This window comes from Crotalus tigris, unplaced genomic scaffold (assembly GCF_016545835.1).
Source record: "Crotalus tigris isolate CLP2741 ecotype Arizona unplaced genomic scaffold, ASM1654583v1 scf7180000024475.591531, whole genome shotgun sequence".
Lineage (NCBI taxonomy): Eukaryota > Metazoa > Chordata > Lepidosauria > Squamata > Viperidae > Crotalus > Crotalus tigris.
The window spans coordinates 1-67,377 of record NW_024100646.1 but is presented as its reverse complement, the minus strand read 5'-3'; the positions used below and the strand labels follow the sequence as shown (position 1 = coordinate 67,377).

Below are 67,377 nucleotides of genomic sequence, written 5' to 3'. Positions count from 1 at the left end.
TTAGAAGCCCCATCTGAAACTCCTCTAGAAATTTGAGAGGGAGTGTTGTCTACACCCACAACGTGGCTGCCATGGGAGACTTCCTGGGTGCCTAAATAGCCGTGACAGTGAGTGTGGACAGAAGGCACACTCAGCCCCTCCTCACACACAGACACCCTTCCTTGCTCCCCCGGATGCTGCGGGCCTAGTAGATCTTTGTGGAGCAAAAATGCATTCCTGAAAACAAGTGTAATGCAATTTATTTATTTGCAGTTTGCCAGCTTCTTTTGCATCATCATAACTGTCACCAGCATCACCAGCACCATCAACGTTTAATGCTTGGAACCACTTTGAGTTCTGCCAGTCCTGCTTCTCTTCTCTTCTCTTCTCTTCTCTTCTCTTCTCTTCTCTTCTCTTCTCTTCTCTTCTCCTCTCCTCTCCTCCTATCTTCCCCCTCTCCTCCCCCTCCCCTCTCCTTTTCTCCTCTCCTCTCCTCTCTCCTCTCCCCTCCTCTCCTCCCATCTTCCCCCTCTCCTCTCCTCTCCTCTCTTCTCTCTCCCCTCCCTTCCTCCCTCCCTCCCTCCCTCCCTCCCCTCTCCTCCCCCTCCTCTCCTCTCCATTCTTCTCCTTTCCTTTCTTCTCCTCTCCCTTCCCCCCCTTCAGGGCTACTTAGGACAGCCTGGGGGAATGCTGGGTCTTAAACTTCCCAGAGGTCACCACCAAGGCCCTACTGCTCTCACCCAGAAGGCCCTTGGCTGAGAGCCCCAAAGCACCCTGGGAGGAAGGGGAAAATAGGCCTGCTAAGTCTCCTAAGCAGCTGCCTTTCCTTTCAGCAGCCAGGGAAGTGTCCGACACCATGCACGAAGTGAGGGTCAACCGCTTCTCTGTGGCTCAGTGCAACAGCAGCAGCTGGTACAACGGGGCCATTGAGGAACACACCCTCTGTGCAGGTTATGAGGAAGGAGGAGCTGATATCTGCCAGGTAAACCCCCCCCCCGTGGGAGACCCACTTGGTGGACCTTGAAATCCAGTGCTTTGGAATCAGCCGTAGGTTCTTGTTGCCTTCCTTCAGCACCAGCAGAGTTTCCACCTACAGGGAGCTCTTGATTTACGACCACAGGAGAGCCCAGAATTTATGTTGTACAGCGAGAGTTTTCCTAAGCGAGTTTTGCCCCATTTTGCAACCTTTCTAGCCACAGTTGCTAAGTGAATCGCTGCGGTTGTTAAGCTAGTCAGTTGTTAAGTGAACCCAGCTTCCCTGTCGACTTTCCTTGTCGCAAGAGGGGCTCACGTGACCCCAGGACACTGCGACCGTCACAAATATGAATCAGCTGCCCAGTGTCTGAATTTTGATCACGTGACCACGGGGAGGCTACCACGGTCATAAATGTGAAAAAGGGTCCTAAGTCGCCTTTTTCAGTGCCGTTGTAACTTTGAACGGCCACTAAGGGAACTGTTGTAAGTCAAGGACTACTTGTATTATGAACTACCTCTTTCATGTCCATCCAAAGGCTGCATCTTTCATCCCCTCGAGGCCCAGGGAGACGTAACCATCAGGCTCTCCCTATGCTTCCTCCTTTAGTGGTATCCTGCCGACCTTCAGCCGTCCTTCTCCCTGTGTTTTTCTTCCAGGGAGACAGTGGCGGCCCCCTCATGTGCCAGGAAGAAGACTCTCAACCGTTCTGGATCATTGGAATCACCAGCTGGGGCCAGGGCTGTGGGAAAGCACACAAGCCGGGGGTCTATACCGATACCCAACACTTCTACCCGTGGATAAAGCAGTTGGCGGGCCCGATGCCTCAGCCCCCGCCCACACCCATGCCCATCCCCACCATCAAGGTTCCAGTCCAGAGTGAGTCGACTCCTAACCCAACCTCTTCCCCAATCAGCTCCCCTGCAACTCCCGAAGCCACCAAAACCCCAGCTGGACCCCCCACTGTGTTGCAAACCACTTCCCCAAAAAATCCTTTGGTTTTTTTCTGGCCTCCAACCACGGCACAGCCTCTACGTCAGCCTAAAGCTCAACCTATGTCCCAGTCCACCTCTGGCGTCCCGTCTAAGCCCACAACCCAACTTCATGCCGAATCTCCAAACACATTAGAAATTGAAGTCGTATTTCAACCCGCCCGGGCTCCATCTTCACCTCATGCTAAGCCTTCATCTTCTTCTCCAACTCCCACAACATCCCATGTCCCGTCACCTTCATCTTCCCCTCATGCCAAAGTCCTGCCTGAATCCACAATCCAACCCACGGCCACCCCTCTGCTTGAAATTGAAATCGTATCTGAGCCAGTATCCAAGTCTCCACCTCAGCCTCCATCTCCACCAAAGGCGAAAGTCACATCTCTGCTTGCATCTATAATTCAATCTGCACTGCAAACCTCACCCCAACCTTCATCTCCAACTTCATCCAAGGCTGAAATCCCAAGTCAGACAACATCCCAGGTCCTGTCACCAAGTCACACAACATCCCAGGTCCTGTCACCAAGTCACACAACATTCCAGGTCCTGTCACCTTCATCTTCCCCTCATGCCAAAGTCCTGCCTGAATCCACAGCTCAACCCAACACCATTCCTCTGGTTGAAATCGAAATCGTATCTGAGCCAGTATCCAAGTCTCCACCTCAGCCTCCATCTCCACTGAAGACTGAAGGCACATCTCCACTTGCATCTATAATTCAATCCGCTCTCCAAACCTCACCTCAACCTTCATCTCCAAGTTCACCCAAGACTGAAATCCCAAGTCAGACAACATCCCAGGTCCTGTCACCAAGTCACACAACATCCCAGGTCCTGTCACCTTCATCTTCCCCTCATGCCAAAGTCCTGCCTGAATCCACAGCTCAACCCAACACCATTCCTCTGCTTGAAATCGAAATCGTATCTGAGCCAGCATCCAAGTCTCCACCTCAGCCTCCATCTCCATCGAAGACTGAAGGCATATCTCTACTTGCATCTATAATTCAATCTGCACTGCAAACCTCACCCCAACCTTCATCTCCAGCTTCACCCAAGGCTGAAATCTCAAGTCAGACAACATCCCAGGTCCTGTCACCTTCATCTTCCCCTCAGGCCAAAGTCCTGTCTGAATCCACAGCTCAACCCAACACCATTCCTCTGCTTGACATCGAAATCGTATCTGAGCCAGTATCCAAGTCTCCACCTCAGCCTTCATCTCCATTGAAGACTGAAGGCACATCTCCACTTGCATCTATAACTCAATCTGCTCTCCAAACCTCACCTGAACACAAAACCCAACCTCTTCCCAAGCTTGAAGTTCCAACAGAGGTTGGCTCCACATCTCAAACTGAATCCCAACCTTCTCCTGAAACAAAACCAGAACATGAAGCTCCCCATCCGTCTACAACTACACCTCAGCCTACATCCATAACTCCACCTCAACCATCTCCTCAGACTGAACCAGAACGTGAAGCTGCAACTCAGCCTGTGACTATAAATCAATCTACATCGGAAGCCCCAACTCGGTCTGAGACCACGTCTGAACCAGAATCTGAAACCACAGCTCATGTGGTCATCGTACCTCAACCTACATTGGAAGCCCCAACTCAGTCTGAGCCCCAATCTTCTCATCAAACCACGTCTGAACCAGAATCTGAAACGCCAGCTCAGGTGGTCATCGTGTTTCATACAACAGAAGCCCCAACTCAGTCTGAGCCCCAAGTTTCCCTTCAAACAGAACCGAAAATGGAACCTAAAGTTCCCCTTGAATCCACAACACTCCATCTGCCACCTGCAACTTCACCGCCCACATCTCAGTCCTCACCAGAAACTACGCCTCAACCCAAAACTTCAAGCCAACCTCACTTCCCCCAGACCCCATCCCAGCTTCACAAGGGGCAGGAAATCCTGCCCCTCATTGAAATCTCCCACACGGACAGCACCGTGTTTAGGTTCTTGAAGGTGATTAAGAAGTTCTTGCACATCATTAAGAAGGAGAAAAACGCCATGTGGTTCTGGCCCGATTTGTCAAACCTGAAACTCATCAAGGACGCGGATCTGGCTTCTGTTGAGGACGAGTTGGACAGCCTAGCCGAGGATGACGAGTCCGGGTGAACTGGAAAGAGACCCAGCATGCCTTTGGCCCACAGGTGTGCCACCAAAGTTGTGAACTCTCGGCAATGCCAGCGACATCCTTCGGGGAGCTGTGGCAGCACACTTGTCAAAACCAGAAAGTTTTGTTCAGGGCTCTGCTAATCTCACGTGCGCTGCGCCTTTGGGGCGATTTTACACAGCTCAGGATGGTGAGCTGAGCTCTATCCATGCCTGGTGCTTCTGAAGCAGGAGTGTGGTGACCACAGGCAGGGCAAGACCTGCAGGCTGCACGAAAACGGATGCCCCGAGGCCCCTGCGTTTAACCTTTCCCTGGGACCTCAGCACCGTCGGGAGAAGGCAAAGTATTGGGTTGCGTAAATATCTTGTTGTGCATACAAGCAACCCTTAACAGGAAGATCAACTTCTACAAAGGCTAAGAATTGGAATCTATATACATATAAGTTTAAATCCTGTTTCCCTCCCCCCTCCCCAGTTCTTCTTTGTGACAGATGTTTGGCAGTATGTTTCTTATTGTTTACAAAATGTAAATATCCAATGTGTTTGCAAAAAATATCTGTTCTGGTCCCAGGCTCTTTCATTTTCCCTGTTGCACTTCCTGTATTTTATGTCTCTAAACCGATCTTAATGGGGGAACATTTGTTGCCAAGTCAGCTGTAAAGGTTGTTCAATTCTGCACACTTGATCACCAGCTGTTGGGTCAGCATTGCAGGCGTAGAGCTCCACGCATGTTTAGGCCACCCAACAGCAGTGCAGCATCATGAAGGTGTCCTCACCTTGCCTGATGGCTCTGTTGTGATGGAAGGTCCCACACATCTTGTACAACTTCCCAGCTCAGCTCTGAAGCATAGAAGGATCGGCCAAGTGGACCCCATTGAGTTGGTCCAGTTCTCTGCGGTCACTTCCACTATTCCATCTGGCCATTAACAACCATCTGAAGACCACTGAAGAGCATCAAGAGTTGGCAGTGCTTGTGCCCAGCATCCACAGCCAACTGTTGGTGGGCTGTGTAATAAACCCCGTGGTCAACCCCACAGCTGGCACCTTTCCCTGCAGCCACCTGCTTCCTGGCACTTCATTGGTAAGTGTGCTGTCTTCAGATCCAGCAGCTTCACCCTTGCCAAGGGTCCGTTCTTTCACTTTGGTCAAGCTGACCAAGTCTGCCTTTGGGTGAAGATCAGAGGTGGTCTTCTCCCCTTCAGATCTTTACCCAAAGGCAGACTTGGTCAGCTTGACCAAACTGAAAGGGTGAAACTGCTGGATCTGAAGATGGCACACACCTACCAATGGAGGGCCAGTAAAAATCAATCTTCTCCATCTCTAGGGCCAGCCGTTGCTTGGGCTGCGGGTGGGGAAGCTTCACCTTAAGGGTGTCTTCTCAATAAAGACCACCTACCCATGCTAGTTACTGTTGTGGGTCCTTTACTGCCACACAATGTCCCCCATTCCGAAAAGGTGAAGAACCCTTTGTTCATCCTTTCTTGTTGATGCCTGCTAGGCTCACGAATTTCCCAATTATCAGTCATCACAAATAAAACGGTGAAACAGTGGCCCTTTTAGCACATTACGGCTGACCACGGCGTTTTTCTCCAGCTCATGGTCGGTCTCTGTGAAACCCTGAGAAGTGGGGACCAGCCATTGGAGGACAAGATCGTGTCAGAATTCCTAGAGAAGACTTGCTTGTAGAGACCCTCTCTAGGACTTTGGCTTGGAACTTAACTTTATGGTAAATAATTTGGTCAACACTGTGGATTGGCAGAAGTAGTCCTCACCTCAAAGTGAGTGATCCAAACTAACTCTGTTAAATGGATCAGTTGTCTGAAGGGATCCACGTAACCCCGAGCTCTCCGTGATCTAATCATGTGAGCAAACAGGGCTGATGGGACACATCAAAGCCCATTGTGAATTATGACCGTTTTTCAGGCTTATGACTGCGGAAGTATCCCCATGGTCATGTGATCAAAACTCTTGACGCTTGGCAGCTGGTTCACATTGATGATGGTTGCAGTGTCTTGAGATCACATGATCACTTTTTTGCAATCTTCTGACAAGCAGTCAATGTGGCAAGTAACCGGGTTACTAACTTAACTCCAATGATTCATTTAACAACAGTGGCAAGAAAGAACATAAAATGGGGCAAACCTCACATAACAAATTTCACCCTCAGCAACATAAATTTTGGGCTCAACTGTGGTTGTCAAGGGCTACCTGTATTCAAAGAGTTGTGGGTACATAATATCTGTTGTGTAGACTGGGTTAGGCAACCCGGGCTCTTTTATGACTGGTGGACTTCAACTCCCAGAATTCCTGAGCCAGCATGGGTGGAAACTATGGCCCCCTTCATGACTCGTGGACTTCAACTCCCAGAATTCCTGAGCCAGCATGGGGGAACTATGGCCTCTTTATGACTGGTGGACTTCAACTCCCAGAATTCCTGAGCCAGCTGTGATGAGGGGAAAGGGAGAGGTTTCCAAGCTGAGCCAGGCTGCCTCAGGAATTCTGGGAGTTGAAGTCCCCGAGTCATGAGGGGGCCATAGTTCCCTCATGCTGGCTCAGGAATTCTGGGAGTTGAAGTCCACGAGTCATAAAAGAGCCCAGGTTGCCTACCCCTGGCCTAGACAAATCTTCCTGGGAGCCAAACTGGTCTGATCTTGGCCTCACCTAGTCTGGGAAACGGGCAGGAGGGGATCACGGTCTCCATAAAGACATCACACCGGACTGTGACTGTTTCACACACCTTTCCCATCAGCCTGGCCTGCTCTGCTTGCGTTCCTCCAAGACAGCTGCCGCCTTCATAACCAGCTGGCGCCAAAGGCCCAACCCAGAGCATTCGTGGCTCGCTCAGAATGCAACACAACCTGAAGGTGCCACACAATCGGATCCTCTTTGCTCTCTCAGAGAAGCTACCAGGCTCAAGTCTGGCTTTCAAGACTTCCAAAATTTATTTCTCCGGGTGGAATTTTTTCAACAACAACAACAACATAGGCTAAGGGTCCTCTAGAAGCGAAACGGGGCATGGAGAAGCCCAAGGTCTATCAGCCCCATCAGCCCCTGTTCTCTGGGGGGGGGGAATCTTGGTCTCCCCGCCGCCTTCTCCCAGGGCAGCAGAGCCCATCTCCACCTGGGTGCCTCCCCTCAGAGGGCCCTGGCTGCCTCCACCGAGCAGGTGGAGCTGCCGGTGGTCTCTGTGCAAGTGGCAGCCCAGTTACTCGTTCCCAGGGCTCAGGTGGACCCAGGAAGCCTTCCCTGGGCTGCTCTCCTCTGTGGGGGAGTCCTCCTCCTTCGTCTCCAGATCAAAGTTCTGCAGGGAGAGAAGAGAGAGAATCAACGCAGGTGTTCCACACCTGGGCTCTTCCAGGACAGCAGCCCGAGGGATGCTTCAGCAGCTGGATTGTGGCAGGAGAGGGCTTCCAGGTAGGATGGATGGATGGAAGGAAGAAAAGAAAGAGGGAAGGGAGGGAGGAGAAGGAAGGAAAGGAGGGAAGGAACGAAGAAGGAAGAAAGGAGAGGGAAAGGAAGAGTAAGAAAAAAGGAGGAAGAGAAGAAAGGGGGAAGGAGGGAAGAAAAGGGGAGGAAGGGAAGGACAGAAAGAAAGGAAAGGAGGAGACAGGGAGAGAGAGGTAGAGAGGAAGGAGGGAGGGAGGCAGGCAGGAAAGGAGGGAAAGAAAGAAAGAGGGTGGCAGAGAGGGAGGGAGGAAAGAGGGAGGGAGGAGGGAAAGAAAGAGGGAGGCAGGGACGGAGGGAGGAAGGGAGGAAAGAGGGAGGGCAGGAAGGGAGGGGCTTCCCCATCTGAGAAAACCGGGTCAGGGAGAAGAAGCCTCTTGGCTGCCAGGCTCACAAAGGACCCAACTGCAGCTTCGTGTCATGGTGGCTGCCACCCGAAACTGCCCCTCCTGCACCCAGAGGCTCCCTGACTGCCCCCCTGCCAAAGACCGAACTCCCCTTGGAGCCCCCAGCCCACAGCAGCTGCCCCTCGCACCCACCCCCTGCTCTTACCTCCAGCTCCTTTAGGACTTCGTCCATGAAGTCCTCCGAGTTCTGCTTGTAGGCCACGGCCAGCTTGATGGCATCAGTGAAGAGCTGCGGAGGGGGAAGGCAGAGGGTCAGTTGGGGAGGGGGGAACGAGGCTGGGCTCCTCCGTACCCACCTCCCCTGTCCGGCCGGTGCCCCGCCTTGACCGGGAACCCAAGCCTTCCTCCCCCCTCACCTTCACCACGTTGGTGCCGTCTGCTGCAGACACGAAGTAGAGAGGCAGGTTGAGCTTCTTGGCAAAGTTGAAGCTCTTCTGGGTCGCCTTCAGGTCGGCTAGAAACACGGGAGAGAATCGGCTGACCTCAGAGGCCTTCCAGGAGGGGCCGGACCTCTCCCACTCAGAAGGAGACCCACAGGACATGGACAACCGAGCACCTACAGACTCAATTCGGGGACTGAAATAACCCAACTGGGGAGTTTGCAGCAAGCGCCAAGGAATTGACTGGCCAAACAGGGCAGGTTCTTACAGGGCAACACAGCTGGGAGGGACCTTGGAGGTCTTCTAGTCCAACCCTCTGCTCAAGCAGGAGACCCTACACCACTTCAGACAAGTGACTCGTCGCGTCTCTTCTTAAAAACGTTCGGCATTGGAGCACCCACAACTTCTGGAGGCAGGTGGTTCCACTGGTTAATTACCAGAATAACAGAGCTGGAAGGGACCTTGGAGGTCTTCTAGTTTTGCCCCCTGCTCAGGCAGGAGACCCTATCTCAGGGGCCCTCGACCTTGGCAACTTTAAGGCTTGTGGCTGATGCAGGACGTTCAACAGGAAGTTTCCTTGTGAAGTTCTCCACAACTGGCTAAACTGTCTTGGGACAACAGGTGTTGTGTGGACTTAAGAAACTGAAGGCCAAAAGATTCCCCCTTGTCCAAGAAGAGGCTGAATTGGGTCTCCCCCCTGGAGGACTCCCCGGAGGTGAAAAGGAGAGGCCCACCATCAATTTTGTTGGCCACCACGATGCAGGGTATCTGGGGCCGGAATTCACGCAGCTCCTTATACCAGTTGGCCAGGTTCTTGTAGGTCAACTTCCTCTGGACGTCAAACACCTGGAAGGGGGAGGGAAGAGGAAGAGGGCGGCTGATCATGCGCTAATCAGGCCACAACCAATATCTCAGATCCTGGCAGGAGAGAGATGACGGGTGCAAAGAGTCCCAGGAAGAAGCATCTTCTCGACATTGGTAGGCTCGCTCCACATGGTCAGAGACTGGAGGAGTCAGGTGGGGAATTAGTCTGGAATCCTTACGTAGGTACAAAAGAGCAAGTCTCCTATCTGCCATCTCACTCCCGCTTTTGCTTGCTTCAGTGCCAGCCTGCCATGGACTCTGGCGGGGGAACTATTTGGGAAGGGGGGGCAAGGGGGAAGCTCCTTTGTGTCCCACCAGCATCAGGAAAACGGCGAGGACAACTGAGCCCCGGAGTCAGAAGAAGGCTCTATATCCTCCTGCAGAGATCCCTCACTCAAGCATTTTGCCTGCTAGGAAGAACCCACTGGCTTTCCCCTGGACAACTGCCGCCCCAAGCCCCATGCGCCAGTTCCTTACCATGATGCAAGCATGGGCCTTGTGATAGTAGGACGGGTGCATGCTCTGGAAACGCTCCTGGCCAGCCGTGTCCCAGAAGTCTGGAAAGCAGGAATTCCACAGCTCACAAAGGACCCGCCTAACTCACACAATCTCTCCAGGTCGGTATTTCTCAACCTCGGCACCTTGAAGACGGGTGGGCTTCAACTCCCAGGGTTCCCCAGCCAGCCAGGGGAATTCTGGGAGTGGAAGCCCACCCATCTTCCAATGGCAAAGTTGAAAAAGACTTCTCTTAAGTCAGAAGATCCATTCATTCTGCCTCCTGCAACTGGGGAGGTCTTCTGAATGCGGGTGGGCTGTGTGAGCTGAAGAGAGAGATAAATCCTGGATCTCCTGCTAAGACCCAACTGGAGGGCCTTCCAGCCAGGCAGCTTCTCCACTCCTCCCACGCTTGGCCCTCAGTGGGCAACTTCCAAGCCCCGGACAGGCGTGTTCATCAGAACGGGGTCCCACCCAATGAGACCAGGGACAGGACTCCACCACGGCGTCCACCAGGCCCTTACCCACAAGGACCATCTTGCCGTCCACGGTGGCCGTGTGCTTGTAGAGGGTCAGGGCGAAGGTCGAGAGCTGCTGTGGCTTGCTGTGGGCCGGGTCAAGGAAAGGAGGCGGCGAACCAGGACAGTCTTTGGGAAGGAGGAAGCTACGTAGAGGCTCCTTAGAAGAGGCAAGCCCACCAACGCAGAGCCCCCAGTGCTTCCGCCCACCAGCCCGCCCACCCAGCCCTGGAGCACGTTTAGGAGGGTTTTAGAAGACAGAATCACAGGGCGAGAAGGGACCTCCTCGGGGTCTTCTAGTCTAACCCACTGATCAAGGCAGGAGGCCTTACAATTTTCCCCGGGTTGCTGAGTGTCAAAGGATACAAGCCCTCCATGAGGAAGCGTTCCATCAATCTGGAAAAAGAGGGAAATCGCCCCGTTGAGGAAACTGGGTCCAAGGACCCCCCCAGCCCAGCCCAGGTTCTGTGGGAGAGGGCCAGGCAGAGGCCGAGGGGGGGGGAGTCTAATGCATCATCAGTCTGGAGTCTCTACACCGCCAAAAGAGAGCTAAGTCCAGCCCCCCTCCCCCGCGAAGCCCATGGCCTCCCATCCGGCCCCAATTTGCTTGACCATTAGTGGATCAGATTCTTGTGAATACAGGCAGTCCTCGATTTACAAAAATTCGTTTAGTGACCGTTTGAAGTTACAACGGCACCGGGAAAAAACGAGTTATGGCCATTTTTCACACTTACGGCCACTGCAAAATCCCGACGGTCAGGGGATCAAAATTTGGACATTTGGCAACTGTTTCATATTCATGACAGCCGCAGCGCCCTGTGTGTGGGGGGGTCACGTGATCCCGACCAGCGAAGTTAAGGGGGGAAGCCAGACTCACTTAACAACCGTGCGACTAATTTAACAACTGCAGTGATTCACTTAGCAACTGCAGCAAGAAAGGTCGTAAAAGGGGCAAATGTCTCACTTAGCGACATAAATTCGAGGACCACCCAGAGGTACCATGGAATAAGTCCACATGGAGCTCCCTCCCAGCTCCTGGTTTCCTGCACCTGGCAGACATTGGGTCAGCCGCTGACCGAGTGGCTGCTTCAGGCTCCCGTCCATCGTCCCTTCCCTGGCGCCACCAATGTCCATGGAAGTCCACCTCCCAGAAGGAAGTTGACCCCACACGGAAGCCCCATCAGCAAATTTACATGCAAGAGCAGAATGCTCTGCCCGGCCATTCAGCCCCAGGATGGCTTCATGCGACGGCCGGCTTCCCACGGCTTCTTAAACCTCGCCTTGCGTCCCAACAACCACCCAGTCCCACTGGACCTTGTTGAGTGTGTTGCCAAGATCCACAAAAACACAGAAGCCAAAAAGGAGAATATCTGTTGCCACAAGGGCTTCTTGGTGCTCTGCAGCTTGGCTGCTTTCTTGCAGACCTTTCGTGACCCCACTAGGGAACATCATCAGGGCGAGTAGCATCCCCGATGATGGTTACTGATAAATATACATTAATATGATAAATCTTCAGTCAGAAATACAGATGGTGAGAGTCAGAAAGAGATAACATTAAGGAAGTAAGATAACCATATAGGCAAAAATAGCTGGGTCTGAGAAAGGAAGAGGGAAGTAATAAAATAGTTGTTTTTTTTCAAGGAAATGGTTAGCCAGGAAGTATAGGAAAGCAGGAAACCATGCCAAATAAGATAAGAAGAGAGACACAATGAATAGAAAAGCAGGAAAAGAGCTTATTGTGGAGACATAAATATATTGAGTTTAAAAATAACCATAAGAAAATAATTTTTCCTATTCTTATTGTATAAGTGAATATGATTTAGTATGTTATCAGGAAATGTGTATAGGCGGACGGAAAGAGTGTAACCTCATACTACCTCAGGCAATGGGGAAAGAGGAGGGCTGTAGCGGCCAGTGATAGGGATGAATAAAAGAAGGAATTATTTTGGGTTAAAACTTTGGAGAGAACCAAGCTTTGAAAGCTTCTTTCCCCGCTTATTGCAATAAACGAAACAAAAGGCCTTCACTGTGTCTTGGCTGGTTATTGGTCAGGCGAGCTCGCCTCTGGTCACGAAGGAAAGTAGCCAGGAGCACATAACAGTTTCCTAGTTTGGGTAAATGAAAGTCTACCCAAAAAAGCTCCATCCAAACTGAGGGAGCACCGAGGAGCAAAGTTGAAAGCCATCTCAGCTGAGGGTGTGAGGGCTGCCGCACACTTTCCCCAAAGAAATGGGTGGGGAAGTTGTGTCAGCCTTCTTGTGCAACTCAACCAGACCCGCATCAATCAGCCGAGAGATGGACGGACTTCAACTCCCAGAATTCCCCAGCCAGCGTCACCTAAACACCTGTATGAGATCACCTGGAGCATCTGGCGCAGCTGTCGGGTCCCCCGCGGGGGTGGGGGGGAAGGGGGCACCTTGGGGTGGAGGGCGAGGCCCCCCCACGTGCCCTCATAGCACCTGGGACTTCAGCCCCCCCCCAATGGGCCAGCTGAGCCCTATCTACTCCGATTACCCAGTCGACCAACCGGGGCTTCTGGGGGGGGGGCGGCGATCTCGGGTCCAAATGGACTCTCCCACCCCTCGCCCGCCCCCATCCCGGACTGCAGAGCGGGGGGGGGTCCCCGCTGGGAGCAGCGACCCCAGCCCGTGGCTCCGGGCTGCGGTTGGGGCGGTTGCGCAACGTGGGGCGGGGGGCGGCGGAGGACACCCTCCTCTGCCCCGGGGGGTGGGCGGGGGCGGGGACCGACTCACTTGGACTTGCCCACGGCGCTGTCGCCCAGGCAGATGATCTTCACGTTCTCCTCCGCGTCGTACTTGTCCTGGTCCAGGCCGGCCAGGGGGGGCTCCCCCTGCGGACCCCCCGGCTTGGCCATGCGCCGGCTGGCCAGGGAGCGCGCGGAGGGGCTGGGAGGGCCGGGCAGCCTCCGCCCGCCTCGCCAAGCCTGCGCCCGCGGGCCTCTCCCGCCGCTCCCCTGCCGCCCCCGTCCCCGCCCAGGCGACGCCGGCTCGGCTGCCGGGCGACCGGCCGGATGCGGCGCGCGGCCCCGCGGGGCTCGGGAGAGCGCGGCCGCCCGCTCGCCGCCCCTTCGCTGCCTGCTTTCCCCGGGCCAGGCCGGCGGGGGTGGGGGGCGTGCGAAAGTCCGCCCGCGTCCCCTGCAAAGCCGGGCAGGGGGGGCAAAAGTGTCCCGGGTGCCGCCTCTCGCTTCCCTTTGCAAAGCGGGGCAGGGAGGAAGTGCAAAAGTGTGCAGTCTTCCTGCTTCCCCTCGCAAGCCGCAGGGAGACGCCAAGTGTGCAAAGGCGGCACAGTTGCTGCCTCTCGCTTCCTGCTTCCCTTTGCAAACCGGGGGGGAAGGGGATGGGGGACTGAGGCGGCAAGAGTGGAAACTGGCGTGCAAAAGTGTGCAACGGCTTCTTCGCAAGCCGGAGGGAGACGCCAAGTGTGCAAACGTGACACAGTTGCTGCCTCTCGCTTCCTGCTTCTCTTTGCAAACCGGGGCAGGGAGGAAGAAGCGTGCAAAAGGCGTTCCCTTTCCCTCGCACAAGCGGGAGAGAGCTGGCAAGTGTGCAACGGGGTCAGTTGCCTCTCGCTTCCGGCTTCCGCTTGCAAAACCGTTGTGCACGGGGGGCAGTGAGTTCCAAGCGTGCAACAGGCGTGCAAAAGTGTGCAAAGGCATTCCAACCTCGCTTCCGGCTTCCCTACACAACGGGGAGAGAGGGAGGGGGGAGGCGCAAAAGCGTGCAAAGGCGTCCCAGCCCCGGAAGGGGCCGTGCTGGTTCCCCACGTGCGTGTCTCCTTGCAGCGGCGCGTTTCCTCCCTCTGGCTTGCAGCGGAGCGGCGGGCAGAGCGAGACTCCCCCCCCGCCTCGCAGACCCCCCCACAGTCCCCCCCAACCCCGGTCAAGATGCGGCCCTCCTGGCCGGAGCTGCGGCGGGCACTGCAGCTGACCCTGGCCATCGTCAAGCCCGACGCGGTGGCCCACCCACTCGTGCTGGAGGTGAGTGCAAAGTGCCTGCCCAGGGTGGCTTGGCACCCTCTTGGACTGGGGGGCGGGTCAACCAGAGGTCTCGGGGGGGGGTGCAAGGAGCAGGGAGAAAAATACCCCCCCCCCGCCTTCTAGAGCAGGGTTTTTCCACCTTGACCTCTTTAAGATGGGTGGAATTCTGGGAGTTGAAGTCCGCCCATCTTAAAGCGACCAAGGTGGAACAGGACCTAGAACACAGACTCCTAAGGCTGGAGGGACCTCTGAGGTCTTCTAGTCCAACCCCTGCTCAAGGCGGGAGACCTTCTACCAGAGCCCCCCCCCAACCTTTTGGGCACCAGGGGCCAGTTCTGTAGAGAGAGGGTTTTCCGTGGACCGGAGGGTGTGTGGTTTTGTGGGCTGCCTGCATCCCACAGATTTGGCTTTGCTTGTTTGTGCGGACCGGTTGCTGGCATGCCACGGGCTGTTGCCGGTCCACGGACTGGGGGTTGGGGAACCCCTGCCTTGTACCATCCTTATTCCATGTCACGTCTGCTTTTGAAGACCTCCAGCCGTGGAGCCCCCACCACCTTGGGAGGGAAGTGATTCCCTAGAGTAGACTAAGAGCTGTGGTTGATGTCAGCCTCGCTCCTGAGGGTGGTCAACAACCCAGGATGGATGAGGGGTGCAGGACCCCAAGGAAAGAGGAGGCGGCCAATCGCCCCTTTAACTCTTTCACTGCCACACTCCAGTTTTCAGCACTTAGGGAGTCTTCACGTCTTGGCCAGCTAAGCCACAGAAGGACCAAACAACTCCATGGTTGGCTTCTGCTTAGGACATCCGTCGGCCTTGATCCAGCTGTGGTGGTCAACCGGATGTTTCTAGGGTGGGGGCAAGCCACAGATGGAAAGCTGCCCCCTGCCCCGTCTTAGTATTTATTGTGGACTAAGACTTGGAGTGGGTGATGGGGGTCAGCACCAGAAACCCACTGGTCAAGGGGGATCCTGTCCTCTGTGAATTGCAGTTGACGTGTCTATCTCCCCATGTTCTGAGGCCATGAAGATTTGTTTGGGTTGCACCAAGAACTGCCTGCTATGCTGGGTTTCTAGGTTCCCCCCAAATAGCATCACTGGTGGCACCTCACTTTGGAGAGACCCTCACCCACACCCTGCTCTCCAGCGTATTTGTGACCTTGCGCCCCACAATAGGGTTTCTTCCCTCCCTTCCCTTTGAAGAAGGAGGTCTAGGTCAGGATCTGACTTTCCAGTGGGGCATTGAGTAGACCGTGGGTCACCATCGATCTTTATAAATGGGGAAGCTTAGACTTTCTGTCGACCCAAGACCAGGGGTGGGATTCAAATAGGTGAATAACCGGTTCTCTGTGTGGATGCCGCTTCCGGAAGTCCATTCTGGGCCTGAGCAACAAACTGGTGCGAACTGGCTGAATCCCACCACTGCCCAAGACCCCCTTCTTTTGCAGTTGGCTGGCACTGATTGGGGTCTCCGTTGCATCCCCAACTTGGGTATTTTGTATATTTTGTGTCTGGATTATTTCTCTATAAAAATTGGGATAACAGTCATTTAGTGTGAGTTCTAGCAGACTTCCAGGGCAAATTGGTTGTGGAGAGGTATGGTTTTCTCCAGGTTTGGACCAATCCTGAGCAAATGAGTGATGGCTCAGTTCAAAAATGTTTTGGAGTCTTCAGTCTGAAGTTGATCATGGTTTCAAAAATCTGTTGAGGTTGTCTATGGAGGTTCTCAACCATCCAGATCATGATTGTCCCAAAGGTGTGTTTTTTTTTCCCAAAAGGTAACTGGACTTCCTTGATTTTTTTTTTCTTTGAAGTCATTTTGCTTCTCAACCAAGCTTCTGAAGAACTGAAGAAGCTTCTTGGAAGAGAAGCGAAATGTCTTCAAAGAAAAAGCAAAGTCCAGTTGCCCTTTAGAGGAACAACAACAGAGGTCAGCTTTTTCCAAAGCTAAGGGACAAGGTCCCTCACCAAAAGCCCTCTGGCCAATGGCCAGATGGTGTGAGGCCTCTTTGGACTTTTCATGGCCTTCCCCTTAACGTTCTTCTCGGTCTTCTCCTAGGCAGTGCACGAAACCATTCTGAGCCACAAATTCTTGATTGTCCGGACAAAGGACCTCCTCTGGAGCAGAGAGGACAGCCAGAGGTTCTACCAAGAGCACTCAGGTTGTGGTGAAGGCTTCCAGATGCAACAGAGCTAAAATCCTGGTTACTGGGAAATGCTGAGGAAGGATCTCTTGTCCTCCAGTCCCGTCTTGGGATCCTCCCCAAGGCATCCCAGTTGGCTTCTGGATACCGCAGAAGCTGGGCTAGATGGCCCTCAGGTTTGGTCCAGTTCAGAGTTTCGATGGTCTGAGGCTTCCTGTGCCCCAAAGATTTTCATATCCAGATAAAAGGAGTCCAGAGGGGTTCAGTAGAGGGAACCTAGAAACCCTGAACCCCCATTTTGGGACCTTGAAGAAATAATTTCCAGCTTTCTAGAGATCAAAATCTGGGCCTCCTAGTGTTGACCCTGTCCGTGTCCCTTATGGGTATGGAGCTGAGTGTCGTCCTGGGTGATCCTGATCCAGGTGTGAGCAGACATTTACACAGCTGGGCTGAGGAAAAGGATGGGACTCCAGGCTTAGATCCTTCCTGCAGTTCCTTTCTGTTGGTCAGAGGGCTTCCTGTGGCAGGGATCAAAGTTGAGGTCCACAATGTTCTTGTAAGTCTTGGCCATCTTGGTTGCTCAATTCTACATGAAAGTTGGGATGGGGACCTGCAGACCAAGCCGGTTGTGTTGCCCCCCCCCATGATGGATCCAATCCACTTTGCAACACAACAGCCCTCTGTCTCGATCGCTGTGGGTCCTCACTTGCCTTGGGGTCCAGCAGGGTGGAGAGCTGGTAGAGCAGAACCCGCCTTGTTCCTCACAAGTTGTTGTTCTTCTTCCTTCAGGCTGTTTTTTCTACCGGAGGCTGGTGGAGTTCATGTCCAGGTAGGTCCGAAGCTGGCAGCGAGAAGACCCCCTTCCTGTTCCCCTTCAAAGGCCTGCTGAGACCCCCGGTTCTCCCGGCTACCTTCACCCCAAGACCTTCATAGTTTTGTTCTAGAGGAGGGTGAAAGTAGCCAGGGGAATGCTGAAAAAGTAGGGGAAAAGGGCAGGACTCCAATCCCTTAGTCGCAGCCACCATCTTGACTTTTTTGCCCTCCTGGAGACCCCTGTGAATATTCTGTCTCACTGTTCCGATGCAAAAGAGGCGGAGAGACCTGCAGCCATAAAAATTTACTATGCTGTTGGAACAAGAACTAAATTCTCCACCCTGTGGAAAGGGCGGTAGCCAAAATTCAGGAAAAAAATAAGCCTTCCCATCCATGTTTATGTCCAGTTGAGAAATAGCAAAAATTCCCAACAGATTCCAGATGGGAAAGATGGGAAACTTTTTATATATGTGTGTGCGCATGCGTGTGTGTGTGTGTGTGTGTGTGTATAAAGACAAAAAAAATGTGTATAATGGAGGTTTTTTGAGATGCACCTTTTTTAATGCTTAGGTTTTTTTTGTGAGAAAAATATTTTAAATTCTAGGAAAAGTTTTACTAGCTGTTGTGTTGCCTCCTTTATCAAGATATTTGTGCCTGTGTGCACATGCGTGTTTGTGTATGTATATATTAAAATGATCTTAATTTGGACACTTACAAAAACCCAGCTGTCCAGAGAAGGCTGTGATGCTGGGAAGGGTGGATGAAAAGATGAGAAGAGGATGACCAGCAGGTGTGGGGTGTGTGTGTGTGTGTGTGTGTGTGTGTGTGTGTGTGTACTCGGTTAGCATGGTTGGAAGATCTGAAAGACCAGATATGGGACAGACCTTCCAAAAACCACGTTCTGTGTGGTCACTGAGTTGATGTGGCACCTAATGACAAAGATGTGCGTTGTGTTGTGTTGTGTTGAGTTGCATTGGCCACCAGGAGGCAGCAGATGACCAGTTTCATACTGTGTGAGGCTTGAGGAGCTGTCCAGGGCTAGATCTAAGTGCTTTCTCTGTTGATATTCCAGGTGGGGAAATGTGGGTATCGTTCTAGATCGAAAGGATTCTAGATTCTGAGGGAGAGAGGGAGGGAGGGAGGAAGGAAGGAAGGAAAGGAAGATGGAAGGAAAGGGAAGGAAGGAAGAGGAAGGAAAGCAAGGAAGATGGGAGGAAGGAAGAGGCAGGTAAAGAAAGCAAGGAAGATGGAAGGAACGGAAGAGGAAGGAAAAAAGAAAAGGGGAGATAGAAAGGAAGGGGAAAGAAGGAGGGAGGAGGGAAAGAAGGAAGGGGGAGGGGGATGGAAGGAAGGAAAGAAAGAAGGGAGAGAGCAGAAGGAAAGGAGAAGAGGGAAGGAAGGAGAAGGATCCAGAAATAGGCAGAGACCAGGGTGTCCCACGGATTTCTCTCTCCTTGCCCTTTCAGCGGCCCTCTGAGGGTTTATATCCTGGCTCACGAGGAAGCCGTCTCTCGCTGGAGATCCCTGATGGGTCCCACCAAGGTGTACCGTGCCCTCCACACCGCCCCAGGGTCCATCCGTGGGACTTTGGGCCTCACCGACACCCGGAACACCGTCCACGGCTCAGGTGAGCCCCAGAGCTGGATCCGCCTGGCCTCCACGGGCGGTTCCTGAAGGCCTCCAGAGCTGCCTGGGACATTTCAGGGACCATGAAACAAGCGCTCAAAACTGGGGGGGTTCCCAGATGGGTGGTCACCCATCCACTTTGGATGTGGAAAGTCAGCACCACGGACTGGATCCCATGTGCCCAATCTAATCTGCCCTGAGAACAATCAGAATTGATTCCGTTGGGCCAGTTCGGGTGGTCTTGGGTGCCTGCATGTCTTCTCCAGAATATTTGGGAAATTCAGTGCTCCCCCAGCAGTTCGGGCAGGATTAGTGCAGACTGATGCACAGTGGCAGACCAAGAGAGCGTGCTGACATGCGCCTCCCCTTAAAAGGAGAGAACGGTGCAAGATCCTGGAATTCTTTTATTCCAGAATAAGAAGTGAGGATTGGGGTAAAAAAATGAAGGTATTGGGGTTCTTCGGTTCAGCCCGACTGGTAAAAGCCAGGATGGGGGTCCCAACTATGGGGAGGGACCTCAAAAGGTTAAATCTTGGCAAGTGGACCAAACTTTTATTAAAACCGAGACGTTTCGTTACTCATCGAAGGAAAACGTCTTCAGGTCAAAACGCAAATTTTGGGTAGTCAGAGTTGTTGGAAGGAACCAACTCTTGCCATGCAGACTATGCAGTGTGTGTGTGTGTGTGTGTGTGTGTGTGTGTGTGTGTGTGTGTGTGTGTTTCTCCCCAAAATGAAAAGCAACATTTAAACCTGAGATACTTCTGGCCTGGATGATTGAGTCTTCATTTACAATTCAGGGGTTCTCAACCTTGGCAACTTTAAGACTTGTGGACTTCAATTCCCAGAATTCCTCAGCCAGCTTTGCTGGCTGAGGAATTCTGGGAATTGAAGTCCACAAGTCTTAAAGTTGCCAAGGTTGAGAACCCCTGATTTACATACAGGAAGGAATCTGGCTGGGGAATTCTGGGAGTTGAAGTCCACCTTCCAGTTGACAAGGTTGAAAAAAAAACCTGATCTGAAGGAATTCACATTAAAGGTGGTCCTTGACTTAACAGCCATTCGTTTAGCGACCGTTGGAAGTGACAAAAGCACTGAGAAAGTGACTTACAACCGCATTTCAACACTGAACAACCATTGCAGCATCTCCAGGGTCAAATTTCAGACACTTGGCAACTGGCTTGTACTTAGGACTGTTGTGGTGTCCCGGGTGTGTGTGTGTGTGTGTGTGTGTGTGTGTGTGTGTGTGTGTCATGTGATCAGCTTTTCTGACCTTCTGACCAGCAAGGTGGATTCATTTAACAAGGAATAGATTTCCTGACAGTGAGAACAATTGACCAGTGGAACGGCCTGCCTCCAGAAGTTGTGGGTGCTCCATCACTGGAGGTTTTTAAGATCAATCAGGATAGAGCTGGAAGGGGTCTTGGAGGTCTTCTAGTCCAACCCCCTGCTCTAGCAGGAGACCCTATATCAGTGTTTCTCAACCTTGACAATTTTAAGGCACGTGGACTTCAATTCCCAGAATTCCACAGCCAGCATTGCTGGCTGTGGAATTCTGGGAGTTGAAGTCCACATGCCTTAAAATTGTCAAGGTTGAGAAACACTGCCCTGTATGGAGATTGGACAGCCATTTGTCTGAGGCTTCCTGCCTGAGCAGGGGGTTGGACTAGAAGACCTCCAAGGTCCCTTCCCACACTGTTATTTTATTATTCTGTTGTTCTCTTCTTCCTCCCCAGACTCTGCAGCCTCAGCCAGCAAGGAAATTGCCTTCTTCTTCCCAGATTTCAACGAACAGGAGTGGTACCAGTGTGAGGAGCCACGGCTTTGTAGAGAAACGGGTGGTCCACATGTGGTCCTGGGCTGCAACCTGAAAGACAGCTAGAGGGAGCAGGACTAACCAACTTGGAGTTCCTCCCATGGATGTGAACTGGGCTTCTGCCGTGTCCAGTGGGCAGCCCTCTTGAGCTGTAGCTTTATTACAGCATAGCTGGCTGGGGAATTCTGGGAGTTGAAGTCCACAAGTCTTAAAACTTGACAAGGTTGGACACCCCTGCCTTAGACTCTGAGGTGCCCAGCAAAGGACACCAGAAGGTCCCTTGTGATCCTCCAAGCATCATCTGGAGAGTTTGGCCTTTGACCTCCTGATTGTATATTTTCCTTCTGAAAGTGCTGAACCCAAGAAAGTTGGTTTTTGCTTTTCTTTTTTTCCAAAAAGTGAGCAAACATCAAGGAAGGATTCGCCTGCTCCACCTTGGCATTCCCTCCACTGAGACAGCAAGTATTAAGTATTATTAAGGACTGGACAGCCACTTGTCTGAGATGGTATAGGTTCTCCTGCTTGAGCAGGGGCTGGACTAGAAGACCTCCAAGGTCCCTTCCAGTTCTGTTCTACCCTACCCTACCCTACACTTCACTCTACTCTACTCTACTCTACTCTACACTACACTACACTACACTACACTCTATCCTATACTTTACTCTACTCTACCCTACCTTCTCCTCTACCCTACACTCTACCCTACCCTACACTCTACTCTACTCTACTCTACTCTACTACCAGCTGGGGAGGCAATTCAGAAACCAACAGAAAAATTACCATTTATGAGGTTTTTTTGGCCAATCCGATAACACTCTGCTGCTTTTTAGACCTGATAGTTAAATACATCCTTGTTCAGTGGAAGGATGACACCTGCTACAGCCTGGCTTTCAACCCGTGTGGACTGCCGGACCTAGAATCCATGTTATGGAACAATTAGCAAGGATTATTTTTTTTAAAAAAATATTGATTACTGTAATCCTTATTTTGGGTACAATGTCTCCAAACTTATTTATCTTATTGGTAAATTATTCATGCCGGGGTGGGGTGGGTTAGAGTTTATTGGGTTTGTGGTGAGGTTTTATTTCTGTAAACCACTTGGAGTTGTTGTTGGTCAGTTGGGCAGCTGTATAAATTTTCTTAATAAAATAAAAATAAATAAATTTGCTCGATAGGATAAAAAGTGGCACCGAATCTGAGCGAGTGGCAAAGCATAAGCAAACTGTCAAGGCGGGACTAGAACTCCCCATCTCCTGGTAATTGGCCCAAAGTCACCCAGTTGGCTTTCATGCCTAAGGCGGGACCAGAATTCACCATCTCCTGGTGATTGGCCCAAAGTCACCCAGTTGGCTTTCATGCCTAAGGCGGGACCAGAACTCACCGTCTCCTGATGATTGGGCCAAAGTCACTCAGGTGGCTTTTGTGGCTATGGCAGGACTTGAATTCATAGTCTCTCACTTGGTGCCTTAACCCCTAGCTGTGTGTTTGAAGCCTCCATTGTTATGGTTCCGACTAATGAAACACTTCAAAGAACTTCCAGGCACATTTTCCTAAAAGTCATTTATTGTTACAAAATGTCGGCACAGGCATAACGGAGATATGCCAAGATCTAAATTCTCTTCCCGTGAGCAATTAAATTATCAGCATGTTCCCTCCCCCAAATCAGCTGACATATATCACGTTATCCAATTAGTATGAAGGTCAAAGGTTTCCTTCCTCTCTCTTTCCCTTTAACTTCTTCTGCTGTGTTAACTCTAAAAATACCAGATAGTTCTGCATATTGTCAAAGCAAGAATATACAGTATTTGCAGCGTCGACATCCATCTTGATCTTTTTAAAAAACCACATCTCAAAGTGCGAAGAAGCGTTTTTTCTGAGAATCAAAGCCGCTTCCAAGTGGAAGGAACCAAAGTGATACGATTTTACAGAAGGCCTCTAATTGAGATATCAATTTTTCTCAACCCTTCAGCGGGGAAACATTAACTGAAGGTAAACAGCAGAGCTGGGAGAACTCCTCATGACTATCATCTGCCATTTTTAATTATAAGATTGCAGCTTCCCATCTTTATACCATGTAATTTCTATTATAAGTTGTGGCTAATTTGCAGTCAAGGTGGATGACACCGGTTTAAATTGAATTGTTGTTGAACTTCTCCCCAGTGAGTTGTCCTACAGCGAATTGGCCATGCTGAATTTGCTGTGTCAAGCGGTCCTGTTCTACCACGTATATATATAAAATAAACCCTGCAAAATGATGCACAGGGTTCCATGTTTTTTTTTTTAATCCTCCCATTGATGGGGAGTCTGTCAATCCTGGGTCCTCTCCTGGGAATTTGAGGGTTCTGGTCAGGATCTTAGTTGTTCCTGGCACTGCACTGTTCTGGACAGAGAGTTCGGATGTCGTTCCTGGGATCTGTTCGAGAACCTCTTCTGGAATAATCACAGCCCTGAGTGCCTTTACCACACCGGATCCACTTTGGCCTTGACTTTCCACATCCTCTCCAGTTCCTTCTCCAGGCTCTACTGCAGTGGTTCTCAACCTGTGGGTCGGGACCCCATTTGGGGTCGAACGACCATTTCACAGGGGTCGCCAAACAAGGCTGTCCGCCATTTTTCCCCCTTTTCTTTGGCCACGCCCCTGGCACCCGGTGATGTATAAGTGGTTGGGGGTCACCACAACATGGGGAACTATATTATGGGGTCGTGGCATTAGAAAGGTTGAGAACCACTGCTCTACTGCTTCTCCAGCTTCTCCCTGGTGTTGCTGCCACCTGGCACCACTGCATCTATCACCATCGTTGTGTTTTGGTCTTCTCTACTACTGCAATGTCTGCTTGACTGGCCAGTCCCTGCTTCTCTGTCTGCATCACAGGATCTCAACTTGTTCTCCATGACCTTTTATAGGATCTCCCATCTGGATTTAGGAGGTCTAGCCTATGCTCTGTGCAGATGTTTCTTGGTTCTGCTTGGATGTGCTATTCCTGCCTGCATTTTGCACCTTGCCGCTCTGTGTTGGATTGTCTGAAGCCCCCTTACATAGTCTGCACCCTGGATCCTGTCTGGTGTGGGAGACCCCTGCGTCTGTGGGTCTGGTGCTCAGTGCCTTGTTTTGTGCTGCCACGATTGGTGCCTCAGGCCTGTCTTTTTGTGTAGCCCTTTCTGGCCATTGGTGGGATTTTACAGTATCTGCCACTTCAGCTATCTGTAGGAGGATATTTGTAGCTCGGTGGAAATGAGAGGTCCGTATCTCATGATTTCAGTTTCCTGAACAAACTTCAGATGGAGTGTCTAACTCAGCGGTTCTCAACCTGTGGGTGGGGACCCCATTTGGGGTCAAACGACCATTTCATGGGGGTCGCCAAACAACGCAGTCCGCCATTTTTTCCCCTTTTCCTTAGATGTGCTACTCCCTTTTATTCTGTTGGCTTTTGAAAGCCAACAGAATAGACTCTCTTGAATAGAGTCTAATTCTATGGGCTTTCCAAAGCCAATAGGAATTGTCCAGGCTGTCTCTGCCCTGCTGAGCCCACCAAAATCCCATTCTGCAAACGGGGCTGCAAGTTGTCTGCAGCGAAGGCGAGCTGTCTGGAAGTTTCCACCTCTCCCTGCTGAGCAACTACTAACAATGTAAGTAAAAGAGGGCCAGGGGTGGGAGGTGGGAGGCCAGCGGGTACAGGGAGGGTTGCTGGTGCATGTGGGGCCTGGCGGGTGCCTTACCTCCCTTGGGATGGGCCAGCCGGTGGCCCAGCCAGTGATTGGCCTGTGCCGTCTCTGCTTGACAGCTACGCCTCGGCTGGCGCAGGGGGCAGCACCACACATGCGTGGCGCTCCCGGGCAGGGAAAGTCCTCGACTTACGACTGGTTGACTAGTCCTCGACTTACGACCGGTTGAGTAGTCCTCGACTTACGACCGGTTGGGGTCGCGGCATTAAAAAGGTTGAGAACCATTGGTCTAACTGGTATTAAATTTGGCCCGTCTCTTTTCTCTAATCAGAACTGACAGTTTTGCCATCCCAGCCAGCTCCACCAACTTTAACAAGCACACTTCCGTTGTGGCTATCGTCACATTCTTCCAACAATGAGCAATAGAAGTCTTGTTGCCTTACAATTTTCCCGAAGTTTTGCCCATCAATCTTCACTAAAATATCTCTGCTTATAAAAAAAATGGGCAGATGGAAGGGAAGCCATGTTGTGCCAGAGGGAGGGAGGGAGGGAGGGAGAGAGGAAAGGAAGGAAGGAAGGAAGGAAGGAAGGAAGAAAGAAAGAAAGAAAGAAAGAAAGAAAGAAAGAAAGAAAGAAAGAAAGAAAGAAAGAAAGAAAGAAAGAAAGAGAAAGGAAAGAAAGAAATGCTTTTGGTTCCAAAGGCCAACTCTTAAAATAACCTACATGGTCAAACATCAAAAAGCAAATGAACTGCAACTTTGTATGTTCAAGCTGATCTTAGAAAACAAACACACCTTGGGGCCAGGTGAAGAAGTTGGTCAGGAGAACGCCTAAGTTTTTCCCTTCTTTTTTAAAGAAACTTCATGTTCAAATAAGAGAACAATGAAGTGGATGGCATCTCCCCACGGAAGAACTCAAGAAGCCCAGGAGAGCTGAGGTCTGTGATTGTGACAAGAAAGTTAACAACTCCCTTTGTACCTTGTTTAATCCTTCCAGAAAAACAACCTGGTTGACAATGCCATCTCCCCCCTGCTAATTCCACCCCATTAGCAGCCTCCCTGGAGGGGCTCTTTCAAGGTGCAAACAGAAGTCTCAGACGAAGGAGCAGAGCTGGAAAACTTCCTGATCAACTTTGCCAATTAAGTGTTCTCGACACTAACCAGCTAATTGGTAATAAGTATTCCCTGAAGATGAACAAATTTTAATTCAGCTATGAGAACTAAGATCTCTGAGTTTAGCAAGGCAAGAACTTAATGAAACCCAACAGCATAGAGCAGGGGTAGGCAACCTTGGCTCTTTTATGACTCGTGGACTTCAACTCCCAGAATTCCTGAGCCAGCATGGGGGGACTATGGCCCCTTCATGACTCGTGGACTTCAACTCCCAGAATTCCTGAGCCAGCATGGCTCAGCTTGGAAATTTCTCCCTTTCCCTTCAGCATGGCTGGCTCAGGAATTCTGGGAGTTGAAGTCCAAGAGTCATAAAAGAGAGAAGGTTGCCTACCCCTGCACTAGGGCCTCTTTATGACCTGTGTGTTATGGATTCGATCGACAGAGACAAATAAAGCAGAACTCCGAGGCTTGCAAATTCCTCAAAGAACATGTTTATTGATACAGAGTATTGGCACTTCAAAAGTGAAACCAAGTCTGAAGAGATGCATAACAATTCCCCAATACAAAGTTTCCCCACTCAGCTTGGTGGGTTTTGCATGAAACACCCAGCCTGCAGTCTCGGGAACAGCTGATGAACTTGGTTCCCATGAGAGAAAGTTCGAGAGAGAAAGTCTGTTTTGTTTAGCGCAATACCTGGCAATCCTCCTCCCTCCATGCTATGTGGCAACTAGGAATGAGAAGGAAAAGAAAGATGGCTGCAGCCATGCTCATTCTAAAATTGACAGTCTTCAGAAAGAAAGAATCTCCTGCAGGGGAAACAGAAATCAGGTTATCCATCCCCTCAGGGCTTGTGAGGGTACTTATCATATTTTTTTTTATTAACCTGTCTGCCTTCACATTCGTACATTTCACCCACGTAGCCTCTGAAAGGGGGTAACTTCTCCACTGGACAAGATATAGTAGTTTTCCCTTGTGCAACCTAGAGTCCAGAATACGTTTGATCTCATAATGTGTGTGTGTCTCTCTCTACCACTACTGGACCAGGTGGCTCTTTAGGAATAGGTTTTAAGGTGGATTCTGACACAAACTGCAATGAAACACAGGATGGACTTTCCCCAACAATCGCGGAAGTTTTAATTCCACTAACACAGGGTTTATGATCCTGATAATAGGGAAAGGACCAAGGAACTTTGGACCCAATTTCTTGCTGGGAAATTTTAACCGTACATATTTTGTTGAAAGATAAAGTAATTGCCCAACATAAAAGGGATTTTGAGGGGAACGTCCTTTGCTTGTTCCTTGTAAACCTTTGTAGCTTTAGCCAATGCTTTCTTCACGTTCACCCAAACCCCCTGGAAAAATGTCACCCATCGGTTCAAGGTCTGGGAAGTAGGTGGCTCCTGTGGAAACTCAGGCATGGGCACAAAATCTCTATCCATCACTCTTTTGCATGGGGTGAGACCAGTACTACTGTGCACAGTATTATTATAAGCTACCTCTGCAAAAGGTAAAAGGTCAGCCCAATTTGAATGCTGGTAATTCATATAACGTCTGAAATAATGTTCCACCATTGTGTTAACTTTTTCAGTGGCACCATTAGTATTCGGATGAAAAGCAGATGAAAGCCCCTGGGGGGGGGGACCCAATCAGTTTAACAAACTCCCTCCAAAATTTTGCAGTAAACTGCACCCCTCTGTCAGAGATAATCTGCTTTGGGGCACCATGGATCTGGTATATGTGCTGCAAAAACAGTTTGGTTAGTTTCTGGGCAGAAGGAAGTCCCAAGCAAGTGGTGAAATATGCCTGTTTGGAAAATAAATCAATCACAGTCCATATCACAGTGTTTGTCTTACTCTCATATAATTCTACTATAAAATCCATGAATATCTCCTCCCAAGGCTGAGAGGCGTTGGCCACTTGCTGTAATAAACCTGGGGTTTTTCCAGGACACTTCCACATGGTAGCACAAGTGGCACAACTTTTTATATAACTCTCAATGTCTTTTTTCATTTTTGGCCACCAGAATTGCCTCCGCACTAGATGCAATATTTTTAAAACTCCAAAGTGACCCGCTTGCTTAATGTCATGACCCCATTGCAACATCTGGAATCTGAGGCTTTCTGGGAGGTATAACTTAGAGCCTTTCTAAGCTAATCCCCCTCTTAAAGTCAATATAGACCTGTTATCTTTGAACCAGGCATCAGTCTCTAACTTCTCCTTTAGCTCCTTCAATGATCGATCGTCAGGACCCATAGGGGGCCTCTGTGTGTGTGATCTGTTCGTTATTTGGGATGCAGGCTGCGGCAAAGGAATAATGGAGTTAATCACTTCCTCTCTGTTGCTTTTGGACAAGGCACCCGCCAGAAAGTTCTTGCTTCCAGGAATATATTTTAAGGTGAAATTAAAACGGTTGAAGTATTGAGCCCATCAAATTTGCTTGGGGGATAATTTACGTGGGGTTTTGAGGGATTCCAAGTTTTTGTGATCAGTCCACCCCTCAAAAGGTAATTTCCTCCCTTCCAAGAAATGACGCCATGTCAGCAATGCCCAACAAACTGCAAAAGCCTCTTTCTCCCAAGTTGCCCACTTCCTCTTGGTCTTGGTTAATTTCTGGGAAGTGTAAGCGCAAGATTGTAATTCTTCTCTATGATTTTTTTGTAACAGAACAGCACCCATAGCCTCATGGCTTGAATGATGAATTGTTGCCCGGATCTCTGTGTTTAAGAATTGGTTCTGCTGCAAAGAGTCTGGCATTCTACTGACCATTGCAACAGTTGACAAGGATGGGGTTCCCCCCCCCCTTTGCCTGTTTTGAGTAAGTCAGTGATTGGCATGGCTATCCTTGCAAAAGAAGGAATAAATTGACAATAAAGGTTGGCAAACCCTAGAAAGCTTTGAAGCTGCTTACGGGTGCATGGGGGGGGCGGCCATTCCAAAACTGCTTTGACAGGATCCATTTCTACTCCCTCATTCAAAATCCGATATCCGAGGTAGTCGATATGTGTCTGGTGAAATTCATATTTTGACAGTTTTGCATACAGTTTGGCTTTCAACAGTTTTTTCAATACATCACGGAGTAATTTGATGTGTTCATCTATGGTTTCAGTGTAGATAAGGATGTCGTCAAGATAATCTAAAACCCCTTTGTATAAACGATCATAGAAACAGAGTATAGAATGTGGTAGCTACAATTTGGGATATAGAGACTGGTAATATTTATAGGAGAGATGCTCCTGTATAGCAATAACAACAACACTTAGACTTCCCACTGCTTTACAGCCCTCTCTAAGCAGTTTACAGAGTCATCCTTTTGCCCCCAACAATCTGGGTCCTCATTTTACCCACCTCGGAAGGATGGAAGGCTGAGTCAACCTGGAGTTGGTCTAGGTTCCAGGTTGCTTCTCTCCTTGATTAGTTTCTATCCATTATTTCTTGTCTTGCCTTCTGGTCCTTTGGAAAATAAGTTGACCCCCTCCTCTTTGTGGCAGCCCCTTAAATACTGGAAGAATGCTATCATGTTACCCCCTAGTCCTTCTTTTCTCTAGACTGGCCATACTCTGTTCCTGCAACCGTTCTTCATATGTTTCAGCCTCCAGCCCCCTAATCATCTTTGTTGCTCTTCTCTGCTCTCTTTCCAGAGTCTCAACATCTTTTTTATATCATGGCAACCAAAACTGGATGCAACATTCCCAGTGTGGTCTTACCAAGGCATTATAAAGTGGTGCCTAAGAAGACCCTGGTGTTAGGTCAGACCAATCACTCCTGCAGCCCACATATGCTCACCATGGTCAACCAGATGCCTTAATGGGATAAAGGAGAACGTGAATGCATGCACGCACGTATATACACACAGATAGAGATTCACAGTCATGAAAACACCATAAAAAAATTAAAACCCTGTAAAAAGCACATCCTGGTTGGATTTAGAGATTATTAATACCAAGATGATTTTATGGTTTTATTATTTTATGACAGGCTGTTCTTGATTGTTTTGGCTCCAATCTAGGATATTGTTGTTATTATTATAGAATAGAATGGAATGGAATTCTTTATTGGCCAAATGTGATCGGACGCACAAGGAAGTTGTCCCCAGTGTAGAAGCTCACAGCGTACATATAAACAACAAGTAATAGGTTATAGATAATAATCATAGTTACTATGAGAGGTTATATTGTCATTTTATGAGGGTTCATATCAAAGGAGGAAATTCTAGGATTAAATTCAGTCCAGAAAACAACCCAAGACTTTGCAATTTCCTTTTTTCTAATTATTTTTTTAAATTTTACTCCAAAGTTAAAATACAAACTTTAATAGAAAAAAAAGGGAACAAAAACAAAGCAAAACTGAACAGGATAAAAAAAATATGCATACAAATAATAATTAAAAGCCTACACATAAATGGTCTCCTCTAGTTGAATACTGATAAATATTTTTAAACAATAATAATTTCCCTCCTTGCAAAACAGGTTTACACTTTATAAAATTCTACAGCCCTCTTTGGCCAGCTAATTTGACCTACCCTCTATTTACTGTAAAACAACAACAACAACAACCCATTAACTTATAGAACCAACAACAAAACTGAACTTTAGAGTTAGCTCTCTGTTTACAAACTGCTATTGTATTTTACACGCAAAAACTCCACAACGGCTTCCAATCTACCATAAATCATTGCAATCATTATCTCTGATCTGTCCAGGATCCAATATCTTCAATGGATTCTTAATAATGAGTTTGCGGTTGCCTGGGAGAACAGCTGAGTGACAGGTTTCTCTGCCTGTCCCAGGACGTGGATGACACCCGTGTTCCAGAAATTGGATCACCTGTTTTGGATCACCTTATCTTGCCGTGCAGGGCGTGGACTCTGGTATATAAGCAGGAAAAGGGACCATTGGTGATTTAGAGGATTCTTCTCAGATTGGATCCCTATTTGAAGGTGAGAGCTGTTACAGAAAGAAGAGTAGCATGATGTAACTCTAGAGAGAGAGATTACAACATATTTGTATTTATAACAGCTGTGAAGAATATTGGAAGCTACTTATTTGTATCTTTTTTTTTCTGTTCTATTTTTCTTTAGCCTTCCCCCGTTTTTGACTTTCCTTTCCTTTCCTCTCCTCTCCTCTCCTCTCCTCTCCTCTCCTCTCCTCTCCTCCTTTCCTTCCTTACTTTATATTTGTTTAGATTAGTTTTTAATGTTCTTGTTTAAAAGTTTTCATACGAGTACCAATGGCAATAGCTTCAGGGAGTCTTTGGATCTTGCAGCTATGTATGTACGCACCGTGCCCTGATCCAAAGGGGTTTCAACAAAATTGGGAAATATCCGATGCAGAACCTTCATTCCCTTTTTTAAAAATTGCCCATAGTTTGAAATTCTTCAACCTCCTTTGCAAGAATTCCTGGATAAAAAGGTATAAGGATCATTTGATTTGACTGATGAGATATCGTAGCATCTGTGTTATAAAGCAACAGTGGAGGACCTTCAGGGTTGTTCTCAACTTCTGCTTCTCTCCTCAGGTCTGGAGATGTTTCTCATCACTTGCTTCATCTTTTGTCTCTTGGGCAGCCTTACCTGGGCAGGTAAGCTGTTGCCAGCACTCCAATAGGGACTACAAGGCGGGGGGGGGGGGGAAGCCTTAACTTCCAACTCTTTTTAGCACTGCACAAGACAGGGGTCTTCAAACTTGGCAACTTTAAGCCTTGTGGACTTCAACATCCAGAATTCCTCAGCCATTTCAAACCGATAAAAATCCACCTTAATTCCAATTGACTCATTGAGTTTAAGTCACTCCTTCCACCTTATCTTCATGGAAGAAAATCTTTTTCTTTTCTGGAATGCTTATTGAGGAATTACATATTTCTCTTTTGCTCAAGGATTTCTCTACCTTGTTGGTGTCCATGAGGAAAAAGTCCATTTTTATTCTGTTTTCTGAGCAGGTCCAAGTGTTCGGACTGTCTGTCCTTCTGGCACCTTTGGCTATAAAGATGGAAGCCAGTGGTATTGTTACAAGTTCTATGAAGATCAGCTCACCTTTCATGATGCTGAGGTAAGCCCCCCCCAGGTAACTCACCTGAGGTAACTCACCTGAGCAGGAAAAATTCCCTTAAGCTGGCCCAGAGTTTTTCCAAACTTTATAACGCCAAAATGTTCATCTCATTTTTTTAAAATGAAGAGCACCTGCTGCATGACTCTCCCTTAGAAAAAAGATAGAAGCCTAAAATAAAGAGTAAAATAAAATACTTTAGTAATTCTCTAGAACTCCCTTCAATTTAGTACTTTGGTAATAAATCTGAACGGGATTTATGGGTTGGCTTCACTTCAATGTCGGACTGAAATTCGTTAAAGGAAGCCAAACTGGAATAAGACATCCTCCTGCTACATTTAAATGGGATTGGATGGTGTGTGATTTAACAGTTGTGCAACTCAGCTATTGTCTATGTTGTGGGAACAAGGCCAACAATCACAGGGTTAACAGGGTTTCCTCACTTAGCAACCAATCACAGTTAGGACAGTGATGAAAAGGTATCTTTATGGCTAATCTTCATATTTATGATAGTTGCAGTTGACTTAGCAACTGCTTCACTAAATGACTGAGTTGCTGGTTCCAGTTGTGGTTGTTAAACGAGGACTGCTGTACCTTCAAAAGTTCAAGCCATGCTCTTTCAAAGTGGGCCCTTGTCTCTCAGGGTGTCTTGTTATCTCCACACACAAACACACACCTCCTTCCCTCTTCTCTCTCTCTCTCAAACCTTGTTTGGATGTCCCACTTTTTTGTGTGTATCCCACTTCTAACACCACTTTCACACTTTGCTCCAAAGCCCGAGAGCATCTTCCCCAATATTTTTTTTTCTTTATTTTTTCTTGTTGGGCAAGAAAGTCATGCTCGCATCTGCAGCCCCTCTTAGGAGAACTTCAATGGCAGGAACCTAGTTGGGAGGACCTTGTCTGCCCAGACTGCAAGACCCCCCCCCCCCGGGTTGTAGCAGACTTCCTATTGACAACCTGGTTTGTGGGTACTAAGGTATTTTTGGTACTTCTCTCTTTGCAGGAAGAGTGTCAGTTCAGATGGAGAGGCCATTTAGCATCTCTGACAAAAGACAAGCAGGTCAAAAGCATTGGTACCTATGTCACCAAAGAAAACCTGGAGGGTGATTTGGTCTGGATTGGACTCCGACAACTTAAAGGGTCCAGTGGGGTGAGTCCTTGGCCCTCCTGGCTCTGAGCCACCTGCAGCTGTTTCCATACAGCTGTTTCCTGAGTAGTGATTTACACCATCCTTGAATAGCCCAGCCACCTTGTTCCATCTCTGTCCCCTGATGCTGGTCTTGTCCCATGTTAATAGGCTAGATAGACTGTATGGTGTGGTATCTAAGAACCGTCCCATTGCTGCTCCTGACAGAACAGTTCATTTAGTGACTGTTCAAAGTTACAAGGGCACTGAAAAAAAATGACCTGTGACTGTTTTTCACACCCATAGCGGTTGCAGCATCCCCAGGGTCACGTGATTTACCTTTGGATGCTTGAGAACCAATTCACATTTATGATGGTTGCAGTGTCCCAGGGGGGGTCATGTGATCCCCTTTTGTGACCTTCTGACAAGCAAAGTGAATGGGGGAAGCCAGGTTCATTTAACAACTGTGTTACTAATTTAACATCTGCAGGGATTCACTCAACAAATGTGGCAAGAAAAGTCGTAAAATGGGGCAAAACCCACTTAACAAATTTCTCACTTAGCAACAGAAAGTTTGGGCTCCGTTGTGATCGTAAGGCGAGGACTACCTGTGTTTTAACCCAGATTCCCACACTGAGCAGGCCGCTTGTTCTATCCTAGTCTATGTCCGTCCTTATTGCATCACAAAAACAAACCCCTCTTTAACACTAGGCTGGGAAAACCAACCCCTTTTTATTTCAAAAACAGTCCTGATAAGTTTTCTCCAAAACAAAAACAACAGGATACTTTTCCAACAGATAATTGGTTAAAAAAGCAAACAGAGCAGGAGTTAAACAAGAAATTTACCAGCAAAACAAACAGACCATGATCCCTGGAAGTTCTTTACAAACGGTTACCTTCAGCAACCAGCACTGCCCACACCTTCCCTTTTTATTAAGCAGCCCCAAGGCGTGGCTTCTCAGTGCTTTCTCCTCCTCCCTGGGAGTTGCCCTATTGACTCCCTCTGACCTGCTCTAGTTAATTGTCTTCCTTTACGAGCATCTCTAATGACCTCCAGCTGTAAGTCTTCAAAGTCTGACTCATCTTCCCCACACAGCTGTGTCTCATCCTGACCACAATTGGAGGGGCCAGGCTCGTCATCAGATTGTGAGTCTTGTAATTCATCAGAGCCTCCCTCCGACTCTGATGGCTCTCCAAACCCTTCCTCCTCTTCCTCCTCCTCTTCCTCCTCCTCCTCAGATTCCCTGGACTCAGCTGTTGGGAATACAGGCTGGCACGGAATTGCGACACTGCTGGACTCAAAGGCTCAGGGATCTTTATAGCCCCAGGAACCTTGGATTCTATGCATTGCAATCGCAATAGCCCTTATACACTTATATGCCGCTTTTGCATCCAAAGGACCTAACTGGGTCTCTGCCTAGAACAGTCAAAAGAATGACTTAGGATAACGTCTGTGTGGTGCTTGCTTGCACAAAAACCTAATTAGCAGGATTTCTCCCTTTAAATTAATTTAACCTAAATTTAGAATTAGAATTTAAAAATTTTTATCAGCCCCCCTCTCCACATTCCCCATTCACCCACCTTAACATGCTTTATTCTGCATTGCACAGAACACTGGATGGCGCTGGACTGATGGGGCACGATCCATATATAAAAATTGGAGCTCTGGTGAACCCAAAATTGTGTCTTATGATGACACTTGCGCCGGTCTCTCTTCTGCATCTGGTCAGTATGAGAAGCCATCGTTCCTTAGTGTGGATGGAGTTTGCGTCTGTAATTCCAGGAAAGCAGTGAAGGGAAGGGAAGATGGGGAAGGGAAGGGAAGATGGGGAAGGGAAGATGGCAAAGGGAAGATGGGGAAGGGAAGGGAAGGCAGGAAGGGAAGGGAAGACAGGGAAGGGAAGGCAGGGAGGGGAAGGGAAGATGGGGAAGGGAAGATGGAAAGGGAGGGGAAGGGAAGGGAAGACAGGAGAGAGCTTTGTGAAGACCTGGTTTTATTTCAAACATTTATATTTACCCAGCCACCCAGCTCAATCAAGGTGACTCTGAGTGACATACAACAAGAAGAATAAACCTATAATCTAAAACATCAACTGTATTTCACTTTAAATAGTAAGCCAGATGTGCAAAACAGCAATCTGAATAGAATAGATTAATGCAGTGTTTTTCAAGATTAGCAACTTTAAGAAGCGTGGCCTTCAGCTCCCAGGATCCCCCAAGCAGAGACCCAAATGCTTGAGGGAAGACCCCTGTCTTAACTCCCTTGATGAAAGAGCTGAGTCTGCTCTAGGTCAGCAGGAAGATTGTTCTAGAGCAGGGAGGCAGCCATGGAAAAGGGGCCCTTCCTAGATCCCACCAGAAGGCAAGGCTTAGACGAGGGGAGGTGCAGCAAGCACCCCACTTGTGGGAGAGGAGCTGGAAGGAGGAGTTAAAGATGTCATCTGTTTGAAGTCTTTGTGTCACCATGAGAGGTCTAAGTCCATTCCCCCTGAATTCTCTTGGCCCTTATCCAGTGCCCATTTAACTTTGACCGTTACTTGACTAGATTCTTGTGTGTGGAAGCTGTTTGCACTTGATGCCACCCATGAATGGACGTGAGGCAGGCAGATGTACTTGAGAGCAGATGGTCTGCAAGTAGTCCAATCCTGTGCCATATTGGGCTCCAAAGGTGATCACCACCCATATTTCTTTCTTTCAGAGCACGTGAAATGGGTTGCTAGAAACTGTAACTGCAAACTTCCTTTCCTCTGCAAATGGAAACCCTCTTAAGCCATGTCTGAAGATGGAGTTGGGGGGCTCCCCATTGAACGGAAACCTGAGCTGAGATCTTTCGGTTCCATCTTCTCTATGTGCAAAAACGTGTTTGCCAGAAAGACCAGCTGAACGTCAAGCAGTTGGTTCCTCTCTGTCCTCTGAACTTGCTTCTCTCCCCCTCTTTCTGAAGAATGTGCCCCTCCCTTGATAATAAACTGTGTTGCTCTGCCCTTGTCTTGAGTTTGGCGTTTCTCTCCCAGAGGGACCAGGGCCCCTCCCTGAATACCTCTCAGAGGGAAGAGGGTGTTGTGTGTTGTGCAGTTGACTTTCTGGTCACAAAGACGACATGCCACCTTATCGGCTCCTTTCCTGGCATCTGTCTCTCCCACCTTTTCTCTCCAAGGGAAATACGAGATTAATGAGAGGAGAAACATGGATTTGTGGAAATAATGTTCCCCTGGAGTGGAAAAAGGTCCATGCAGGGTGGGTAGCTGGAGGATCGCTGAAGCAAACCAGACCAAAAACATTAACCAGCAAAAGCTGAAAGAAAGTCATGCATTTGTGATGCTCATCTTCTGGTTAATTGGCACCTCCTGCAGGTTCTGGTGAGACCACAGTCTCTTCCGGGGTGTATTAAAACATACTTCCTGTTTTAATACATATACTTGGAATTGCTGTTTCTTTATAGACTATCACCAACTCTAACATGGTTCCCCCTATATACAGCAGTGTTTGTCAACCTTGGCAACTTGAAGATGCGTGGACTTCAACTCCCAGAATTCTCCAGCCAGCCTTGCGAGATAGAACATAGTGTCGCTGGCTGGAGAAGTCTGGGAGTTGAAGTCCACACATCTTGAAGTTGCCAAAGTTGACAAACACTGCTCTATGGTGTTCTCTCACACCAAATAAATGCTGTGTGTGTGGTATCAAGTAGGTTCTTGTGGTCAGTTGGACGTGTTATTGTCCATATCGATGTTTTTTACTTTGTCAAGATCGTTCTAACTTTTTCATACCCCAAACTGGATATGAATAATAAATGTATTTCATTGTTCCTGCCTGATAGTTCAACATTATCAAAGGTGGCAGGTACTAGATTTCAGCAGATGGGAATGCTGAAAACAAAAAAAGAAGAAAAAGTTTGACCCAGAGAAAAGGAATTGAAGCGAGGAGAAGGAAGTGTGCAAAATCATTTCGATTCTTTCTGGAAAGATGTGTCTTCTCGTCCTCATGCATGGGCAAGATGGTGACACCCATCTTTTCACGCAGGAGATTAAATGATTCACGATCTCTTCACTGCAGAGTAGAGTTTCCCAACTGGGAAGGATATATTTTTCTAATGCTTTCTCCTACACAGGACAAATATTCTTTTATTGGCCCAAAGATGCTTTTTCAAAAGGCAACAAGACATCGTTTTTCCTTGAAGATGTTGCACATCCAAGCAGCTTCTTCAGTTCTGATGGAATGGTGACTCCATTCCATCAGAACCTGAAGAAGCTTCTTGGATGAGAAGCAAAACGTCTTCAAGGAAAAACAGTTGCCTTTTGAAAAAGCATCTTTGGGACAACCCTATCCTGGATGCCTCAGAATCTCCATAGACATTTTTTTACTGGCAATAAAATGAGCATAAGTGCTGAAAGAAATTGAGTTTTTTATTGAGTACTCGAATTACTGAATTATTACACTGAATTATTATTCTTGATCACATGAATTACTGCAAAAGAGGCTCTTTCTTGAAAGAATAAAGTCCATCCAGACCACAACTAAACTTCATCTTCAGCTGTGTCTTAAAACTGATAAGATGAATTTTGAGTCTGTCTCTCAAGGGTTGGTAAATTTGCAAGATGTACAATACAGTTGTTGTTCATGAAAGTAACAAAGCAACTTGTTATGGGGCTTGCAGGCACCAAGTTATGATAGAACATAGAATGCTGAATTAATATGATATCTTTCATTGTTGTCTCATAAGAAATGTTTTACCTTGAGTAAGTTCATTGACCAGTTCCTATGTAGCAGTCTCATTCTTATTAGAGAAAAAACACACACACACACACACACACACAACCACACATTGCAAAATGAAGCCTGCCCCATCTTCTAGATGTTGAGAAGCTTCCTCAGGGCCCCCTTGACTTCCTTGTTGCGGAGGCTGTAGATCAAGGGATTCAACATGGGGGTGACGATGCAAAACATGGTGGAGATCAAGGTGTCCACCTCTAGAGAGTAGCCAGCACGGGGCTGGTTGTAGTTCACAAAGGCATTTCCAACAAAGAGTGTTACTACAGCAAGGTGTGAAGCGCAGGTGGAGAAGGCTTTGCGCCTGCCGATCTTGGAGTGGATCTGTAGAATGGAGGACAAAATGTAGAAATAGGACAGGACGATGAGCAGAACAGGGATGAGACCTACCAAGGTGCTATTGATATAACTGACCAACGTGTTGACTGAAATGTCACTGCAAGCAATTTTCAACAATGGGGGGACATCACAAAACATGTGAGGGACCTGGAGGTGTCCACAGAAATCCAACCTAGAGGCCAGGGCAGCGTAGATAGCTGAGTTCAGGAAGCCCCAGAGCCAAATGGCCAGAGACAGCTGGACACACAACTTGCCCCTCATCCGGTGGGCATAGTGCAAAGGTTGGCAGATGGCAGCGTAGCGGTCATAGGCCATAACGGCCAGCAGTGCCGGCTCACATCCCGCAAAGCCAATCAGGAAGAAGGCTTGTGCCAGGCATTGGTTATAGGAGATGGTGTACTGCTGGCGTAGGAAGTCCACCAGGATCTTTGGTACCACCACAGAGGAAAGGCATATGTCCAAGAAGGAGAGCTGGCTGAGGAAGAAGTACATGGGGTTGTGAAGACGGGAATCCAGGAGAATCAGAATTATGATCGTGAGGTTGCTCATCAGAGCGACCAAATATTCAGTAACAAACACCAAGAACAGGTGGATTTCATGACTGAGAAGGCTGGACAAACCCAGAAGGATGAATTCTGTCCCTTGAGTTTTGTTCTGGGCATCCATGAGAGGAAAAAAAAAAAGAAACAGCTGGCAAAACAGAAAAATGCATGTCAAGAAAGCAAAGAGGAGTTAAATTACAAGGGTAAATTAGTTTTTCAGAAGGAATTGATCAAGAAATCTTTTTTAGACTATTATCAAAAATTATACAAATCTACTAATGTGCAAATCTTAGATATAAACAAATATTTAAGCGAGGCTAGTTTTCCCAAATTGACAGAGGATCAGAAACATGAAATTAATGGCTTAATTACTAAGGAAATTGTGATAGCAATTAAACAATTGAAATCAGGGAAAGCACCGGGTACGGATGGGCTGACAGCTGTTTATTATAAAGCTTTAATGGAGGAGATGATCCAACCATTAGGTGATCTTTTTAATAATATCTTACAGGGCTCAGAGATTCCTCCCTCATGGCGTAGTGCTTTCATATCTTTGATTCCAAAAGAGGATCAAGATCTTACTTTACCAAAGAATTATAGACCTATATCTCTTTTAAATGTGGACTATAAGATATTTGTAAAAATCCTAGTAAATAGGCTTATGAGGGTTGTGCATCATCTTGTGCATAAAGACCAATCTGGGTTTATAACTGGTAGGTACATGAAAAACAATGTTAGACAAATCATTAACTTATTAGAATATTTAGACAAGAACAACCAAGTCCCTGCAGGGCTGATATTTTTAGATGCTGAAAAAGCCTTTGATCAACTGAATTGGCATTTTATGCTAAGAGTAATTGAAGAGATGAACTTTGGTGAAAAGATATTACAAGCTCTTACGGTAATATATCAAAAACAAATGGCACAACTTATTGTCAATGGAGGTTTGTCAGAGGTTTTTACAATAGAGAAAGGTACTAGGCAGGGATGTCCATTATCACTGTTGTTGTTTGTTTTAACACTGGAAATACTGTTGATCAAAATTCGAGAGTCGCAGGAAATTAAAGGAATAGAAGTTAACAAAAAAGAATACAAGTTAAGAGCTTTTGCGGACGACTTGGTGGTTACTTTGTCGCAACCTACCCATTCTGCAGTAAAGCTACTACAGTTGATCCATCATTATGGTTTGGTTTCGGGTTTTAAGATTAATGTTAATAAGACTAAAATCCTACCTAAAAATATGACTATTCAGGAGAAGCAGACTCTGGCTAACTTGACGGGTTTTGAAATTGTTAATAAGGTAAAATATTTGGGGGTGATGTTATCTGTTTCTAATGCAAAGTTATTTAAAAATAACTATGAAAGGTTGTGGGCTAGTGTACAGAAGGACTTGAAGAATTGGGAGAAGTTGCAATTATCTCTCATGGGAAGAATTGCAGTGATAAAAATGAATATTCTACCCAAGTTTCTTTTTTTGTTCCAAATGTTACCGATTTTGAAGAATGAGATTAATTTAAGTGAATGGCAGAAAGGCGTCAATAAATTCATTTGGGCAGGGAAAAAGCCAAGGGTTAAGTTTAAAATCATGCAAGACTTCTGTGAGAGAGGTGGACTCAAGGTACTGAATTTGAAATTATACTATTTAACACTAATTAGTGACTGGGTAAATTTGACAAATCTTGAGATACTCTAGAGGGATGGGATTTACTTTTTGGGTGGCATGCCTATTTAATATTCAATAAAAAAGTGGATTGGGCTTTCAAATCTCACATTATAAGAATTTCCTTACTTAGGATTTGGAGAAAATATTATAAGAGTGATTTTAAAGTACCATTATGGGCTATACCTTGGCATGCGATAAAAGGAATAAAAAGAGGTGTTAAAATGGATATGGTGTCCTACAGACAGCTACTCAGATGGGATGGACAAAATTGGCAGTTAAAATCACGGGAAGAGTTAGCACAAGAAAATATTATTTATTCTTGGTTTCAATACAGGCAATTAGCAGACAGATGGAAGGTGGATTGTAAGGTGGGTTTTCTTAGAGAAGATGAAAATTTTATTAAGCAAGTGAAGGATCAAAGACAAACTCATATTAAGAGAATTTATGGGGTTCTAGTTGAATTGGACTCAGAAACGGAATTAATTAAAGATTGTATGATTAGATGGGCGCAGAACTTTGGTGAACCAGTTCCATTGGATACCTGGGAAACTATTTGGGTGAGAAATGTCAAATTTACACAAGCACAGAATTTAAGGGAGAATTTTTATAAAATGTTTTATAGATGGCACCTTGATCCACAAAAAATGTCTTTCATGTACCCTGACTTACAGCCTAAATGTTGGAGATGTGGTTGTTTGGATGCCACCTATTATCACATTTGATGGTCGTGCAGAGAGATAAAAGCCTTCTGGATTAAGATATGGTGGAATATTCAGAGAATTTTTAGAAGGAGGGTAAAATTTACTCCACAATTATTTTTGCTAGGCATAGTTACTGATTGTGATACAAAGGAGGTTATATTGATGTTAAATTTGATTACAGCCGCAAGGCTGTTAGTAGGACAATACTGGAAGAAGGAATCTTTGCCCACAATGCAGGAATGGTTCCTTAAAGTGTCTTACTTGGCGGAAATGGCAAAGATTTCGGCTTTTTTAAAGGAACAAACGCAAGAGAAATTTCTTGCTGTTTGGGATAAATGGATAAAATTTATACAATTTAAATTGGATATAAAAAAATATCACATAGCTTTTTCATAACTTTTATTTTTATATATATATACATATATTTTAGTGTTATATTTTCTTTTTTTTTTGTATATATAACTTTTTAAATTCTTTTTTAACTAAGCCTATATTCTGCTCTGGGAAGCTCAGGGGGGGAAGGGGGTGGGTGTTTTGGGGGGGGTTGGGGAAGGGGAGTTTTGTTATGTCATGTTTAGTTTTTTGTATATGTTGTTTTTCGTTTTTGTATTGTTATTTTGTTTTTTTGTAAAAATTTATAAAAATTTTCAATAAAAAAAAAAAAGAAAGCAAAGAGGAGTAATGAATTTTGGAGAACGCATGTAAGAGGTAAAATGACAATGTCATTATTTGGGGTCTCTGTGGAGAATGAAATATTAAGAATCTCTTATACCTAAAGATAACCTTATTAAGAGTCAAATATATATGGGTTGATGTTTCAAGGATTTCCTTCCTTCCTTCCTTCCTTCCTTCCTTCCTTCCTTCCTTCCTTCCTTCCTTCCTTCCTTCCTTCCTTCCTTCCTTCCTTCCTTCCTTCTCAACTGCAACAAGAATGATTAGGGGACTGGGGGCTAAAATATACGAACGGTTACAGGAACTGGATATGTCTAGTCCAGTGTTTCCCAAACTTGATCATTTTAAGGTATGAGGACTTCAACTCCCAGAATTCCACAGCCAGCAACGCTGGCTGTGGAATTCTGGGAGTTGAAGTCCACATGCCTTAAAATGGTCAAGTTTGGGAAACACTGGACTCTAGTCTAATGAAAAGAAGGACTAGGGAGACAAGATAGCAATCTTGCAATGTTTGGAGTTCCGACAAAGACAAGGGCGTCCAAGTATTTTCCAAAGCACCCAAAGAGAAGACAAGAAATGATGGAAACTAACCAAGGAGAAAAGCAATCTAGATTCTTAGTTCTTAAGAAGCAATCTAGAACTAATTTCTCAGCAGTCAACCAATGGAACAGCTTGCCTTCAGAAGTTGTGGGTGCTCCATCACGGGAGGCTTTAAAAAAGAGACTGGACAACCGTTTATCTGAAATGATATAGGGTCTCCTGCTTGAACAGGGGGTTAGACTAGAAGACCTCCAAGGTCCCTTCCAACTCTATTATTCTTCTTGTACTATTTTGAATTGGAATTAGCCCCAGGTGAGATGAGTTAGATGGAGATGGAGACCTGGGGGAGTGGAACTTAATTCTCCATTCTTGGGGCTTTTGACTTGCTGAGAAACTCTGAGGAAAATCCTTTCCAAGTTTGATATCTAAACCATTTCCCAATGCCAAGACAAATATTGAATACTTTGTTTTATTTGTTCAGTGTGTATAACCGCCTATTTCACATTTATGATTCTGGACAGCTCGTACCGTGAAAAACCATCATATAATATAACTGATAAACAAAGTCCCAAAATCTGTAAAACGAGATAACCCCATCTGAAACCCAAAAATTACACCTAAGAAACAGAAAAACAGGAAGTGAAAGTCATGAATATAGACATCTAATAGAGTCTGAACCATAACCAGGTTCCCAAGCATATTGGCACAACCGCGTTTCTACAGCTGTCCGGCTTGTGACCCATCTAGCATCTCGGGGGGGGGGGTGTAATGTTATAAAGGGTGGGGACTGAGGCAGGAAAGACTCTCCTCCTGAGTCCCACCAGGTGACACTTCCTAATAAATGAGTGAGCAAATGGGCTAAGAGGACCCAAAATTAGTGCTACAAGTCTTCTGAGGAAGCAACAGTCCTTCAGCTCTGCCCTCTCCAGCCATTGGCATCCTTAGGAGCCACACTATGATGCTCTCACCTGAAACAGCAGGTTTTGGATCCCCCTCTTCAGAGGTCATCAGCCTGCAGAAGGACACACTCTTTGTCAACCTTCCAAAGATCCTCTGCCCTCTGCTTTGAGAGATGATCTTGTCTAAAATAAGAGTTCCTCTGAGATTGGACAGCCTGGAGGACAGAAGAGAAAGGGTGGGACATGACTGAAACCTTTAATAACAGCACTTAGATTTATATACCGCTTCACAGTGCTTTACAGCACTCTCTGGGTGGTTTACAGAGTCAGCCTTTTGCCTCCAACAGTCTGGGTCCTCATTTTAACCAACCTCGGAAGGATGGAAGGCCGAGTCAACTTTGAGCCGGTCAGGATTGAACTCCTGGCAGTGAGCAGAGATAGCTTGTAATATTGCATTCTCACCACTGCACCATCGGGGCTCTTTAAATATATTAAGGATGTGAATTAGGTTCTAGAGAAGGCCGTATTTTCAATATTAAGCAAAAATCAAAAACATGGGAGCATAATCTCAAACAGACAGGAGGGAAGTTGAGAAGTCATGTTAGAAAGTTTGACTTCACAGACCGAGTAGTGGAAGCTTGGAACCAGCATTCAGGGGCGACGGTGGGTCAATCCTTAGTAAATGAGTTTAAGCCTGCTTGGGATATACACATGCTCCTCACCCCCCCCCCCAAAAAAAAATCAAAAATAAGAAAATAAATTAAAAAGAAAACAAACAACCAAACTCTTAAAGGGCAAACTTGATGGACTGCTAGGTCTTTATCTGCCATCATTTCCCATGTTTCTATAACCGTTGATGGGAAATGCTACTGAGAAGATTATGGCTGCACTCCAAGTTCAAGGTGCCTCTGTTTCCTCTTTGCCACATAATTCCTAGCCTTGCTCTAGAATTGGTTGTTGAAACCAAAGACAGCACGAACAAGGAGCTTAAGCTATGCTGGACGGCCATTACATTCCTTCCACTTCAGAGTTCCTTCTTCTTCCTCCGTTCTAGAAGGACGCTCGGCTTTCTCAAAAAACAGGGAGCATGAACAAGCCAAGTTATACTTGGACAGTCCATAAATCCTCAAGGGAGATCAAAGAAAATGTTTGACTTGCTCTTGATGTCAATACAGAACAAGCCTGAGCCTTTTGTCTGTGGTGAGATTCTCAGTCATCCAGGTCATCGTTGTCCCAAAGGTGCTTTTTTTCTTCAAAAGATAACTGGACTGTTTTTTCCCCCAGAAGAAGAAGAAGAAGATGTTTCCCGTCTCATCCAAGAAGCTTCATCAATTCTGGCAGTAGCTCTTTGACATTTTTGAGACCCCCCTAAGTGGAGATTCCTGGTGGAATCAGATATCGAGGAGTTCCTGATTCCTCACCACTTCTCTCAGGCTTCCAAGAATAGATCTCTCCCTGCCAATGCCTGCCCACAATGATTGGAAGAACCTTTGAGGACCACACACCGACTTACCTTTGATGGTCATCTCACCTGTGGAAGACCAGCTATGGTTGAAGCAGAATCAGCTCTCCCGAAGTTCTTTCACAGGTGGAGCTGAGGTGCAATGAGGTGCCTCCTCCGAATATCTACCCAGGAGCCAGAAGGGAGATGTTTAGAAGACCATTCTTACCACAGAAGCAATTTTCACAGTTCGTGCATTATCCGTGACAGGTGGTAACTCATGGGGGGAAACATCCCTTGGTACAGAATAGCAGGGCAGGGAGAAGACCCCCTCTGGGGCAAAACTCACAACTGGGACTTGTTAGCTGTACCAGGGCTGGGGGGGACGCAGTGCAAGGAGGAGAGCAAAGCCGACTAGCTTCATTTTACCTTGAAACATAGCTGGTCAGGAAGAGAAATCAGAAATTCAGTTCTCATTGTAGTTTGCAGCTGGTGTTCCAGATATGAATCCAAGGGTACGTTATAAATTGAAAGATGTTTAACTCCTTCCTTCCCTGGTCCCTTCCTCCCAGCCAAACTAAGAAGGACCATTGTCTTCTTGCTAAGGCACACCTTTCAGTGCCTAAATATATGCTGTATAAGTTTGATTAGTGTTATGTATTATACAGTATATAATAGCACAAATGACAAAATCTGATTCTAGACAAAAGAAGGATCCAGAGGCAGAGATTGCTGTGCACGATATTCTCATTCTTCTGGACAAGGATGACCCCCTATATCCACACACACTGGACTCAGACTTGAGAGGGTCAACACATGAGGATCACGTGACCCAGAGCATGACTTTTCTCCAATTACCCCTGTTCCCAGAACACAATGATCTTTTTTACAGGGGTAACTTCTGAGATGGTCATTGAACATTTATGAGTGGTTGGATCGGGAGTCTGCCAGCAAACTCCTAGGGCTGTCGATCACTCTTGGAAGCTGAAAAGCATCCTGGAGATTGGTAGAAGGGCAGTTTTATTGTTTGTTTGTTTTTCTTTTTTAGCAGAAAACCACCTTTGTATTCATAAAGTCACCCAGAGCTGAGCTCAATTCCAAGGAAACTTCCTTTCTTTCTGCAGGTAGTCCTCGACTTCCCCAATTCCAACTTCTCTTGAAAAAAAAAAAGATCTTGCAAAGTTGGAATTGATTGACCTCCCCCCTCCCCACAAACTTCTTTTGTTTCCCTGCACACAGCGGTGGCGGATCGTGAAGGATAAGCGGCACGGGGCTGGGGGTCAGGTAAGGGGCTGCAGAGGCTGGCCTGGCACAGGAAGGGCACACGCCCCGCCCTCCCTCCCCAGTACTGTACCAGGTCCACCACCACGGGCTTGCCACCACGTTGCTTCTCCACCCCATGCACAGGCCCTGCCCCAACCCCACGCGCTTGTGGCCTAGTGGTGCCAGTGCTGGCAAAAAGTAAGCCCTCCCCAAACATAAATCCTATTGCTTAGTTCAGAGTCCCAAAGAAAGTAAGACCCGGTCTTACTTTTGGGGAAACACGGTGTATCAACTCAGGCAGAAAAAGTTAAATTGTTTCTTTATATCTTATTTTGTGGTTGGGGTTGATGTGTGACCTGGCTAGGGGAGGTAGGTGTCCCAGGGGAGTTTACTATTCAACAGTCCTCCCCCCCTTTGTGCAGGACCAAAGGCTTGTTAGCTTCCACCTAGTAACAATAGCGTCTAGTGATTGTAACAACCATACTTTGGGCCAGTTTGGATCACCCTAAAGGCACTTGCTTTTGATTTTCAGAAGTCTGTCATTTGGGGGGCTTTGTGGGACATTCCCTGATCTGCAGATGGGTGTGCATTGGATAGGGGAGCAGGAAAACATTATTGCCACCCAATTTTCCTTATGAAAGATGCCTGCTTGGGAAAAGAGGCTGATCTTCATGCAAGAAAGCAACGTAGCATCAATGGGTGGTCCTTCTTAAGAGGACCCCCCCCCCCCCGCTTTAAGGCCAAGGCTTGCATTCTGGGGTCTTGCATGTTATGTATTGAATATATATATATAAAGTTGTGTTAATCCCTGCTAAAGTGAAACTAACTTAACTCCAACTGCTTGTGAAGCTAAAATGAAACTAACCTTTAGATGACCCTGACTGTTAACTCCAACTGTTTTGGAGGGAAACTTTGAACATTCATATTTGGGCGGGCTTTTTCAAGTATTGTGATTGGTTAAGGCCCTGTGGGCTCAGAGTATAAATTACAGGCAATTGCCTGCAGTTCCCCAGTTCTAGTTTGAGTCAATAAATAACGTTGTAACTATGCTGGTCTGCTCCTTTCCCACTGAAGCCCACTACACAATACTGCACTTTAGACCTCAATCGTCTCCTGGGTCTCCAAAATAAAGGTGACCAGCTACGCCAAGGCAGAGTTTATTCGGTTTTCTGGCAATGAGCAAAGTCAAATCCAAGCTACAGAAGGCATCTGTTGAGCGGAGGGCTGCAGAGCAGAGATTTAGGGAGGCAGGGGGGCTTCGTTGCTTCTCCAGACTTCACCAGGTGCTTCCCTCCCTCTGGAGCAGGAAATGGAGCCGTTTGCCCTAGAATTTGCACTGGCAGATGAAAGCACGCAGGGAGGTGCAGGCCTCGTCGTTCCACTGCTTGTAACCTGGGAGCCAAAGAGAAAGTTTGACCCCCTTTTTTGAAGTGACTCATTTCAGGGGCTCCTCTCTCATTGGCGGGAGGACATGAGGATGCTAAAATGGACTTGGGTTTCAGCAGATGGCAACCTAGACCAGCGGTTGCGACCCCATTTGGGGTCGATCGACCATTTCACGGGGGTCACCAAGCAAGGCTGTCCGCCATTTTTTTCCCCTTTTCCGGCGGGTGCCTTACCTCCCTTGGGCTGGGCCAGCTGGTGGCCCAGCCGGTGGTCGGCCTGCTCCGTCTCTGCCGCTTGCCAGCTACGCCTCGGCCGGCGCAGAGGGCGGCACCACGCATGCGCAGCGCTCCCGGGAAGGGAAAGTCCTCGACTTACGACCGGTTGGGTAGTCCTCAAATTATGACCGATTTAGTCCTCGACTTACAACCAGTTTAGTCCTCGACTTACGACCGGTTGGGGTCACGGCATTAAAAAGGTTGAGAACCACTGACCTAGACAATTAGCCCAAAGTTGCTTTTTTTCACGAGGCAACTGGACTTGTTTTTCCTTGAATACGTTTCGCTTCTCATCCAAGAAGCTTCTTCAGCTCTGACTGGATGGTGGGGAGTGGCTGTCAGAGCTGAAGAAGCTTCTTGGATGAGAAGCGAAACGTCTTCAAGGAAAAACAAGGAAGTCCAGTTGCCTCGTGAAAAAAAGCAACTATGGGACAACAGTGACCTGGATGACTGAGAACCTCCAACAGACACCGAGATAACTAACCTAGTCTAGTCAGGACATGGCCACCAGATCTTGCCTGTCAAGCTCTGCTTGGCCACAAGAGGGAAGCAGAGAACTTGAGTTTTTGATCCATCTCTTTGGATGAAGAGATAAAAATTGGGTGGGGCTTTGATTTCACTATCATGGCTGTTATTGTGACTTTTTCTTAAAAAAAAACCACGTGCTGAGGAGCCTAGATGATGGGTATGAGCACCAGTACATTGGCTTGCAAAGAGGCTCTTCAGTTGGACCTCCTAGTTTGCGCAGAAGAGCGTCCCACGGGAATTTTGTGTTCACTTGGTTGTACCGGACTGTGTTGTGTTTGTGTTGGCCTGTGAGAGCCAAGGGTTCAACAAGTGGCTTTTATTTTTCTTTGTCAAAGATCATCAACAGGTGAGTGTTCCAAGATGCATCAACAGGTCCTCATCTTCACCTCCCTCGCCTCCCCCTTGGCTTACCTAAATCAGCCCACAGCTCCACACAGAATTCATTTTCCAATTTGTTATTTGGCTCTCCTGGTTTCCAGGATAAATAGTCGGTGCAGGATCTGTCTGTCCACTCCCAGATGCGTTTCTGTAATGAAATGTTCACCAAGGAAGAGGCTCTGGGTAAACAGGGCCCAGGGACACAGAGAGAAAAGATGGCGGGTTTCAAGGGGCACATCATACAGACTCCCTTCCTCTCTCTCTTTTTCTCCATCTATCTAGTCCAGGGGTAGGTAACCTTGGCTCTTTTGTGACTCGTGGACTTCAACTCCCAGAATTCCTGAGCCAGCACAACTCAGCTTGGAAACCTCTCCCTTTCCCCTCAGCACAACTGCCTCAGGGATTCTGGGAGTTGAAGTCCATGAGTCATAAGAGGGCCAAGTTTGAAGACCCCTACCCTAGGCCTAGAATCTAGTCCAGGGGTAGGCAACCTTGGCTCTTTTGTGACTCGTGGACTTCAACTTCCAGAATTCCTGAGCCAGCATGGCTCAGCTTGGAAACCTCTCCCTTTCCCCTCAGCATGGCTGGCTCAGGAATTCTGGGAGTTGAAGTCCACAAGTCCTAAAAGAGCCAAGGTTGCCTACCCCTGCACTAGGGTTTCAAAAAGCTTTAGAGGCCACCCAGTGGGCCATGAAGGCAGACGGAAGGTGAAGTTCCGTGTGAGAGATGGCCTTGATCCCGAGATGGAGATCAGAGCAGGATCTGTCCCTTTGGGGCCTTAAAGACAGCTGTCAGTTCTTCAGCTGGGCGGGAAAGGTTGGTGAGAGGCAGGAGAGACAACACTGGGGTAAATGACATTTTTCAGAGGCTTTGTCCAAGGTAAGAGTTTTTATCAGAGAGGTCCCTACCTTCCACAGGACGATCCTTCAAAAAGCTCATAAAACTGTAAAGTGGATTGATAAATATAAGCAGTAGAAAGGACCTACTTTCTGTGCATCGTTCAGTCCGATCCAGACATTGTTCTTCTTTGTGAGATAGTCGGAGATGTACTCGGCCAGGTCAGCTGACTCTGCCATGCTGTGGATGGAGGCCAGGTGGCAGCCCGGCTTGTGTTTCCTGCAGAACATCTGGGAAGAGCAGCAAAAGAGAAAGGCTCTTTCTCAGCAGAGAAGGAACCGGTTTGCTTGTTTGTGTTTGTGCATGTGAGAAAACAGCAGGGATCTGGTTATATGGTCCTAGCCACCATCTTTGTTGAGTCCCACAGATGTCCTTGCCGGAGTCTGCAACACTTGAAAAGTTCCTGACTTAGATTCATCGGTTAAACTCTCTGATCCCAATTACTTCAAAGACAAGATGGTCTTAAGATGCCCTGAAGATGACAGCTAGAGTTCCCAGTGTAAGATCAGGAAATCTGACCTCTACGAGATAGTCACTCAACCTTGAAGCTCAACCCTACCCAACAGATATTGACCATGAAAGCCTACACTGGTATATAGTGAGGACAATTAACCAGTGGAGTAATTTCCCTCCAGAAGATGTGGGTGCTTCATTACTGGAGGTTTTTAAGAAGAAACTGGATAGCCACTTGTCAGGAAAGGCATAGGGCAGGGGTCTTCAAACTTGGCCCTTTTATGACTTGTGGACTTCCACTCCCAGAATTCCTCAGCCAGGCACGTGTGCCTGGCTGAGGAATTCTGGGAGTGGAAGTCCACAAGTCATAAAAGGGCCAAGTTTGAAGACCCTTGGCATAGGGTCTCCAGCTTGAGCAGGGGGTTGGACTAGAAGACCTCCAAGGTCCCTTCCAGCTCTATTCTGAATTTGACATATAATACTTGCATTTCAGATTATTCCAAAATTATGATCTTTTCCTTTTATTTATTTATTAAATTTGTTTGCTGACCATCTCGCCACAAGGTGACTGTTCATGCACCCATCCAGGTCTCCCTGGATGGGTCTTCAACCCACCCAGAGGGTACTTGGGTGCTCCATAAGGCTCAGCCTAGTCTTCTCCACCTGGACTAGAATATTCATGGGCACACAGCACTTCTAACCTCTGCATCTTTCCAGGTCTTGAGCTGATCGTGGACCTTGTAGCAAAAGCCATTCCTGGAGAGCCAATCGTTGGGACAACAGCAGCCTTTGGCTCCTGTGTGGGAAGAGAGAAAGCTGGATGAGAAGATGGCCAGGAGAAGAGGAGGAAGAGGCAGCTGGGTCTGCAGAACTTTCTTCACCTGCTAAGTCACAATCATTTTGATGACAATTAACTGAAACTGACTTGGTTACAGATACAGCAGCTGCATTTGTAGGTTGTCCAAAGCTTGGTTAGGATGAGCCTTGGTTAGTTTCCCTGAAATTTGCATGTCTTGTGTGAACCTCTCCACCTTGATTGGTTTATCATTCAGTTTACCCTTCAGCTGTATCATTCCTAAATGATTTAAATCAGGGGATAGAAGGGAAACTCATCAAATTTGCAGATGACACCAAGCTGGCTGGAATAGCCAACACTCCAGAACAGGGGTCTTCAAACTTGGCCCTTTTATGACTTGCGGACTTCAAGCCCCAGAATTTCTTAGCCAGCGTGGTTGGCTGAAGAATTCTGGGAGTTGAAGTCCACAAGTCATAAAAGGGCCAAGTTGGAAGGCCCCTGTCTTAAATCTAACAAACAAAATGGAGGCTGGCTGAGGAATTCTGGGAGTTGAAGTCTACAAGTCATAAAAGGGCCAAATCCGAAGACCCTTGCTCCAGAAGATAGGCTCAAGATGCAGAAGGATCTCATCAGATTTGAACATTGGGTGCCATCTAACAAAGTGAAATTCAGTGGAGAGAAAAGTCAGGTTCTACATTTAGGCAAGACAAACCAAATTCACAGGTATAGTATAGGTCAGAGGTAGACAACCTTGTCTCTTTTATGCTGGCTTAGGAATTCTGGGAGTTGAAGTCCACGAGTTATAAAAGAGCCAAGGTTGCCAATCCCTGGTATAGGTGGCACCTGGCTCAGTAGTAGTAATTGTGAGAGGGACCTCAGATTCCTAGTGGACCATCACTTAAATATGAGCCAGCCATATCATACAGCTGTCAAAAAAGCCAACACAGTGCTGGGCTGCATTAACAGAAGGCTAGAATCAAGATCATGTGAAGTGTTAATACCACTTTACAAGGCCTTGCTAAGGCACACTTGGAATACGGCATGAGAGACCCTGCTCAAACTCACCACTTAGGGAGAGGGCCACAACCAGCAAGCTGAGGCTCACGAAGGTCAATCGCCCCATGGTCTTCCTTCCTTCCCTGCAGAGAGGAACAGAGGAACAGAGGGAGGGAGGAGGAAGGACAGAGGGAGGAGGAAGTGGGAGGGGGAGTTGGCTCTGGAAAAGACCCTCAGGAAGGGGAACCCAATATCCAAACTGAGACCAAGCTGAAAGTCCCAGAATTTGTTTCACATTTTTGCACTTGACCAGCTGGACCCTGTTTCTGCCTCCTTGGTTATGCCACAGCCTTAGTGGGTCACGGTGGATCCTGCACTGCTGTGTGATCAGTAGGGGGGAGGGCTCCCTTAGAAAGGCTCTTCTGGGTAAAATTTACCCAGGCCCAAAATTTAAGAGAAAATTTTTACAAAATGTTTTATAAATGGCATCTGGATCCTAAAAAGTTGTCTTGTATGTATCCTAATTTACAGCCCAAATGTTGGAGATGTGGTAGCTTGGATGCTACCTATTTTCATATCTGGTGGACTTGTAGAAATATAAAAACTTTTTGGATTAAGATTTGGTGGAACATTCAAAAGATTTTCAGGAGAAAGATAAAGTTTACTCCACCCTTATTTTTATTGGGTGTTATTGTAGATTGTGATACTAAAGAAACTAACTTGATGTTGAATTTGATAACAGCTGCAAGGTTATTGGTAGGGCAATATCAGAAGAAGGATTGTTTGCCCACTATAGAAGAATGGATGCTTAAGGTGTCAAATTTAGCAGAAATGGCCAAGATTTCTGCTTATCTGAAGGATCACTCACAGGAAAGATACATTTCGGTCTGGAGAAGATGGATAGATTATATTCAGAATAAATATGGGACTAAAAAGTTCCATTTACTTTATGAGTAAATTTTAGAGTATTATTATTATTAATAGTTTATTATAGTAAAATTTTTATTAGTTTCATTATTATTTTTAGTATTAGTATTGTTTAACAATTTGGATATTGTATTGTTTAATAATTAGGATATTAACTTGTTTATATTGTTATGTTTACTTTTAATTTGTTTATATTTGTGTTAAAGGGGAGTTAAAGCGCATTATGGACTTGGTTATTTATATAGTTGGTTAATGTTAGTTAGAGTATGATTATTATATTTGTAACCCTGTTCTCAGCTCTGGGAAGTGGGGGAGGGAGAGGGGGGGTTTAGGGTGGGTGGGCTTTGGGGTGTATATTGTAACTTTTATAAAACTTTTCAATAAAAAAAAGGTTCTTCTATGGCAGTGTTTCCCAAACTTGACAATTTTAAGGCATGTGGACTTCAACTCCCAGAATTCCACAGCCAGCATTGCTGGCTGTGGAATTCTGGGAGTTGAAGTCCACATGCCTTAAAATTGTCAAGTTTGGGAAACACTGTTCTATGGGTCTCTCTCTCTCTCTCTTTCTCCCTCCCACAGGGATCCCCAATAGATCTATTCATCCCTGCCTGAGGGACCCTCCCACAGATCCTCTGCTGGAACCTGGATGTTGCCTGCAGCCCCCTGGAAGAGGTCCCTTCAGTTGGACAGAGACGTGCAAGAGTGATCTGATGCAAGGACCTCACCTGTCTTGTCCCCCACAGGTGGGAGAGCAGCACTCACCTGTCCTAGGAAGTCTCAGTCCAGCCCTGGGTCTTTGTCTGGAGAAGCCCAACTGAACACCCTGAGGTGGAGACTGAAACAGGACGATGTTGCACTACGCAAAAGGAGGATATGTGGGGGGGATTGCCTTCTGCCAAGTCTTTTATACTCCCAAACCACAAAACCCACAAACATGAGCATCGGGGCCTTATGTGTTGCCTCTTTTTTCTGTTAATGGCTTAAACTCCCATACCACTTAGAAACACAGACATGCATGTACATAGGTTGTACAGAAGCTTTCATAATGTAACTGTCATTTCAGCAAGTTGTTGTGTTCTACTCTGCTTTGTTTAGTAATATTTGAGCAATAATTGCGAGTGTGGTTTTGCTCCCTCCCGCATGTATTGTGCCTAAAGCACAGCGGGAGCTACACAAAGCAAGCAGTGCCTCTGACCGTGTGTTTTTATGAGGCTGCTCTCCTGCCTAGTCAAACTATCTTATCCATGCATTCCCATGCAAAGCTGGCTTTATTTGTTTCTATGTTTAGCCAAGCTGATTAATGTTTCTGTTTGCAGTCTTAGTTCTCCCTTGTCACATTTCTCTCCTTGGATAACAAGTCTGCTGCAGAGGCAAAGGGAGGAATTTATAGTCTAGGCAAAGGCAAGGGCATAGCAAGGGGATGAGTTCCTGGGTGTGTGTGTGAATGGAGGATGGGAGAAACTGCTTTGGATGAGAAGGAAATTTTGGTCTAGTGTTCAGTATGAAGATTGTTTGCGATAGCTTTCACCAACAGGCTAGCAGGCATCATTTGAATCTTTGGGGATTAGCTAGATTTATATTTATTATTTATTTAATTGTGTGTTTGTTTGTTTAAAATAAATATTTGAGCCATGATGGTGCAGTGGCTAGAATGCAGCATTGCAGGCTAATTCTGCTGACTGCCAGGAGTTCGATCCTTGACGGGCTCAAGGCCGACTCAGCCTTGCATCCTTCCGAAGTCAGTAAAATAAGGACCCAGATTGTGTGGGGCAACATGCCGACTCTGTAAACCGCTTAGAGAGGGCTGTAAAGCAGTGTGAAGCGGTATATAAGCCTAAGTGCTATTGCCATAATGGCTTAATAGTGACAATCTAACAACAATACCCCTCTTCTTGTGTTGGCATGGACTTTATCACAAACTTGTAAGGACATAAGAATTCATCTCCTTACTTCTCAGCTAAGAGAAATTGTTCATGTGGAATTCAGGAGAAAAAAAAAAAGGATATTGTATTACATATGTGCAATGGCCTGATAGCTATATTTGTCCGGTTATCATTAGCTTTTATTATTTCTAATGACAGCTTTAACTTGGAGTAGCAAATGAATTCACACATGCATGCGAAACCCACGATAGAATTAAAAAAAAATATTTTCATTTTTGAACACTAAGTTACGTAGGCTCCGAAATTCTTTCAGTGTGTGATGAAACTGCATCAAGAGTTTTATCAGGGCTCTGGACAAGGATCTGAAGGCAGGACAAGAAGCAACGGGTGGAAACTCATCAAGGAGAGAAGCAACCTAGAACTAAGGAGAAACTTCCTGACAGTGAGAACAATTAATCAGTGGAACAGCTTGTCTCCAGAAGCAGTAAATGCTCCAACACTGGAAGTTTTTAAGAAGAGACTGGACAGCCATTTGTCCGAAATGGTGTAGGGTTTCCTGCCCGAGCAGGGGGTTGGACTAGATGACCTCCAAGGTCCCTTCCAACTTTACTACTATTACTATCTTTCTTTGAGAACTCTTCATTGTGGTAGAACCACTGGTGGACGGGGAAGTAGGGACGTTCCAGCTGAGAGTCCATTTGAGGGAGGAAGCATCTGTGGCCAAACTCTTTGGTTTTTGCCTGCAGAATTTTCTACAGACATTGCAAGGGTTATCCTTTATGCCAGGGCTCTTCAAACCTGGCCCTTTTATGACTTGTGGACTTCAACTCCCAGAATTCCTCAGCCAGCCTCCATTTTGTTTGTTAGATTTAAGACAGGGGCCTTCAAACTTGGCCCTTTGATGACTTGTGGACTTCAACTCCCAGAATTCCTCAGCCAGCCTCCATTTTGTTTGTTAGATTTAAGACAGGGGCCTTCAAACTTGGCGCTTTTATGACTTGTGGACTTCAACTCCCAGAATTCCTCAGCCAGCCTCCACTTTGTTTGTTAGATTTAAGACAGGGGCCTTCAAACCTGGCCCTTTGATGACTTGTGGACTTCAACTCCCAGAATTCCTCAGCCAGCCTCCATTTTGTTTGTTAGATTTAAGACAGGGGTCTTCAAACTCGGCCCTTTGATGACTTGTGGACTTCAACTCCCAGAATTCCTCAGCCACCTCAGAGATGCCCGTTTGGGAGATTGGCATCAGGAAAACGGGTGCAATTGTGCAAGGCCAATCCCAGCTCACGAGTCTCACTCCCTTCACACCTACCACAGCTGATCTGGGGAAGGAGAGCTGATGCAACTGGGAACAGCTGGAGGAACCGCAGCTGCTGAGGAAAGGCAAAGACAATGGGATTATTTAGCTCTCTGCTCCAACCGGGAACATCAGAGTTTGCCCAGCCAGGTGCCCATGGAGGGAGAGCGGGATGACCAGCAGGGCATGAACAAGGAGCATCACCCCACTCACTATTCACAGATCCAGGGAAATGATCACAGCCCCTTTCTCTAGCGCCCACAGTGGGAGGGGAGTATTCAGCTTGGAAAGAGGGCCGAGGCATCCTATGGGTCAGGAGACCCTCCTAGTTGCTTCTGTCAGGTGGGCAGCGAAGAGACAGGTTCCAATCTGCACATTCCACAATTAGAAGGGCTTCAAAACAAGGTCACAATAAGGGATCACTACTCACTGCTGCTGAGATCAGATATGAGGGACCGATTGCAGATAGCTCACATATTTACCCAGCTGGACCTCAGGAACGCTTATAAGGTCATTAGAGTCAAAGTATTTGACAGCTTTTGATGTCAGGGATGATGAGTTTGAATATCTAATTATGCTTTTGAGACTGGCTAATTGTAATTGCACAGCAGTATTTTCCAGATTTATGAATGATATATTTCAGATGTAATTGACAAATTTCTGGTGCTTTATCTAGATGACATCTTGATTTACCTCGAGGCTGCAGAGGCTCAAATGCAACCGGAGGTATTGCAAAGGCTACAGGAATAGAATAGAATAGAATAGAATAGAATAGAATAGAATAGAAAATAGGGAATAGAATAGAATAGAATAGAAAATAGGGAATAGAATAGAATAGAATAGAAAATATAGAATAGAATAGAATAGAATAGAATAGAATAGAATAGAACAGAATAGAATAGAATAGAATAGAATAGAACTGGAAGGGATCCTGGAGGTCTTCTAGTCCAGCCCCCTGCTCAAGCAGGAGGTCCTATACCATTTCAGTCAGATAATTGTCCAATCTCTTTTTAAAAACTTCCAGTGTTGGAGCGCCCATGATTTCTGGTGGCAAGCTGTTCCATTGGTTGATTGTCCTCACTGTCAGGAAGTTTCTCCTTAATTCCAGGTTGCTTCTCTCCTTGACCAGCTTCCAACCATTGTTTCTCATCCTTCCCTCTGGTGCTCTGGTGAGCAGGCTGTCCCCTTCTGCCTTGTGGCAGCCCCTCAGATACTGGAACACTGCTATCCTGTCTCCCCTATTTTTTCTTTTGTTTAGACTGGCCAAACCCAAGTTCTGCAGCCGTTCTTTGTATGTTTTGGTCTCCAGGCCTTGGATCCTATTAGTTGCTCTTCTCTGGATTTTTTTTCCAGTCTCTCAACATCTTTTTTGTGATAGGGTGACCAGAACTGGCTGCAGTATTCGAGGTGTGGTCTTACTAGGGCTTTATAAACTGGTACTAAGCTGTTTGCCAGGCTGGAGAAGTGTGATTTTGACACCTTTGGCAGTTGGGCCACTTATTTATTTATTTATTTTATGAGACTTATATACCGCTTTAAGTGCAAGCACTCTCTAAGCGGTGTACACCAGTAAGCAATGAATATATATTTACACTGCCCCCAACAATCTGGGTCCTCATTTTACCTACCTCGGAAGGATGGAAGGCTGAGTCAACCTTGAGCCGGTGAGATTTGAACCGCTGACCTGCTGAACACAGTCAGCTAAAGTGGCCTGCAGTACTGCACCCTAACTGCTGCGCCACCTCGGCTCTTGGGCTACGTCCCCACTTCCAAGTCCTTATTGTGGTATTGTGTTCCTGGGAAGCATGAGCTAAGGAGGGTGTGAGTGAACACATTCCTATAGGGTCACCCAAGGGAAACAAGCTAAATAAACCAGGTGCCTTTTGGGGGCAGCAGAAACAGAAGAAGATGCTGGAGGGAGATGATCCCTTTAGTGACCACAGCAGGGCAAGAATCCATAGTTACAGGGGGAGGCAGTGCGAAGCCTCTTCTGTACTTGACCAAGGAAACCTCATGGATAGTCAACGTGAAACGTTTTGAGGACAGGAAAGTGGGTTCGCACCGTCCAATTAAAATGAGATGGACGTGCAAGACAACAATGTAGCATCATGGATGGTCCTTCTGAAGAAACACCCCCACCTTTAATGCCAAGCCTTGCAGAGCAGAAGATTGTTGGCTTTGGACCTCAACAGGACCTTCTGGCTCTGCAGAATAAAGGAGGCCAGTCGTGCTAAATAGAATTTATTTGACCCTCTGGCCCATCAGGGTGAGGAAAACCAGATCCAAGCTACAGAGAGCATCCATTAAGAGAAGGGGTCCAGAGCAGAGATTGCGGTAGGTGGGTGGGCTTCCTTACCTCTCCAGGCTTCATCATTGTGGAGCAGGAAAAGGAGTTATGGGCACTGGCATAGGAACGGATGCAACCTGTTGCAGTCAGAATCATCCCATTTGCGATACTCTGGGAAGTAAAAAAAAAAATGATTCCTCTTTTGAAGTGACTCCCTCAGAGTCCCTAAAGTGGGGGTCTTCAAACCTGGCCCTTTGATGACTTGTGAACCTCAACTCCCAGAATTCCTCAGCCAGCCTCCATTTTGTTTGTTAGATTTAAGATAGGGGTCTTCAAACTTGGCCCTTTGATGACTTGTGGACTTCAACTCCCAGAATTCCTCAGCCAGCTCCATTTTGTTTGTTAGATTTAAGACAGGGATCTTCAAACTTGGCCCTTTGATGACTTGGGGACTTCAAATCCCAGAATTCCTCAGCCAGCCTCCATTTTGTTTCTTAGATTTAAGACAGGGGTCTTCAAACTTGGCCCTTTGATGACTTGTGAACCTCAACTCCTAGAATTCCTCAGCCAGCCTCCATTTTGTTTGTTAGATTTAAGACAGGGGTCTTCAAACTTGGTCCTTTGATGACTTGGGGACTTCAACTCCCAGAATTCCTCAGCCAGGAGTTGAAGTCCCCAAGTCATAAAAGGGCCAGGTTTGAAGACCCCTGCCCTAAAGACTATTTCAAGGGCTTCTCAGGAGGTCACGAGGATACCACTGGTGGAGAACCTCGTCTGCTAAAATGGGCTTAGACTCAACATGTTTATCAAACTCAAATAATGGACCTAGCCATCAAGTTTATTTTGTTGTGTGTGTGTGTGTGTGTGTGTGTGTGTGTGTGTATTTAGGATGTTCTTGGGATTGGTTTTTAAATGTATGGGGCATGTGTCAACTTTCCCTTTTATATAATCTTTGAATGGCTGAGATTTGTCTGGATATGATGGGGTACAAGACGGATGGATATTTAGTCTGGAAAGAACATAAGTGAGGTCTCCTATAAGAGTGACATCCTTTTAGAAGCAGGTTAAGACAGAGCTTGTTTGCTTGTTTATTATGAGCAGATTGTCCTGCAATGATTTTCACAAATGGTTAATGAATTATACTGTATCTCTCCACCCCCAGCCAGACAGGGGATGCCCTGGAGGTGCTGGCTGAGTGCCTGGAGGCTGTAAGGGCCAGCTTAACTCAATCCTGAAAAGATAGAGGGGGCTCTGGGTGTTTGCTCTCCCTTCCACCCCCAGACATGGTTGATACTTCATCTAGGACTCTCTGGATGTGGTATACAATGTGGGGGTCATGGCTCTTGCTTGAGGGGCAGGGGTCAGCTTCGGCTACGGAAGGGGTAGGCAACCTTGGCTCTTTTATGACTCGTGGACTTCAACTCCCAGAATTCCTGAGCCAGCACAGCTGGCTCAGGAATTCTGGAAGTTGAAGTCCACGAGTCATAAAAGAGCCAAGGTTGCCTACCCCTGGGCTAGGGGATCCTTTTTACCAATTCATATAGTTCACTAATTCTTGGATCAAATAGATCCTCATTGCTAGAATTGCACCTTAGATGTTTCCCAACCCCTTGGCTTACTTGATCTGTTCTTGAGGTTAACGCAGAAGTCATAGTCCCCAGTGTAACTGGGCTCCCCAGGTGCCCAGGCTAGATAGTTGGTTCTGGATCTGTCTGTCCACTCCCATCTGTCTTTCTGTAATGACAGGGAAGCCTCGTTAGCCAATTGAGGAAGGGGCTCTGGCTCTTCAGGTCCAGATCAAAAAGAAAAGTTTTTAAGGGTCTCTCTCTCTCTCTCCATCTCTCTCTCAATCTTGGTTGATCTGGAACAGCTAAGCAGAGTTGAACTTGGGGGATGCTTGGATGGGGGACGATCAGGCGATCCAGAGGAAGAAACACCTTAGAGGAAAATTACCTGGAGGTGTTTGTGAGGTCACCAGTTCAGCTTGAGAGCCATCTTGCCTCATGCGCAACGTGATGGCAGCCCTGGAAGTTGTTTATTGATTTCAGAAAGATAAACAGGGTCAAATTCAAAGAGTCCTTGGGTAGGAGACCACCAGCAAAATTCCAGGGCTATAAGGGACACTTGGAAAGTGGAAAACATCTTGGAAATGTGTCTGTGCGTGTTTGTTTTTTTGTGTGTGAAACCTAAACTGTTGTAGGAGATGACCAGGCTGTCTGAGGGAGGGATCAAGCAAGTCATCAGCCTGGAATCCCTTCGTGCCCACAAGAGATCTAAGTCCAGCCCGCCTTGAATTCTGTTGACTCTTTATCTTTATCTACCACCAAAGTGCTTTGGCTGTTTGGATTCTTGTAGAGATCTAGCATGGATTAAACCTGTACTCGTTTGAACAACCTTGGTTCCTGATCTCTTGTCCTGACAATTGCATCGTGGCCACAAAATCCTACTTGTATTCACAAAGTCACGGGGAACTGAGCTCAGTTCCAGGAAAACGTCTCTTCGATCAAAGGTTTTTCATAAAAAGACAGCAGAGGACAAGATGTTCTGTTGATAACAGAAATCAGCAATATCTGCACAAAATAAAAAAAGGAGAACAGCCCTCCCAGGTTGGGACCTGCAGTCCCAAAATTAATGACCTACCAGGGTTTTGAGAAGGTTTAGAGACCACTCAATGGGCCGTAAAGAGGAAGGCAGACTGAAGGAGGAGGTCAGTGTGAGGGAGATGGACTTGATCCTGAGATGGAAGTCAGAGCAGGATCTGACCCTTTGGGGCTTTAAACACAGCAGTCACTTCTTCAACTGGGCGTGAATGGTTGGTGAGGGGAAGGAGAGACAGCATTGGAGTAAATGATGCTTTTCAGAGGTTTTGTCCAATGCAAGAGTGTCAACGCTGCTAACATTGGATATCCTTGCTTTGACAAAATATGAAGAGGCAGCCACTCTCTGTATAAGCTGTGTGGTACTTTTAGAGTTAAATTAGATGATGCTGGGAGGGGAGGAGAAAGAATGTGTGTGGGGATTAGTTAAGATAAGAAACTGCAGGCTACAGAACAGAAGGGAAGCTTTGCCCTTCAAACTGATTGGAGAACGGGATTTATGACTGCTAATTAGAGGAGGGAATTATGCTTGACTAATGTGTGCTCAGGGGAGGGGAATTCAGAAAGAGTTTTTATCAGAGAAATCCCTACCTCCCATGGGAGGATCTGTTAAAAGTCTCATAGAAAAGGTAAATATGGATTTATGAAATTAGCAACAGAAAGAGACCTACTTTCTTTGGATCTTTCAGTCCAATCCAGACACTTTTACCAGTTTTGATATAGTCAGAGATGTACTTGGCCACATCAGCTGACTCCTCACTGCTATGGATGGAAGCCAGGTGACAGCCTGGCTTCTGTTTCCTGCAGAACATCTGATAGAGAGAGAGAGAGAGAGAGAGAGAGAGAGAGAGAGAGAGAGAGAGAGAGAGAGAAGAGAGAGAGAGAGAGAAGAGAGAGAGAGGAGAGAGAAGATAGAGAGAGAAGAGAGAGAGAGAGAGAAGAGAGAGAAGAGAGAGAGAGAGAAGAGGAGAGAGAGGAGAGATGGAGAGAGAGAGAGAGAGAGAGAGAAGCAGAGAGAGAGAGGCAAGAGAGGACGAGAGAGAGAGAAGAGAAGAGAGAAGAGACAGAGAAGAGGGAGAGAGAGAGAGGAAGTAGAGAGAGAGGTATGAGAGAGAGAGAATATAGAGAGGAGAGAGAGATAGAAAGAGAGAGAGAGAGACAGAGAGAGAGAGAGAGAGAAGAGAGAGAGCGGAGAAGAGAGAGAGAAGAGAGATAGATAGAGAGAGCATAGAGAGAGGGGAGAGAGAGAGAGCGGAGAGAGAGAGATAGGGAGAGAATTAGAGAGAGAGAGCAAGAGAGAGAGAGGGCAGAGAGAGCAGAGAAAGAGAGAGAGGAGAGAGAGGAGAGCGAAAGAGAGATAACAGAGATAGAGAGAGAGAGAGAATAGAGAGGAGAGGAGAGAGAGAGAGAAAAAAAAGAGAGAGAGAGAGCAGAGAGAGAGAGAGAGGAGAGGAAGAGATAGAGAGGAGAGAGAGAGAGGAGAAGGGAGAGAGTAGAGAGAGAGAGAGAGAGGAGAGAGAGAGAGAGAGTAGAGAGGGAGAGACAGAGAAGTAGAGAGAGAGAATGAGAGAGAGACGAGAGACAGAGAGAGAGAGAGAGAGATGAAGAAGAGATGAGAACGGAGAGGAGAGAGAGAGAAGAGAGAGAGAGATAGGAGAGAGAGGAGAGAGAGGAGAGAAGAGGAGAAGAGAGAGAGAGAAGAGAGAGAGGAGAAGAGAGAGAGAGAGAGAGAGGAGAGGAGGGAGAGAAGAGAACTAGAGAGAGAGAGAAGAGAGAGAGAGAGAGAGACAGAGAGAAGAGAGAGAGAGAATAGAGAGAGACAGAGAGATAGAGAGAGAGAAGAGAGAGAGAGAAAGAGAGAGGGAGAGAGAGAGAGAGAAGAAGAGAGAGATGAGAGAGAGAGAGAAGAGGGAAAGGGCCGTGGTTAAGGAGACAAGCAAATATGTTCGCGTGTGTCAATTTGTGAAAATGAAAAAAGAACAGGGATCTGATCGCAGGGCCCTAGCCACCTTCTTGACTGCCTTGACTCCCCTCAGAGGCCCTTGCTAGATTCCGCAGCTCTTGGACAATTCCTGATCTAGACGCCTGAGACAAACGCTCTGATTCCCATCACTTCAGAGGCAAGGGCATCTGTGGAGGCCCCCGGAGTTCCCAGTGAGACATCAGGAAGTCTGTGGTCTGCAAGATGGTCCCCCAACCCTGAAGCTCAGCGCTGCCCAACAGATACGGGCCATGAAAGCCACACCGGTGTATAGTCCAGGGAACACTCGCATTTCAGACTGTCCTAAAACAATGGTCTTTGCTACCTTTCCCTCCACACAGCCGGGGGGTTCTCCACCGCAGCCTAGCCAGAGGGGACTCGGGGGGGGGGGGGAGGCTGTGCAAGGCTCTCCCTAGACTTCTCCCCTGCCTGGGCTGGGAGATTCACAGGCACACAAGCACTTCTCACCTCTGCATCGTTCCAGTTCTTTTGGTCATCGAAGATCTTGTAGCAATGGTTGTACTTGGAGAGCCAATCATTGGGACAACGGCTGTCAGCTCCTGTGTGAGAAGAGAGGAAGCCTCACGAGAAGATGGCCAAGAGAGCAGGAGGAGGAGGAGGAGGAGGAGGAGGAGACAGCAGGCTCTGCAGAACATGCTTACAATCCTGCATTGCAAACATCTTTGATGACTCTAAATCGAAACTAGCCAGCAGCTGCATTGGGTTTAGACTGGGCTAATGCCCTTGAGGCTGCACGTCTTGTGTGAATCTGTCCATTTGGGTTGGATTGTCATTCAGTAATAGTAATAGTAGTAAAGTTGGAAGGGACCTTGGAGGTCATCTAGTCCAACCCCCAGCTCAGGCAGGAAACCCTACACCATTTCTGACAGATGGCAGTCTAGTCTCTTCCTAGATAGATAGATAGATAGATAGATAGATAGATAGATAGATAGATAGATAGATAGATAGATAGAGTCAGACAAATCTCATCCACTCACAGAGCATATAGAACAGAAAAATTGAGATATGTCCTGGCCAATTAAAAGCCAATCACAAATACAAGATGTCCTATGACAGGTTAAGATGGAGCTTGTTTGTCTTATGAGCTGATGGTTCCGTAATAATTTTCACAAACATCTCCAGTTTATGAAGGAACGATGGCTTCCATTTTTAGTGGTGTGTCCCATGGAGACTTTGTGTTCCATGACTGTACAGAGTGGACGACTGTGACAGCTCAGAGATCCCATGGATTAACCATGGTTCACCAAGCAGCTCAGAGGGATGAAGCGACATAAGGAACGCCTGGAGCAGAACTGGAGGAAGGCAAAGACTGAGACCAGCTGAACACAGGAGCCCGTATGAGGTTCTTCTCCTACCTCATGGCTGGTTCTAGTTGGTTAGGTAGAAGATGTGAGGTCAAGCCTTAAGCCTTTGTAATGTGGGGTGGGGTTAAGGGTTGAGGCTTTCACCTCCATCATTTACATAAAACTGCATTTGTCATTTGTAGGCTGGTGATTCGGTGTCACCAATTATACATCTCTCCACCCCTAGCCAGACAGGGGATGCTGTGGAGGTGCTGGCTGAGTGTCTGGAAGGCTATAAGGGTCTGGATGGAGAGGAACCAGCTTCAGCTCAACTCTGCAAAGACAGAGCAGTTGGTTATTGGATTGGCAGTCATGTATTTTTTAAAAAATAAATTAATAAGATAAATGAATGTCATCAGTTGCCACAGTTCCTCCCTCCCCTCCAATAGAACAGCAGGACATGATGGTGGACCTGACACAAATGTATAATCTATAACCCTAATCCAAATTATACAATCAGGCACTGAACTGTGTGCCTTAGCAAGAAGAATGGCCTTTACTAATTTAGCTGGGGAGGGAGGGACGGAGGGAAGGAAGGTGGCAGGGAAGGAAGGAAGGAAGGAGGTAGGGAAGGAAGGAAGGAGGGAAGGAGGGAAGGAAGGAAGGAGGGAGGTAGGGAAGGAGGGAAGGAAGGAGGGAGGAAGGGAGGGAGGGAAGGAAGGAAGGAAGGAAGGAGGGAAGGAGGGAAGGAAGGAAGGAGGGAGGGAGGGAAGGAGGGAAGGAGGGAGAGGGAGGGAGGGAGGGAAGGAAGGAAGGAAGGAAGGAAGGATTTAAACATCTTGCATTTTGTAAAACCCCCTTGGATTCATTTCTGAAAGACCAGCTACAAACTATAGTGAGAACTGAATTCTGATTTCTCTTCCTGACTAGCTAAGTTTCAATGCAGAATGAAGCTAGTCAGCCTTGCTCTCTTCCTTCTACTGTTTTCCCCAGCCCTGAACTCTGTGCCAGTTAACAAGTCCGAGGTGTGAGTTTTGCCCCAGAGGGTCCCTGCTGAGTCTCCTCTCAGCTCTACACCCTGCAGGGATGTTCTCAAGGCCAGCACACCAAGGCACATTTTCCCCCATGAGTTGCCACCTGTCACGGATAATACAGGGACTAGGAGTGTTGCCTCTGTTGTGAGAATGAGCTTCTAAACATCCCTTCCTGCTCCGTGGGCAGAGCTTTGGCTGAGCCAGCTGCCATCTCTTTGTGTCCAAATCCAACTGTGGGAGAACAAGGGGAGAAGGTGACTCTGCTTCAGCCACAGCTGGTCTCCTGCAGGTGGAATAACAGCCCAGGTGAGTCGCTTCGTGGTCCATCCAGCATCCTCAATTTCAACGTGGAAGGGGAGAGAGGCAATGTCCTACCAAGACTTTTAGGATTTTGAAGATCAAGGAGGGGTAGGCTTCTTCTGTGTTAAAGCTGAGAATAAGTCAAGCATTCACTGCGTCCCCCATGGAAGTTACAGCATGTCCAAGGGCATAATTTGGGCTGGGCTGAGTCCCCCATTTATTGGGAGAACTTAAAGAGCTTAAAGAACTTAAAGAGAGATTAGGAGGGAGAAGGAATCCTGAAATGGCTAATACGTGACCACAGCCGAATGGAGCTTACTCTTCAATCAGAATAGAGCTTAAAGGGAGCTTGAAGGTCTTCTAGTCCAAGAACAAAGTGGGGAAGGAAAGGGCAGGGAGGCAGGGAAGGAAGGATGGGAGGGAATGGAAGGAAGGAAGGAAGGAAGGAAGGAAGGAAGGAAGGAAGGAAGGAAGGAAGGAAGGAAGGAAGGTCCCAAAATATTCACCTGTATATATTTGACCCTTAATGCAGGTTATTTTTAGGTATAGGGGATCCTTCAAATTTCATTCTTCACATTCTTCTTCTGTGCATTTCTGTCTCTTCCCAGCTGTCCCTTTCCTTCCTCATGGATTCAGAGAACAAAACCCAAGGGACAGAATTCATCCTCCTTGGTTTCTCCAGCCTTCTGAGCCACCAGGTCCACTTTTTCTTGGTGTTCCTGGCTGCCTATTTGGCCACGCTGATGGGCAACCTCATGATCATAACCCTGATTCTCCTGGATTCCTGTCTTCACACCCCCATGTACTTCTTCCTCAGCCAGCTCTCCTGCTTGGATGTTTGCCTTTCTTCTGTGGTGGTACCAAAGATCTTGGTAAACTTCCTACGCCAAGAACAGACCATCTCCTACAACCAATGTCTGGCACAAGCCTTCTTCCTTATTGGCTTTGCAGGATGTGAGCCGGCCCTGCTGTCCGTCATGGCCTATGACCGCTATGCTGCCATCTGCCAACCTTTGCACTATGCCCATCTGATGAGGGGCAAGTTGTGTGCCCAGCTGTCTGTGGCCATTTGGCTCTGGGGCTTCCTGGACTCAGCTATCTACACTGCCCTGGCTTCCAGGTTAGAGTTTTGTGGAAACCACCTGATTCCTCATATCTTCTGTGATGTTCCTCCATTACTGAAAATTGCCTGCAGTGACACCTCGGTCAATGAGTTATCCACTCATATCACGGGCACCTTGGTGGGTCTCATCCCTCTTCTGCTCATCGTCCTGTCCTATTTCTACATTTTGTCTTCCATTCTGCAAATCCGCTCCAGGATCGGCAGGCACAAAGCCTTCTCCACCTGCACTTCACACCTTGCTGTAGTAACACTCTTTGTTGGAAATGCCTTTGTGAACTACAACCAGCCCCGTGCTGGCTACTCTCTAGAGGTGGACACCTTGATCTCCACCATGTTTTGCATCGTCACCCCCATGTTGAACCCCTTGATCTACAGCCTGCGCAACAAGGAGGTGAAGGTGGCCCTGAGGAAGCTTCTCAAATGCTGGAGAATAGCATAGTTTTCATTCATTGATTGACAACAAACATTTCTTGTGTCTGGGAAGAACCCATAGAAAAAATATTTTTTGCTGTTGGAAACTCTACTCTGCTGTGAGGATACGAAGAAGGTTTGTTAAGAAATGCTGATCTTCTCTGGAAATGTCTTTAATTTATCTTCTTTTCTCATTTATCTCATCCATGCGTTGTCTCTTGACTTCTTTTTGTATTCACTGTTCCAATGTTGGTGAGATGGTTAGCAAACTGAATGAATGAATGAATGAATGAATGAATGAATGAATGAATGAATGAAAGCTTTACTTGCATCCCAAACTATTCTGAAATCAGTATCTTTATCTACATTATTTTTTTTAAAAAAACACCACTTTTGATTTATTTTTGAATTTCCCCACTATTGCTTGTTTCTGTAGCAACATATAGTCTCCCTCTAGAGCAGGGGTCTTCAAACTTGGCAACTTTAAGACTTGTGGACTTCAACTCCCAGAATTCTTCTGCCATCCAGAGTTGGTTGAGGAATTCTGGGAGTTGAAGTCCACAAGTCTTAAAGTTGCCAAGTTTGAACAGCCCTGCTCTAGAGCAAGGGTGGGAAACGGTGGCTCTTTTACGACTTGTGGACTTCAACTCCCAGAATTCCACGTGGGCTCAGGAATTCTGAGAACCGAAGTCCACAAGTCATAAAAGAGCCTGCTCTAGACTAGAGGAAGTAGATTTCCTTCTATAAACCAAACTCACAGGATTGCAGTATCATCTGAACGACGCTTTGGAAATACTTCTGCTTTAGAAACATTGGAAGCCAAGTTCTTTGGAAGCCAAACCGTAGCTATTCTTGCAAACGATTGATGTCTTTCAGAAAAGTAGGTGCCCTCACTTGAACGGTCAATTTCTGTCTCCGTATATCAACCTACGCCAAAAATTATCCTTCAAATTTAAAAAAAAAAGCCTCTTCTTTTGAAGTTTGCCTTAAGTAATTCTAATATTTTCCCCAGAAATATATCTATGGAGACCATTCCATTCCAGTCCTCCATCAAACACCAATATTCGTAACAGAAAATATGGCTAGTCCAGGGGTAGGCAACCTTGGCTCTTTTATGACTCGTGGATTTCAACTCCCAGAATTCCTGAGCCAGCATGAGGCAACTATGGCTCCTTCATGACTTGCGGACTCCAACTCCCAGAATTC

General features: G+C 47.0%; 8 protein-coding genes across 8 annotated transcripts in view; 4 read left to right on the top strand and 4 right to left on the bottom strand.

The window, feature by feature from the left end:
* Positions 1-4,542, top strand: part of LOC120303690 (mucin-5AC-like) — an 8,051-nt gene extending 3,509 nt beyond the window's left edge. The window contains exons 6-7 of the mRNA XM_039333375.1: positions 816-961; positions 1,612-4,542. Of these exons, the coding sequence (XP_039189309.1) occupies positions 816-961; positions 1,612-4,053 (2,588 nt within the window). The 3' untranslated portion in view covers positions 4,054-4,542. The remainder of the gene's footprint in view (positions 1-815; positions 962-1,611) is intronic.
* Positions 4,543-6,967: 2,425 nt separating this feature from the next.
* Positions 6,968-13,976, bottom strand: RABL2B (RAB, member of RAS oncogene family like 2B). Its single transcript, XM_039333398.1, has 8 exons — positions 12,912-13,976; positions 10,525-10,554; positions 10,165-10,244; positions 9,623-9,702; positions 9,016-9,127; positions 8,258-8,355; positions 8,047-8,130; positions 6,968-7,351 (listed from the first exon to the last, which is right to left on the bottom strand). Exons 1-8 carry the CDS (start codon positions 13,832-13,834, stop codon positions 7,256-7,258), a joined length of 1,503 nt encoding a protein of 500 aa, XP_039189332.1. The 5' UTR covers positions 13,835-13,976; the 3' UTR covers positions 6,968-7,255.
* Positions 13,977-13,984: 8 nt separating this feature from the next.
* Positions 13,985-21,154, top strand: NME6 (NME/NM23 nucleoside diphosphate kinase 6). Its single transcript, XM_039333399.1, has 5 exons — positions 13,985-14,155; positions 16,211-16,313; positions 17,085-17,124; positions 18,575-18,735; positions 20,468-21,154. The coding sequence occupies exons 1-5, from the start codon at positions 14,063-14,065 to the stop codon at positions 20,611-20,613; spliced, it is 543 nt and encodes a 180-aa protein (XP_039189333.1). The 5' UTR covers positions 13,985-14,062; the 3' UTR covers positions 20,614-21,154.
* A 9,006-nt stretch (positions 21,155-30,160) lies between these two features.
* LOC120303714 (lithostathine-1-like) lies at positions 30,161-35,475 on the top strand. Its single transcript, XM_039333418.1, has 6 exons — positions 30,161-30,258; positions 30,837-30,899; positions 31,257-31,366; positions 32,369-32,515; positions 34,102-34,216; positions 35,190-35,475. Exons 2-6 carry the CDS (start codon positions 30,845-30,847, stop codon positions 35,258-35,260), a joined length of 498 nt encoding a protein of 165 aa, XP_039189352.1. The 5' UTR covers positions 30,161-30,258; positions 30,837-30,844; the 3' UTR covers positions 35,261-35,475.
* Positions 35,476-36,892: 1,417 nt separating this feature from the next.
* Positions 36,893-38,274, bottom strand: LOC120303708 (olfactory receptor 1G1-like). Its single transcript, XM_039333409.1, has one exon. It carries the CDS (start codon positions 38,261-38,263, stop codon positions 37,340-37,342), a length of 924 nt encoding a protein of 307 aa, XP_039189343.1. The 5' UTR covers positions 38,264-38,274; the 3' UTR covers positions 36,893-37,339.
* Positions 38,275-46,556: 8,282 nt separating this feature from the next.
* On the bottom strand, positions 46,557-52,790 carry LOC120303699 (C-type lectin lectoxin-Thr1-like). Its single transcript, XM_039333397.1, has 6 exons — positions 52,717-52,790; positions 51,097-51,170; positions 49,937-50,031; positions 48,872-49,012; positions 47,919-48,033; positions 46,557-46,710 (listed from the first exon to the last, which is right to left on the bottom strand). The coding sequence occupies exons 2-6, from the start codon at positions 51,152-51,154 to the stop codon at positions 46,643-46,645; spliced, it is 477 nt and encodes a 158-aa protein (XP_039189331.1). The 5' UTR covers positions 51,155-51,170; positions 52,717-52,790; the 3' UTR covers positions 46,557-46,642.
* A 4,667-nt stretch (positions 52,791-57,457) lies between these two features.
* LOC120303712 (C-type lectin mannose-binding isoform-like) lies at positions 57,458-62,680 on the bottom strand. Its single transcript, XM_039333416.1, has 5 exons — positions 62,662-62,680; positions 62,468-62,580; positions 60,690-60,830; positions 59,041-59,155; positions 57,458-57,592 (listed from the first exon to the last, which is right to left on the bottom strand). Exons 1-5 carry the CDS (start codon positions 62,678-62,680, stop codon positions 57,528-57,530), a joined length of 453 nt encoding a protein of 150 aa, XP_039189350.1. The 3' UTR covers positions 57,458-57,527.
* Positions 62,681-64,487: 1,807 nt separating this feature from the next.
* Positions 64,488-66,347, top strand: LOC120303709 (olfactory receptor 5V1-like). The gene is made up of 2 exons (XM_039333410.1): positions 64,488-64,643; positions 65,246-66,347. The coding sequence occupies exon 2, from the start codon at positions 65,264-65,266 to the stop codon at positions 66,197-66,199; it is 936 nt and encodes a 311-aa protein (XP_039189344.1). The 5' UTR covers positions 64,488-64,643; positions 65,246-65,263; the 3' UTR covers positions 66,200-66,347.
* The last annotated feature ends 1,030 nt before the right edge of the window (positions 66,348-67,377 follow it).

Coding starts and splice junctions, on each gene's coding strand:
- LOC120303712 (XM_039333416.1), bottom strand. Junction 59,156..60,689: donor GACTGAAAGATCCAAAGAAA/GTAGGTCTCTTT, acceptor CTGTCATTACAG/AAAGACAGATGGGAGTGGAC. Junction 57,593..59,040: donor TAACCTCAAGAACAGATCAA/GTAAGCCAAGGG, acceptor TTTACTTCCCAG/AGTATCGCAAATGGGATGAT.
- LOC120303709 (XM_039333410.1), top strand. CDS start 65,264: ATGGATTCAGAGAACAAAACCCAAGGGACAGAATTCATCCTCCTTGGT.
- LOC120303714 (XM_039333418.1), top strand. CDS start 30,845: ATGTTTCTCATCACTTGCTTCATCTTTTGTCTCTTGGGCAGCCTTACC. Junction 31,367..32,368: donor TCACCTTTCATGATGCTGAG/GTAAGCCCCCCC, acceptor CTCTCTTTGCAG/GAAGAGTGTCAGTTCAGATG. Junction 34,217..35,189: donor CGGTCTCTCTTCTGCATCTG/GTCAGTATGAGA, acceptor TCTTTCTTTCAG/AGCACGTGAAATGGGTTGCT.
- NME6 (XM_039333399.1), top strand. CDS start 14,063: ATGCGGCCCTCCTGGCCGGAGCTGCGGCGGGCACTGCAGCTGACCCTG. Junction 14,156..16,210: donor CCCACCCACTCGTGCTGGAG/GTGAGTGCAAAG, acceptor GTCTTCTCCTAG/GCAGTGCACGAAACCATTCT. Junction 18,736..20,467: donor GAACACCGTCCACGGCTCAG/GTGAGCCCCAGA, acceptor CTTCCTCCCCAG/ACTCTGCAGCCTCAGCCAGC.
- RABL2B (XM_039333398.1), bottom strand. CDS start 13,834: ATGCCTTTGCACACTTTTGCACGCCTGTTGCACGCTTGGAACTCACTG. Junction 10,555..12,911: donor AGCGCCGTGGGCAAGTCCAA/GTGAGTCGGTCC, acceptor CTCTTTTTCCAG/ATTGATGGAACGCTTCCTCA. Junction 9,703..10,164: donor CGGCAAGATGGTCCTTGTGG/GTAAGGGCCTGG, acceptor CCTGCTTTCCAG/ACTTCTGGGACACGGCTGGC.
- LOC120303699 (XM_039333397.1), bottom strand. CDS start 51,154: ATGGGGCGATTGACCTTCGTGAGCCTCAGCTTGCTGGTTGTGGCCCTC. Junction 49,013..49,936: donor AGACCTGGAAAGATGCAGAG/GTTAGAAGTGCT, acceptor TGCTCTTCCCAG/ATGTTCTGCAGGAAACACAA. Junction 48,034..48,871: donor GACTGAACGATGCACAGAAA/GTAGGTCCTTTC, acceptor ATTTCATTACAG/AAACGCATCTGGGAGTGGAC.
- LOC120303708 (XM_039333409.1), bottom strand. CDS start 38,263: ATGGATGCCCAGAACAAAACTCAAGGGACAGAATTCATCCTTCTGGGT.